Raw genomic sequence first — 68,833 nt, forward strand, 5'->3', positions numbered from 1 at the left:
TAACTTTTCCAAGATTTTACAACTTGTAACATGACTAGTATTTTAAAATAACCATTAAAATTATCACTATTTAAAAAGAGTCTATAAAGGATAATTTTCTAACTTCCAAGTCAGGTTTTTAATCCATGAGTGAGTCTGTAGAACTGCCAACTTAAGTTTACTAGGTATTTGTTACACCTGAAGTTCAAACCCTGAAGCGTAATGTAATTAAAAATGGATGAGTTAAGAAAACAAGACACAGTACATGAGAACTACTTGAGAAAGCCATGTTGGATAAAGGACTATTACTCCAAAAATAGAGCCCTGAACAGATATCCCACTAAAGATGACAAAGGGCACAATGCCTGGGCCCCACATCCAGACATCAAACTCTGGTGAGGTCATGGATCCAAATGTCCATCCAGTGCCAAGGAGCCTGGTAGGTGCTCACGAATCTAAACAGAATCTACCCACGAAAAGCAGTTGAAAACTGGCATACAAAAACCTGCACAGAAATGTTTATAGCAGCTTCATTAACAGCTGTCAAGACTTAGAATTAACTGTTCAGCAGGAGAAGGGATGGCCCAAGGCACATCCAAAGGGTAGTCTTCGTGGGAAACAAAGATAAAAGGGCTACTGTCAAAAAGGCACAGAGAAAAAAAAAGTTCACCTGAAAGGCTGTTACGGTTGGATTGGATCTCACTTTTACTATGGCTGGTAAAAGTGAAAGACTCCCGAATCCTGGGAGACCCTCACTCAAGTCTCGGGATAGGATGATGCCCCAAAAATTCACAAGAGACCGTTCTTGATGCAAACACATGAGGTTTATTTATCCAGTGCACTGGGGCAGAGGAGTTTGGACCCGCCAACCCCCCACCCCACACAGCTGCAGTCTTAAAGAAGAAAACTACAGAGAAAAGGGGAGGTTTAGGCAGTGATCTATGTCATAAGGAATGGGGCGATCAAGTGGCAATTCATGGCTCAGTAGAAGGTTATAGGTTATCTTGGACAAACACAGTTACTTTGACCAAGATGCAAGATGTCTTGGGAATGTGGGGAGCTAGTCCTTGGAGTGGGGAGTTCCTGGAGCAGGGAGAGAGCGCTATCTTAAGGTTAACGGTTTCCCAGGCTGAGAGCAGAAAAAACAAGTTGCTATGTGTTTAGGCTAATTGCTAGGGGGTCTAAAAATCTCGAATTGGGGGGGGGTGTCTCTCATTTCCCACTACTTCTAGTGAGTAGTTCTAATCATAGAACTAGAGAATTTCTGATTCTACATACCGTACGTTGTCTTTTTCTAACTTTTGATACTGCTGGCGCAACATAAGAATCTGTCCAGCACTAATTCTTTGTCTAACAAAAGCAATTAACTTATTAATTATGCAAGGTCCTATAGTTAGTAAGAAGAGCAAAATCAGTAAGGGACCTGTCAGGGCCGAAAGCAAAGTCGTCATCCATCGTGATTTGCTGAACCAGCCCTCGTACCAGTTTTGAGTCGCCTCTCAGTCTTGTTGGCGCTTTTCTGGTCTCTCTCCGAGTTTGCTCATGGAGTCCCTAATGGCTCCGGAGTGATCTACATAAAAGCAACATTCTTATTTTAGAGCAGCACATAAGCCCCCTTCTCTAAGAAACAGTAAATCTAATCCTCTCCTGTTCTGCAGCACTACCTCAGACCATGAAGTGAGGGACTCTTCCAGTTGACTGAGAGATTTTTCTAAAGCTCTTAGATCTTGGTTCATGGCCATTTGAAGAGTATTTAGTCCATGCTGAAGGTCTGTGGGTCGCTTGATAAGGGCAGTAGTTCTGGTCCCTATTCTTGCCACTAATCCTAGTCCTAGCATAACTGCTTAAGTGAGGGAGACTGGTTCCCTTTTCTCACGCTGATGCTTGTTCTCATAGGCTTCTATAACCGCTTCTTCTGGATGGTAGTAGATTCTGGGAACTAATCTAATCATAACACAGAAATCTCTGCTTTGATTAAAGATAATAGTAGACACACAGGGAGTGAGGCCAGTGCTGCAGGCCCACCAACTATTATTATTAGGAAGCAGATATTGGTTGGATCTGGTGGTGTTAATAACCAGAGTATTATTGCAAAGATGCTGGTGGGTCGAGAGCACATGGCCTATACATGAACCTGTCCCTGATACCTCAGTCAGGGTTAGTTTATTTTGGGACCCCCAGGGACAGTAGCTGGGGTCTATGGTAACATTGATGGAACCAGTGACTGCAGTCCCCTTCATAATAAGGAGGACCTCTGCCAGACAGAGTCAGCAGGATGTAGTTGCATTGGGGTTTGTAGCGTTTAGAACTTGGAATGCCCCCTGAATTAGGTATAGTAACCTGTCTCCATTGGTGGGGGGCAGAGTGACTAGAGTTGAGGCGGGAGTGTTAGTGGGAGCTTTGGTTACAACAGGGGGCTTTGGAATTTCTTTATCTAGCGGCTTAGGGGGTCCCTGTTCTGCAAGCACTTTATCAGGCCCCATGGGAACTGTTGGGAGGGCTTTCAATCTTCAGTCTAATCTGAAATGTGAACCCGTTGTCCCATCCTGACATATAGAACCTAAGACCCCAGGTTTGTTCCTTGGGCCAAGCAGTAAGTAAACCGTTTCTCTGGGTCTGTAAAGGCGATATTAAGGGAGTCATTTTTCCGGGAGACAGTGATCAAGTCCCATGAGGACATGGGATGCCAGGTGGCATCTCCAGTAGTCTTGAATCCCCATTGTCCACAGTAGAATTGTCCCAGACCCCCGCATCTGTGGTCTTCCAGTCTAGACCTGCTGTCTCTGGGGCATACATAAAAAGGGGTTTGTTGAAGTTTTCTCCTGATGGGTAAGCTCTTACAGCAGGGATAAGCTGCCTCATATTGTTTTGGGGACATCTGGTATGGGGAGTGAGGGCTTCCGACCATATAACGTTTCTGTAGGCAGTGCACATCCTTATGGGTTAGCTCAGGAATGTCCCATGAGTCTAATCCGGCTATTAGGGCACAGGTCTCAGGAAACAAAGAGGGCCACCAAGTACCTGGGGAGGTGACTTTGGAAGTGGACCAGACCATGTCCCCTGTTTGTGATAATACCTGCCAAGTAAGGGTCATAGGCTGGTGGGGGTTGCTATTCCTCGGTTGTGAGCAGGTGGCGTAGGCTGTGGTTCCCGGTTTGTATGCCCCCTTGAGCTGTTCCCAGGAGACCTTTCTGACCAGTTCAAGAGCCTTAGGAATGCTGATTCACAGGAAAATCTCTTCTAGTAAGGTCTTTGCCACTATGTTGGCTGTCTCCCTTTTTGTGGGGAAAGCTTCTACCCAACCTGAGAAAGTATCTATGAAAATTAATAAGTAATTGTTACCATATTTTGCTGGTTTGACCTCCGTGAAGTCAACTTCCCAGTACGCTCCTGGCCTATCTCCTCATAGGTGCTTACCAGATGTCCCTATGTGATGCAGCATTGGTTAAGGCACAGGCTTTATAATTCTGACTACTTCTTGAGCAATATCTGAGAGGCCCATGACATGATAGTCGGAGTGGCGTACAATGTCCTTTACTTTGTTCCCAAGTGGGTTAATTGGTGCAAATTGGTGACATATTGCTGTATTTCTTTTTGGGGTGAGATAGATTCCCCATCTTCTGTCTCTGCTACTCCATAGGGAGTGTAGCTATATATTGTTTTGAATTTTTTCATCTGGCGGTGATCCTCAGGGGGTGTACCTGAAACTGGTCTCTCTGATGTTGTAATAGTCTTTGGACTTTTTAATCCCCTGGTTGGCTATAAGAATCATGGCTCCTTGGGCTACTTGTTTGGCTGCCATGTCAGCCATTTGATTTCCTTTGGCAATGGCATCTTGGCCCTTTTGATAGCCCGGACAATGTATAATGGCCAGGTTTTTTGGCAAATGTATGGCTTCTAGCAGACTTAAGATTTCTTCTTTGTTTTTAATGTCCTTTCCAGCAGATGTGAGTAGGCCCCTCTGTTTATAGATTGCCCCATGCATGTGAGCAGTGGCGAAAGTGTACCTGCTGTCCATGTAGACGTTGATAGTCTTTCCTTCTGCCAGCTGCAAGGCTTGGGTGAGTGCAATCAGTTCTGCTTTCTGAGCTGATGTTCCTTTAGGCAAGCTGCTAGCCCAGATGGTCCACTTCCCATCCACCATCACTGTCCCGGCTCTCCACTTACCTTCAACCACAAAGCTGCTGCCATCCGTGTACCAATTAGGGCACCCTGACCAGGGCTGCTCTGTGAGGTCCTTTCATGTTCTGGTTTCTTCTGCCAGGACATCTGCACACTGAACAGAGCCAAATCCCAATGGAAGGCTTCGTCGAAAAGAGTAGGGGGGGTTTTGAATCCATGGGGCATATGCATACAAGTCAGTTGTCCAGTCTGCCCTGAATCTGGGTCTCTCCATTTGAAAGCAAAGATCACCTGGCTTATAGGATGTAGTCTCAGGCAAAAGAATGTGTCTTTTAAGTCCAGAACCGTATACCAATGTCTGTCAGGAGGGAAAGAACTGAGCAGGTTGTAGGGGTTAGGGACAGTGGGGTGGATATCCTGCACTCTTTTATTAACTTCTCTTAGATCTTGTATTGGCCGGTAATCATTAGTTCCTGGCTTCCTAACTGGCAGCAACGGAGTGTTCCAAGGAGACTGACAAGGAACCAGAATGCCTAGTCTTAGGAGTCTTTGGATGTGTGGTCTGATGCCCTCTTGGGCCTCTCTGCTCATGGGGTATTATCATACTCCAGTGGGGATTGCATCGGTCTTTAGGTTTACAATGGGGGGGGCACTCATTTGGCCTCTCCCATGCCCCACCCTCTCTGCCCATGCTCCAGGGAACCTCTCCAGCCATGCTCCAACCAGGGTCTTGTCTAGTGAGGCCAGAGGTTCGTGTAATCTGTATTCTTCCTCTAGTTTTAAAGCTAAAATCATAGAAGTAGGGGTCTGCCAATTGACTATAGCCCCTTTTGAGGAAAAACTTATTTGAGCTTTTAATTTTGACAGTAAATCTCTCCCCAATGATGGCATGGGGCACTCAGGGATGAGAGGAAAGAGTTACTTGACCCTTTCCCAGATCAACTTTCCTGTTAGTGGTCCAAGAGTATGGTTTCTGGCCAGTGGCCCCAATCACTATGGTTTTTCTATTTTTAAATTCTCCCAATGTTTTTTTTTTTTAAAACTGAAAATTCTGCTCCAGTGCCAACAAGTCTGTAGGGGGCCCCTCCACAGTTAGGGTTACCCTAGGCTCGGGAAGGGGGTCCGAGCCCCGTCTCTCCTAATCATTATCACTCCTTCTAGAGTGAGGACCTTGGGCGGTTTGGCGCCTGGTTTCTTCTTGGGTCAGTCTCTTGCCCAATATCCCTTCTCCTTGCAGTATGCACTACGGTTCTTATCTAAAGGTTGTCGTAAACGTCCTCCAGAGTTCTGGGGTCTTCTCAGCCCTGCATTGCTCAGGTACCCTGTCTGTCTGTTTCCTTGCTCTGTTTTATAAGCCTCCCTGCCACCTACTAATTGCGGCCAAAATCCTTGTCAATCTCCTTTCCTGCCTTTCATCTCATCTATTTTCTCTTTCTTCTGCTTCCTTTTTTTCTCTCTCTCCTCTCTTCCTCAGTCTCTCTCTTACGCTACACTTTCTATGCTTCCTTAACTAGGTCCTTCAAGGATAGCATTGGCAGACCCTCCAGGTGCTGCAATCTTCTCCTAATATCAGAGGCAGATTGTCCAATAAAAGCCATGGCTATTGCTGCCCGTTGACCCTCAGAGGTAGGGTCAAAAGGCGTGTATCGCCTGTAAGCCTCCAAAAGCCGTTCTAAAAACACAGAAGGGGGGGTCCTTTTCCCACTGAAGAACTTCTCTTACCTTGGCCAAATTGGTGGGGCGTCTGCTGGTCCCCTTGAGACCTGCCACCAAAGCCCAGCATTAGACTGTCAGCTGCCCCCTACCTTCCAAGGTATTGTAGTCCCAATCAGGATGATTCAGAGGGAAGCCTGCATATATTTCGTTGTGGAGTAGAGTTGGTTGACCATTGGTTCCTGGCACGTTCTTTTGTGCCTCTAGCAGGATTTTTTCCTTTTCCTTGGTGGTAAAATGGACCTGTAAAAGCTGTTGACAGTCATCACAAGTGGGCTGGTGGGAGAACATGAGGGATCCTATCAGACCTGTAAGGCTAGGGGGATTTTCTGAGAAAGGGGCATGGTTTGTCCTCCAATTAAAGAGGTCGGCCGATGAGAACGGCCAGTATTGAAGGGGTTGCAATTGTTCAGGGTTGGCCGGTGGAGGGCCGTATGCACGCAGAGGGAATGCCATAGTTGAGTCTGGTCCCCCGGGGCTCTGCGCAAGTCTGCTTCGGGTCCCGTGTCCGGTCCTTCTGCTGCTCCTCCAACCGCACCCTGTTGAGGATTCTAGGGGTGGTGTAGGGAGAGGATAGGGAGGCGGAGTACCAGGCCATTCTGGGGGCTCCTCAATCTCTGGATAAATCTTAGGGGGAGCCAAAGGTTGGGTTCCGGCTTGGACTCCACCATCTTGCGTAGTGGCTCAGGCTCCGCTGTTTTGTGTAGTGGTTTGGGCTCCACTGTTTTTTTTTTTTTTTTTTTCTTATTTTTTTATTTTTTTTTTTATTTACATTGCAAATGATTTCCCCTTTTCTGGGTCCCCAGTCCCCGCAAGTCCCATAAGCCCTCTTCCATCCCTCTATTCTTCCATCCACCCCTTCCCACTTCCCTGTTCTGGAATTCCCTTATACTGTTACACTGAGTCTTTCCAGAACCAGGGCCCACTCCTCCATTCTTTTTGGACATCATTTGTGGATTATGTCCTGGGTATTCAGAGTTTCTAGGCTAATACCCACTTATCAGTGAGTGCATACCGTGACTAATCTTTTGAGTCTGGGTTACCTCACTTAGTATGATGTTCTCCAGCTCCATCCATTTGTCTAAGAATTTCATGAATTCATTGTTTCTAATGGCTGAATAGTACTCCATTGTGTAAATATACCACATTTTTTGTATCCATTCCTCCGTTGAAGGACATCTAGGTTCTTTCCAGCTTCTGGCTACTACAAATAGGGCTGCTATGAACATAGTGGAGCATGTGTCCTTATTGCATGCTGAAGAATCCTCTGGATATATGCCCAGTAGTGGTATAACAGGGTCCTCAGGAAGTGACATGCCCAGTTTTCTGAGGAACCGCCAGACTGATTTCCAGAGTGGTTGCACCATCTTGCAATCCCACCAGCAGTGGAGGAGTGTTCCTCTTTCTCCACATCCTCGCCAACACCTGCTGTCTCCTGAGTTTTTGACCTTAGTCATTCTGACTGGTGTGAGATGAAATCTCAGGGTTGTTTTGATTTGCATTTCCCAAATGATTAATGATGTTGAACATTTCTTAAGGTGTTTCTCAGCTCTCCAAAGTTCTTCATGTGAAAATTCTTTGTTTAGCTCCATATCCCACTTTTTAATGGGGTTATTTGGATCTCTGGGTTCTACTTTCTTGAGTTCTTTGTATATATTAGATATTAGTCCTCTGTCGGATTTAGGGTTGGTGAAGATTCTTTCCCAGTCTGTTGGTTGACGTTTTGTCCTTTTGACGGTGTTCTTTGCCTTACAGAAACTTTGTAGTTTTATGAGGTCCCATTTGTCAATTCTTGATCTTAGAGCATAAGCTATTCGTGTTCTATTCAGGAACTTTTCCCCTGTGCCCATGTCCTCCAGGGTCTTCCCCAGTTTTTTTTTTTTTTTCAATTAGTTTCAGTGTGTCAGGTTTTATGTGGAGGTCCTTGGGAAGAAATAAAGAAAGAAATCAAAGATTTCTTAGAATTTAATGAAAATGAAGGCACAACATACACAAATCTATGGGACACAATGAAAGCAGTGCTAAGAGGAAAACTCATAGCTTTGAGTTCCTTCAAAAAGAAATTCGAGAGAGCTTACACTAGAAGATTAACGGAACAACTGAAAACCCTGGAACAAGAAGAAGCTAATTCACCCAGGAGGAGGAGAAGACAGGAAATCATCAAACTCAGGGCTGAAATCAATCAAGTAGAAACCAAGAGAACCATACAAAGAATCAACAAGACCAAAAGCTGGTTCTTTGAAAAAATCAACAAGATAGATAAACCCTTAGCCAGACTAACCAAAGGGCACAGAGAAAGTATCCAAATTATCAAAATTAGAAATGAAAACAGAGATATCACAACAGAAACCGAGGAAATTCAAAAAATCATCAGATCCTACTACAAAAACCTGTACTCAACACAACTGGCGAATCTGGAGGAAATGGACATTTTCTTAGACAGATACCAATTACCAAAATTAAACCAGGATCAAATAGACCATCTAAACAGACCCATAACCCCTAAAGAAATAGAAGGGGTCATAGATAGGCTTCCAACCAAAAAAAGCACAGGACCAGATGGTTTCAGTGCAGAATTCTATCAGACCTTCAAAGAAGACTTAACACCAATACTCTTCAAACTCTTCCACCAAATAGAAACAGAAGGAACACTACCCAACTCCTTCTTCGAAGCCACTATTACGCTGATACCAAAACCACACAAACATCCAACTAAGAAAGAGAATTTCAGGCCAATTTCCCTTATGAATATCGATGCAAAAATACTCAATAAAATTCTTGCCCACCGAATCCAAGAACACATAAAAAACGATCATCCACCATGATCAAGTAGGCTTCATCCCAGGGATGCAGAGATAGTTCAATATACGGAAATCCATAAATGCTATCCACTACATAAACAAACTCAAAGAAAAAAACCCACATGATCATTTCATTAGATGCTGAAAAAGCATTTGACAAAATTCAGCATCCTTTCATGCTAAAAGTCTTGGAAAGGACAGGAATTCAAGGCCCATATCTAAACATAGAAAAAGCAATATACAGCAAACCGGTAGCCAACATCAAACTAAATGGAGAGAAACTTGAAGCAATCCCACTAAAATCAGGGACTAGACAAGGCTGCCCCCTCTCTCCATATCTTTTCTTTTTTTTTTTTTTTTTATTATTCGATATAATTTATTTACATTTCAAATGATTTCCCCTTTTCTAGCCCCCCCACTCCCCGAAAGTCCCGCAAGCCCCCTTCTCTTCCCCTGTCCTCCCACCCACCCCTTCCCACTTCCCCGTTCTGGTTTTGCTGAATACTGTTTCACTGAGTCTTTCCAGAACCAGGGGCCACTCCTCCTTTCTTCTTGTACCTCATTTGATGTGTGGATTATGTTTTGGGCATTCCAGTTTTCTAGGTTAATATCCACTTATTAGTGAGTGCATACCATGATTCACCTTTTGAGTCTGGGTTACCTCACTTAGTATGATATTCTCTAGCTCCATCCATTTGCCTAAGAATTTCATGAATTCATTGTTTCTAATGGCTGAATAGTACTCCATTGTGTAGATATACCACATTTTTTGCATCCACTCTTCTGTTGAGGGATACCTGGGTTCTTTCCAGCATCTGGCAATTACAAATAGGGCTGCTATGAACATAGTAGAACATGTATCCTTATTACATGGTGGGGAGTCTTCTGGGTATATGCCCAGGAGTGGTATAGCAGGATCTTCTGGAAGTAAGGTGCCCAGTTTTCGGAGGAACCGCCAGACTGATTTCCAGAGTGGTTGTACCAATTTGCAACCCCACCAGCAGTGGAGGAGTGTTCCTCTTTCTCCACACCCTCTCCAACACCTGCTGTCTCCTGAATTTTTAATCTTAGCCATTCTGACTGGTGTAAGATGAAATCTTAGGGTTGTTTTGATTTGCATTTCCCTAATGACTAATGAAGTTGAGCATTTTTTAAGATGCTTCTCCGCCATCCGAAGTTCTTCAGGTGAGAATTCTTTGTTTAACTCTGTACCCCATTTTTTAATAGGGTTGTTTGGTTTTCTGGAGTCTAACTTCTTGAGTTCTTTATATATATTGGATATTAGCTGAAGTTCTAGCTAGAGCAATTAGACAACAGAAGGAAGTCAAAGGGATACAAATTGGAAAGGAAGAAGTCAAATTATCACTATTTGCAGATGATATGATCGTATACTTAAGTGACCCTAAAAACTCTACTAGAGAACTCCTACAGCTGATAAACAACTTCAGCAAAGTGGCTGGCTACAAAAATCAATGCAAGCAAATCAGTAGCCTTTATATATTCAAAGGATAAGCAGACTGAGAAAGAAATTAGGGAAATGACCCCCTTCACAATAGCTACAAACAACATAAAGTATCTTGGGGTGACTCTAACCAAACAAGTGAAAGATCTATATGACAAGAACTTCAGATCTCTGAAGAAGGAAATCGAAGAAGATCTCAGAAAATGGAAAAACCTTCCATGCTCCTGGATTGGCAGGATTAATATAGTTAAAATGGCCATCTTGCCAAAGGCAATCTACAGATTCAATGCTATTCCCATAAAAATCCCAACCCAGTTCTTCATAGAGCTAGAAAGAGCAATTCTCAAATTCATCTGGAATAACAAAAAACCCAGGATAGCTAAAACTATTCTCAACAGTAAAAGAACTTCAGGGGGATTCAATACCCCAGACTTTAAACTCTACTACAGAGCAATAGTGATAAAAACTGCATGGTATTGGTACAATATCAGGCAAGCGGATCAATGGAATAGGATTGAAGACCCAGAAATGAACCAAGACACCTATGGTCACTTGGTCTTCGACAAAGGGGCGGAAAACATCCAGTGGAAAAAAGACAGTCTTTTCAACAAATGGTGTTGGTTCAATTCTTCAGCATGCAGAAGAATGCGCTTCGATCCATTCTTATCTCCTTGTACCAGGCTCCACTGTTTTTGCTTTCCTTTTCTGCTCTGAGTCACGAGTCGCGGAGCACCAGGACTCGGGACCTTGGCTTATTTTTCTGAGACCAGGGGCTTTAGTCAGGATTGAGGATCCTGAGCCAAATTCTCCCAAACAAAAATATAAGGTACCCTGGTCCCTTCTGAAAAACAACATCTTTGATGGCAGAAATCAGAGTCAGGTCAAGTGTACCCTCCGGAGGCCAGCCAACATTGTACATTGGCCATTCTGAAGAACAAAACATTCTCTACAATCCCTTCTTAACGTCTAAAGACAGATTGCGTGCCCTATTTCTAATTTCAGTTCAGTGGTCAAGAGTTTGACCCAGAGGAGTGCTAACAGTCTGTCCAATCGTCCAAGTCACACAAATCACAAACAGAACACTCAGAAAGACCATGAAAGCTGAGACTAGAGCCCACCTCTTGCGGGACTTCCAACATCAGAAAACAGAATCAGACAGCCGAGAGGACACAAAATCTCTCCTCTCTAGGAGAGTCGGGTTCCGAGTGGGGAATCTCCAAATATCCTCTGAGCTCCCTCAGACCTCCTGGGACATCTCCCAGGGTGACAGTTGGTTATCTCTTCATAACCCTCTCCTCCATCCCAGACAGGGAGTTTATTGCTCTCACAAGCTCAGACAACTGCAAACCAGAAATACCAGATTCAGAAATGGTCAACAGATAAGGACATAGACAAAGATAGAATCTTACCTCCAAGAGGCGTATCTGAGAATTTGAGGGTTGCAAAACCCGGGACAAGCCCCAAATGAAAGACTCCTGATTCCCGGGAGACCCTCACTCAAGTCTCGGGATGCCCCAAAAATTCATGACACTGCTCTTGATGCAAACACACAAGGTTTATTTATCCTGGGCAGAGCTCTTGTCCAGCACAGGGGCAGAGGAGTTCGACCCCCCTCAACCCCCCACCCCTCTCACAGCTGCAGTCAGGGGTTTTAAAAGAAGAAAACTACAAAGAAAAGGGGAGGTTTAGGCAGTGATCTATGTCATAAGGAATGGGGAGATCAAGCGGCAATTCATGGCTCAGTGGAAGGTTATAGGTTATCTTGGACAAACACAGTTACTTTGAGCAAGATGCAAGATGTCTCCAGAATGTGGGAGCTAGTCCTTGGAGCGTGGAGTTCCTGGAGTAGGGAGGGAGCGCTATCTTAAGTGTAATGGTTTTCCAGGCTGAGTTGGGAAAAAACAAGTTGCTCCCTGTTTAGGCTAATTGCTAGGGGTCTAAAAATCTCCAGTTGCAGTCTCTCAGAAGAACATAAAAGAGCAGGGTCCCTCTCCCTGGAGTGAGGGACAAGGACATTCTGTAGGACAAATACCTTCATTAGACATGTCAAAGGCCACGAATGCACCCAGCAGACACTATGACTCTGTAGTGTAAGCTCATGGATTATAATGGAAGGTACCAAGGCACCACTGTGCTGTGGGATGGTGATGTTAATGACAAAGGCAATGGCCACTGCCTGGGACAGAAGGGAAAGGACACAGAAGCTCCGTATTTTCTGCTAAATTTTGTTGTGGACCTAACTGCTCTGAAACATGGAAATCTATTTCTTATATGATTATTTTAGAAACTAATACTGTGTTAATGCAAGGTGATGCTAAGTATATTTGGAAATATTTGAGAATAGTATTTCAAATTCTTGTTTGTGAATATTTGTACATATACATTGTGATCTTATAAGGGTCTGGGTTTGATCCCAGACATAAAAGGGGGGGGGAGAGGAGGGGGAAAAGAAGAAGAAAGACAGGATCACACAGTGAGGCACATTTATGACAATCGATTACCAAAAAGCACTCAAGAATGGCATGCTTAACTATAGAATTACATCAATAACTCCAGCATACTTAGAATCCCAAACCCCACATGTACTATGAAGAGTCAAAGACAGACGTGAAAAAGCCACTTGCAGACCAAATACTATAGATGGTATCATGGCTGAAGACAATTAAGAAATTTATTTACAGTTTTTTGGACGGCAGGATGATGGTGGCAAGAAAGTGTTTGTGTAACCTTGGCTATCCTAGAACTAATTCGGTAGACCAGGCTGGCCTCAAAATCTATTCTTAATCCAGTTTTTCTAAGAATTTTGTCATCATGCCAACAACACATTTGATTGAAGAAAACAACTATATAACTCTGGTACTGTGGTAAAGCTTTATTTACAGAGATCTTCAACATTCCAGCTATCATCCACTGCTTCAAATGTGAAACACTGGCAGACAGATTAGATTTACAGAAAAGCACAAAAGAAAAGCACAACTCTATAATTTAATATACACAGTGCTATGAGTGATTAGCTTTACAGCTTCCTTTTGAGGAGAATCTACTCAAGTTTGTTTTTGGTTTTTTTTCCAACTGATAAAATCCAGGTGAGGCTGTTTCTAACTGGCAGATTTCCTCGAGAGTCAAGAGTGGAGCAGAGAAGTCAGCTTAGTGTTTGGGTTTGTGCGTAGCTGGGCATCACTTTCTTTCTCTCTTTTGGTCAAAAGTCTTGGATGATGACGAATCTTGACTTTCACCACAATTATAACGTTCATACAGAGTCTAAAATTAAAAACACAAACCTGTTTTTTTCAACTTTTTAGTTCAATGTATTATTAGATTCGTGAAGACAGTGATATATTCTAAATAGGCTCAGTGCAGTAGTGTAGGGGAATACCAGAAAAGGGAAGTGGGAAGGGGTGGATGGGAGAACAGGGGGAGGGAAGAGGGCTTATGGGACTTGCAGAGAGGGGGCACCAAGGAAAGGGAAAATCATTTGAAATGTCAATAAATAATATATCGATTAAAAAATATCTATATGCTCAAAAAAAAAAAAAAAAAAGAAATGCAGCTCAACCTTTCCACAGAGAATTACAATACAGTACAATCCGCATATAAGCAGAACTCTAAGACCACTGCAGGCCCGCTTACTTTTCCTTAAAATAACTTACTAAAAAATTCATATATACATTTATCAAATACTCATGAGGAAACAATATATAATTTCAGAAGCTATTTACACTAATCAACAGAAGACATTAAAATTACTATGTAAATAAGTCTAATTATGCTCCCTATTCCTTAGTATTACCTTTGAAGGGCTGGTTAACAGGATTCCTACCTGATAGATACTCCAACCCCTTATAGAATGTACATACTATTTCCACATATGTATATACATCTTGCTGAATATTTTAATTCATACTTAAAATAACTAATACAATGTAAATATGATACGGTTGTTTCACTACATTTTTATGGATTAATAACAATAAATTAGGTATATGTCCAACAGATAAATTATTTTTCAGAATGTTTTTGATTTAAAGTTGATTGACCCTAGATATGTAATCCATAGATATAGGGGGCGACTAAATTACTGAAAGCTATATATTAAAAAGAAACTGTCAACACCCCACTCTCATCAATGGACAGATCATGGAAACACAAACTAAACAGAGACACAATGAAATGGAAGTTATGGACCAAATGGATTTAAGAGATCATGGATTTAATAGAACATTTCATCTTAAAAGAATATACCTTCTTCTTAGCACCTCATAGTACCTTCTCCAAAACTGACCATATAATTGGTCACAAAATAGGTCTCAACAGATAAAAGATTAAATAACCCCATGCATCCTATCAGATCACCACAGACTAGGGTTGGTCTTCAATAACAACAAAAACAGCAGAAAGCCCCCCCACACATGGAAGCTGAACAACACCCTACCCAATGATAACTTGGTCAAGGAAGACACAAAAAGAAATAAAGACATTTTAGAATTTAATGAAAATGAAGGCATAACATACCCAAATTATGGGACACAATGAAAGCAGTGCTAAGAGGAAAACTCAAAGCTCTGAGTGCCTCCAAAAAGAAACTGGAGAGAGCATACCTAACAACACACCTGAAAGCTTTAGAACAGAAAGAAGCTAATACACCCAAGAGGATTAGACAGCAGGAAATAATTAACCAAGTAAAAACAAAAAACTATACAAAGAATCAACAAATCTAGGAGCTGGTTCTTTAAGAAAATCAAGATAGATTAAACCCTTAGCCAGACTCACCAAAGGGCACAGAGATAGTATCCAAATTAACAAAATCAGAAACGAAAAGGGAGATATAACAACAGAAACTAAGGAAATTGTCATTCTCGGAAGGCTGTATTAAGAATTGACTAGAAGAAATGATTTCTAGTGACTGAGCAGCCAGGTACTCAGGGAACACCCAAGTGTAAGATCGCTTGGGACATGGCCCGCCAGGGTACCACTTGCACCCAGAGCTGGGCACTGCCGCCACAGCTGTCTGTGCACCTAGTATGCTAGGGAACATCTGTCTTCAGGGAGTCCTGTGGTTAGAGGTGAGGCCACCATCGTCATTCCTATGACTGAGTGGGATGTTACAGCCAGGAACACAGAGAACACCCGAGTGTAAGATCACTTGGGACTAAGTCAACAGAACCAGGAGCTGGTTCTTTGAGAAAATCAACAAGATAGAGTAAACCAGAGGGCACAGAGACAGTATCCAAATTAACAAAATCAGAAATGAAAAGGGGAATATAACAACAGAAACTGAGGAAATTCAAAAAATCATCAGATCCTACTACAAAAGCCTATACTCAACTGGAAAATCTGGATGAAATGGACAATTTCCTAGACAGATACCAACTATCAAAGTTAAATCAGGATCAGATAGACCATCTAAATGGTCCCATTAACTCCTAAATAAATAGCAGTGGTCAATGACAGTCTCCTAACCAAAATGGTTTTAGTGCAGAATTCTATCAGACCTTCAAAGAAGATCTAACACCAATACTCTTCAAACTATTCCACAAAATAGAAACAGAAGGAACACTACCTTACTTGTTCTACGAAGCCAAAATTTCACTAATATCAAAACCACACCAAGACCCAACAAACAAAGAGAACTTCAGACCAATTTCCCTTATGAATAGCAATGTAAAAATACTAAATAAAATTCTTGCCAACCGAATCCAAGAACACATCAAACCGATCATTCACCATAATCAAGTAGGCTTCATCCCAGGGATGCAGGGATGGTTCAATATATAGAAATCCATCAATGTAATCCACTACATAAACAAACTGAAAGAAAAAAAACCACATGGTCATTTCATTAGATGCTGAAAAAGCATTTGACAAAATTCAGCACCCTTTCATGTTAAAGGTCTTGAAAAGAACAGGAATTCAAGGCTCATACCTAAACATAGTAAAAGCAATATACAGCAAACCGGTAGCCAACATCAAACTAAATGGAGAGAAACTTGAAGCAATCCCACTAAAATCAGGGACTAGACAAGGCTGCCCCCTCTCTCCATATTCATTCAATATAGTATTTGAAGTTCTAGCTAGAGCAATTAGACAACAAAAGGAGGTCAAAGGGATACAAATTGGAAAGGAAGAAGTCAAATTATCACTATTTGCAGATGATATATAAAATTATACTTAAGCACCCCAAAAGACTCCACCAGAGAACTCCTACAGCTGGTAACTTCAGCAAAGTGACCAGATAAAAAATCAGTAGCCTTCCTATACTCAAAGAATAAACAGGCTGAGAAAGAAATTAGGGAAATGACACCCTTCACAATAGCCACTATTATTAGAACTTCAAGTCTCTGAAGAAGATGGAAAAATCTTCCATACTCGAGGATTGGCAGGATTAATATAGTAAAAATGGCCATCTTTCCAAAAGCAATCTACAGATTCAATGCAATCCCCATCAAAATCCCAACTCAGTTCTTCATCGAGTTAGAAAGAGCAATTCTCAAATTCATCTGGAATAACAAAAACCCAGAATAGCTAAAACTAGTCTCAACAGTAAAAGAACTTCTGGGGGAATCAGTATCTCACACTTAAAGCAGTACTCCAGAGCAATAGTGTTAAAAACTGCATGGTAGTGATACAGTGACAGGCAGGTAGATCAATGGAATAGAATTGAAGACCCAGAAATGAACCCATACACCTATGGTCACTTGATCTTCGACAAAGGAGCGAAAACCATCCAGTGGAAAAAAGATAGCCTTTTCAACAAATGTTGCTGGTTCAACTGGAGGTCAACATGCAGAAGAATGCAAATCGATCCATTCTTATCTCCTTGTATTAAGCTCAACTCCAAGTGGGTCAAGGACCTCCACATAAAACCAGACACACTGAAACTAATAGAAAAGAACCTGGAGAAGAGCCTAGAGGACATGGGCACAGGGGAAAAGTTCCTCAACAGAATACCAATAGCTTATGCTCTAAGATCAAGAATTGGCATATGGGACCTCATAAAATTACAAAGTTTCTGTAAGGCAAAGGACACTGTCAATAGTACAAAATGGCAACTAACAAATTGAGAAAAGATCATTACCAACCCTACATTTGACAGAGGGCTAATATCCAAGATATACAAAGAACTAAAGAAGGTAGACTCCAGAGAGCCAAATAACACTATTAAAAAATGGGTACAGAGCTAAATAGAATTTTCACCCGAGGGACATGGAATGGCTGAGAAGCACCTAAAGAAATGTTCAACATTCTTAGTCTTCAGGGAGATGCAAATCAAAACAACCCTAACATTTCACCTCACACCAGTCAGAATGGCTAAGATTAAAAACTCAGGAGACAGCAGATGCTGGTGAGGATGTGGAGAAAGAGGAACACTCCTCCACTGCTGGAGGGGTTCCAAGCTGGTACAGGTACAACTACTCTGGAAATCAGTCTGGTGGTTCCTCAGAAAACTGGGCATGATACTACCAGAGGACCCGTTATACCACTCCTGGACATATACCCAGAGTATTCCCCAGCATGTAATAAGGACACATGCTCCATCCACTATGTTTATAGCAGCCCTATTTGTAACAGCCAGAAGCTGGAAAGAACCCAGATGTCCCTCAGTGGAGGAATGGATACAGAAAATGTGGTTTATTTACACAATGGAATACTACTCAGCTACTAAAAACAATGAATTCATGAAATTCTTAGGCAAATGGGTGGAACTGGAAAATATCATGCTAAGTGAGGTAACTCAATCACAAAAGAACACACATGAAATGCAGTCACTGATAAGTGAATATTAGCCCCAAAGCTGGGAATACCCAAGACACAATCACATATCAAATGATGCCCAAGAAGAAGGAAGGAGAGGCCCCTGGAAGGAAAGGCTCGATGCAGCAGTGTAGGGGATACCAGGACAAGGAAGTAGGTGGGGGTTGATTGGGAAACAGGGAGAGGGGAGAGGGCTTATGGGACTTTCGGGGAGGGGAGAACCAGGAAAGAGGAAATCATTTGAAATGTAAATAAAGAATATATCTAATAAAAGAAAAAGAAATGGTTTCTAAAGCTGTGCTAAGTACTTGATGATAATGAGATCCAATCGTTCAAACAATTTAAAAGATTAATTCTTATTTATTCCAGCTGAAAGTCTAAGAACAGTAATAACACAAATCAGAAAGGTCAACACTTTAAAAAACATTCAGTTAAGTAATCGCAGAAATGTACTTTCCCATAGATATGAGCAGCAGGCCAGTTTCCTTTTGCCTACTTGTTTCTTTAAGGCCTAAGTCACTGCATTACATTAAACTGGCTGGAATTAATATAAATGAACTTACTTTTGCAGCTTTCAAGATGGAGTTAGGAGAATTCAGACCAACAAGTTGACCCAACACATATTTCATCTCATCAGTTGTTTCCCTAGACATTTTGCTGCCTATAATGAATAAAATGCTGTATTACTAAGAGTAATAGAAATTCACTAAAACAAACCATACACATTGTGACCAGGTACATGCCTATAATTCTAGCCCTCAGGAGGCTGAGGTAGGAGTACTGAGGCAAGATCCTGTCTCAAAAATCAAAACAAACAAACAAACAAAAAAAAACACATTCTGGAGGTGGGGAAAAGGGATCATGAGTTCAAGGGTCAGCCTAAGCTGTGAAAGTAAGATTCTGTCCCCCCAAAACATAGCAACAAAAAATACATATTGTACTTCATATACTGTAAGCTAGCTGGCATTCTTATAACTTATTACAATCTCTTCTATACAAAATAACAAAGTTAAAGGAGGTAACGTTATTAACTTTATTATTTAGCAAACAGGCTATGAGCGAGTCACCAATTTAGATTTTGGTCTTCTATAGTTCACACACTGTTCATTCATGCTGGCAGCCTAGGAAACGTGACCTTTAAGGAAGGAGTACCTGGATGGGGCTGGATTTGAACATACGGATGTGCCAGGAGCTCAGGGATAGATATCCTCTCCTTAGGGTTCCTTACTAAACAGCACTAAGAACAAACACAAACAAAACAAACAGCAAGTTTTTATACCTGATGCCGACAAAGTGGCTTTCCAGATGACATCACGCTACAGACCTCCCACACATCCTGCTCAGACAACGACTACAAGGTGTAACCAAATGACGTTTGAGAACTTCCCATGTGTCCATTAAATTTTTAAAAACACCTTTTACATAAGCAGGCTTTAAAAATAATTTCTATCAGCAAGTCCTTTCACTAGACCAGTTACATTCAGGAGAATTAAATAATTCCAAATACCTCAAATACTTCTTTTAAACAAACAGGAAATTATGAGACATTATTTTTCTATATCCATATAAGTGTTAGTGTTACCTTTAGCACATCTCGAAGATCTTTTTCCGAAATCTCAGGAAATTCAATTTCATGACTAGGGTTAATTATGGCATGTAGTTTAAAGACCTGATTAATGATATGCTGAAATGGTGTTTTCCCGTAAGTCATATAGTACAGAATGCACCCCAAGGACCAAACATCACTTTTGGGACTTATCTAGGTAGGAGAAGAGAAGTTGCTTTAATTTAACACAAAGGATAACATAAAAATATTATTTCTGTAATTCCAATTATATAATAATAATTAAAACCTCAATGGATATAATAGTTTAAGATTATGCTTTCATGGCAAAACATCTTTTCCCAATTTTCCTTACATTTGATCCCTTTATAGAGAACTTTAAACCCTTGAAAACCTCAAATTATTTTATAGGAAATAAAGTATTAAATTCTTGGCATCTGGTGAAAATACAATACTGAAAAAAAAATTCCAAAAATTTGAATTTGTTTGTCATATAATGATTAGGTTGTAACACCTTGTATCTGAATTCATAATATGTCTATATTTTTTAAAGGTTGCTTAAATTCTACAACCCTAATCTCTAGAGTATAAATTAAAGAACCAGAACCACTTGCCTAGCATGCACCAAACCCTGACTCTAAACCCCAAAGCAAAAAAAATAAATAAAAAATAAAAAATAAAATAAATACAGTATATTATAATGGCTATTAAGTGGAATTGGATATAGATAACCAGAGAGAAGAATTTCTTTTCTGTAGGTTATTTATTTTTTATTTATGTGTATGTGAGTGGATCCGAGAGCCCTGGTCCTCCTCTGCGACAACAGCAAATACTCTCTGCTGCTGAGCCATCTTTTCATGCAGAAGTTCCTGAGTAAGTACCAATAAAGATCATTCACTTCTCCTGAACTCAATACTGTTAAATGTTAACTGGGTTAAAGCCACACCAGGAATAATCACAGCAACAGGAAAACAGAGAATGAAAAACAAACAGAAACATGTATTTTCCACAAAGTAAAGGTAAGCCAACTGTCATAGAAAGTCAGTGAAGAAAAGGGGGGGGTGGGGTCAGAAAAAGAAACTAACACACAAAAAAACTTTTTTATTTTTTAAATCAAAGGAAGAACAAAGTACTACTCAATATTAGGATAAGAGAACAAAACATAAGACAGAAGAGAAAATTATTTGTACTGTGATAAACAATGTTACCAACTAAGAAAAAACATAAACAACAAAAAGTGGGGGGAATATATGTGCGCATGGGTGTGCGCATGTACATGGTTGTCCCAGAAGAGGGCACTGGATTTCCGGAACCGGATTCACATGCAGTTGTGAACTACGCAGCCTGAGTGCTGGGAACTGAATTTGGGTTTTCTGAAGAGCAGAACTTGCTCTTGACCACTGAGCCATCTCTCAAGCTTCAAGCATGAATTTTTCAAACGTTGTTGTACCTTTGAAAACTGAGCCACTGGTGGAACACATCTGAGATCCCAGCATTTGGAAAGGTAATGCCTGGGATAATGAGACCATGTCTCAAAAATGAGAAGGTGGAAGGAAGAGGGAGGGGAAATTTGTTGTTGCATATTAAATTGCTGAGTTGACAAATGAAAAAAATTATAATCGCTACATATGATTCAAAACCTTAAAAGTAAAAAAGACAAACATTAAACTGAAATTATAAAATTTAAAAAAATTAATAAACATTAAAAAATACTATAATAAAACCTGTAGCTAATAGCAGAAGACTCAGAAAAAATATCTTTTAAAAAGCAAGGTTGTGTTAAGTGACTCGGGTCCCTGACCTCTTGACCCTGCAGCTTCACCTTCTGGAAGGCAGATCGCAGGCACACCCCGCCACACCCAGCTGCAGGTTTTACTCCAAGTTCAACACTGAAATCAACTATAACTGAATTTGAAATGTGGGAAAGTAATCAGGGTACACAAGGGAGACAGCTCAAGAGGCAAGCACAAGTGCCCCAGGCTCAGGTCTGGGTACTGTCAGTGGTGACTCCATGCAGAAGAACTGTACAAGTTCAAGGTCAGCCAAGGCTTAAAAGTTAGAGCCTGTCAACAACAACAACAAAACAGCATCCATGAAAACAAACACCCAACAGATGCAAAAATATAAACTGGAAAGCAAAGGGACAGAGAATTTGTGAATGTAATAAACATCTGTTTTTGTTTTTAAGTTCAACAAAACCATGAGAAGTCTAAAGAAAACCTAACTAAAAGGCAGCAAATACAAATCAGAAAAGAAAACAAAAGACAAACAATTATGAAAACAGCTTTCTAAGATAAGTTGACAAGGCTGGGCTGGGAAGATGGCTTGATGGGTAAAGCACTTGCCATGTGTGAGGGCCTGACCAACTCCTCAGAAACCAATGTGAAAGTCAAACATGGCAACCCAGGAAAAGACAGTGGGAGAAGGCAGGGAAATCCCCCAGCCTGGCATACAGCAGCAAACAGCAACAAAAGACTGGTTCCAATAAGACAGGTGGAGCGAACGGACATACACAGGTGCCCTGTGCACTCTCTATATGTGCTATTGCACAAATATGCCCACTCAGAACATAAATGAGTGGCATACACACACATCATACACATTCGGACAGACAGACACATGGTCACAGACACACAAATATTATGTAAGTTATTTGAAAAACTACCAGAAACCATAGTTTCTAGGGAAGAAAAGTAAACTTAGTCAGCAGTGAGCTGGATGCTGAACTGAGAAATTTCTTTCTCTGTTGCTCCTTGTTTTCTTTTAAAATGCGCATTATCTACATGTCCACCTCACAGAGGGGAAAACAGACAAGTTACTTCATGATTAAGAAGTACGGTCATGTATGACATGGAGGCTGCTGGACCCAGTCCTGTGTGAGCTTCCGAACACTGCAGCAGTGAAAGGATTAGCCTGGGAGCTTGACACATTCTGGAGAGAAAATGGGCCCCTGCTAAGGGACATCAGGGAGACGAGCAGCGCTCACAGAGAATAAAATGACAACCACGCACACATAAAATAATAAGATGAAAAAATAAAGATAAAAAAGAATGGTGAGCTGAATCCCACGACAACTCACAGGAGCTCCCTGGTGCTGGGGAGTGCCCCTCCCAGTACCTTGGTCTTGATTTGCCCATTTTCTCTTGAAGAAGACATGTCTCTGATTGCTTCTGGGGCCATGTAGTTAATGGTACCAACCTATTTGCAAATCACAAAGAAATCAATGAGAACATCTTTCTAGATTTGTAAATATATAAATGTCAGATTCTTGGAAATTTGAATAACTAATGATTTAAATGACAGACTTGAAAATTCAAACAACTGCCAACAATATAAGAATGTATGTAATATCACATCACAACTCCAATCAAATGAGTTGGGTTGAGAATGAACTGGCTCCCTTTGGAGCACCATGCTTTGTCTTTATCTATGTTGGAGAGCTAGTATTATCTGCTTTTACAACTGTCTAGGCGAATTCTGAACACTGAGGGATTTGCCTATTATTGACTTTCATGTTCAAATAAATTCAACATATTCTCCCTTCAATAAACCAAGAAACAAATTAATACACAAATAAAAGGAACCAGCTAGCTTCATTTCCCAATATTCTTTGGCCCCATGGGCACACTGATGGGCTGGAAAACTAAATCAGAGTTTCTCCAGCTGCGCACAGAAAGTACAGCAAAATTCTTTAGTTCTAAGATAACGAAATGTCTGCATGCTGATTAAGACCTTGCCATAGGTAACTTCAGTCTTATCTACACACACTGGTCATCTGTACTTCTAAAATGGAAAATAATGAATGACTATCAAGCAGAATCACTTGAAGTTCATGCTGTCTACTGATTTTTCTTCATCCCTGGACATAGCCGGTGAGGTGCATCTCACCACTTCAGCTTCAAGACATTTACTACTGCAAATCTCACTGCAAAAGACACCTGGGCTGTAGAGCTTGCTGCACACACAATCTGACTTTGGCTCCCAGGGCCCATAGTAGGAGAGAACTGGTTTACCAAAGCCACCCCTCACCTCCACAATGGCAGGCTTGCATCTGGAATCACACACACACACACACACACACACACACACACACACACACACACACACACACACAAATATTAAGTAAAATATTTCTTTTTTAAATGTAGCTGAGTGGAATACAATATGGCTCTCTTAAAACTATGCCCCAATTTTAAGGAGTAAGAAAAAGAAACAGGGCAATGGAAAACATGAAGGTACAATTCCTCTCTGCTCTGCCTCAGCTATGAGAAAATCATTCAGAATTCATAAATATAGTTGTCTGATCTTGAACTGCTTTTATAAATCAAATTGACCGTGACTTTGATCATGGTCTTTTATAAACAGTTTCTATTCTTTCAAAAGACTTCAAATTTTTGGAGGATCAGGGTTGGTAAAAATATAATATTATCAATATATTTAACAGATAAAAAGGAACCAAGCCTTGTAGTAACCAGCCATCATTAAAATCCTACCAGAGGCCGGGTGTCGGGCCTGACACCTGCAGTCCCATACCTGAGATGCACAGTCTACTTGAGGCCGGGTGTTGGGGCTGCTGACACCTGTACCTGAGGCCTGACTCCTGTACCTGAGGCTGGGTGTTGGGGCTGACACCTACAATTCCACACTTGGGATGCGCAGGCAGCAGGATCAGGAGTTGAAGGCAATTGGTCAAGAACACTCTAGGCTATCTGAAACCCTGGTTCAAAACACTAAAATACAACCAAGACAGCAAAAGTCCTACCTGAGAATCTTTAACAATGCTTGTTGTATCTGGCTGCATTTGGTTTGCAATTCCAAAATCAATTAGCTTCAGCATTCCATCAACTATTACAAAGTTAGCAGGCTTCAGATCACTATGAACAATGCCTTCAAAATAAAATTCATTATGTTAGATGAAGAAAAAAAACATTCTATGGACAGAAAAAAAAGCATTTCATAATCTCTAGTCATTCTTTCAATTAATCAACACGTTAATCTTCAGTTATTATATAGTGTACACCTTCTTAGCAAATGATGTGGGCCAGGTACCACTGAGCGATATGGATTGAGTACCAACATCATCATTTTAAGGGTGAGGACACTCAATGCAATCTGAGCTGAAGCAAACCATTCAGGATTATAGACCTAGCCTGTCAGTGTATGCTGCACAACAAAGCACTGTAGAGACAGTAAGGTTGCAAGGCCTCCCATACCCCAAAGAATCCTATCCTCTGTCTAGTTACTGTTTATAAAAGAAGCAGAGGAAACACATTAAATTGAACACATGTGTTTTAAAGACAAGGGAAAGGCAGAGAAAATCCCTGGAAAGAACAAGAATGAAGCAGGAGCTAACACTGAAACACAAAGACCAAGAACAGAGCAGCTCGCACACCAGGCACAGAAAGAAAATCCTGTGGAGACTGAAACACTGACCATCCTCCTAGTTTCAGGATATCTGAATCACCAGGTAACAGTGGGAGGGCAAGGTTACGGTGTACATGTGTGGATTCAAGTTTCTGTGTATAACCAGTCTTAAGAAATGGGTTTGTGCCTTCACCTCTAAATGAACTTCCAGTTAAGGGTATGTTTCTAAAATGGCATAATTAACAACTATTTTAACTTTGGAGATATGAAAATACCATGTTCATGGATTGTGTGTACTGCCTCCAACATGTTTTTCCAGTAGCTCTTGCGCTCCCATGGATTGATGGACTTTTTCTTTTTAAGCCAACTATTGAGGTCAATGTTTCCACATTCCATCACCATGTAGATGTACCGCTCCGTGATTTCACTACAATTAAGGATAAACAGATGTAACAAAACAATAAATGCCCACATAATACCATTAAGGATTTACTCTTTGCCTAAGAATTATGGCAAGAACAAACTTTTATTTTTAAAATAAAAATGAATTCATACTAATCATAGAGGCGGATGATCTTATCACTGTGTTGCTGTAGTTTGTGCAAAAAAGCTATCTCATTGTGGTAGCTGTCAATAGTTTGGCTATCGGCGTCTTCTAGGTTCACGTATTTGATAGCGTTTATCTGTTTCTTCTCATTCAATACCTGAAACACCTACATAGAAGTAAAGAAAGAGCTTAGGACAGGTAAACTGGAACAGCACTTTCCATTTCACACGAACAGTCTCAGGCGGAGAAATTCTAAAACACGAATAATAGGAAGTTTTGGCCCTATTTTGAGTGTGTGTGTATAAATAAATAAATAAATAAATAAATGTATGTGATGCTGAGAAGCTAAATGTCCATTTCCAGCCCCTATGACAGTGGACATTTAAATACCTCAAAGGTACAAACCCCTAAAGTTTTCTCTATCAGTATCTAAGAAAAGCAACTTAAATGTTGCTGTATATTCACAAAATTCCAGGGATGTCTTACCCAGGAAGATAACATCGAGGAAAAGGCATTCAAACACGGTAAGGATGACTAAGGCTGTGTTTGACGGTTCACTTCTTAGACAGTGGTCCCCCCTTTGATCGTGCCTACTATCAACCAGTTCATTTCTTCCATAGAGAATATTTTTAAAATATCATACAAATAATATTTTTACAATAAAGTCACATTACTTGTAAGCCATCTTTACACTCATTTGTGGAAGGCACATTTTCAGTTAGGTTGGCAGGAGCAATAATGTTCCTAGGAATCAATTTCTAAAAACAGGACTAAGGCAAAGAAGACTGGGACAGAGGCCCCGCGTGAGTTTACAGCTCCCAGCACATCCATCAGGCAGCGCCTGCACTTCCCGCCCTTCGCTCCTAGTGTCTTCTTTCCAAAAGGCCTCCTCCCTTCCCTGTCACTCTTGTTCAGTCACTCTTACCCCCACCTTCTTCCTTCCTTATGCTCATAACAGAAAATCTAATAAGGGAACATGAAAAGGAAAACATTTATTGGAAGATGTGCTCCATGTGGTAATATACACTCCTACTTATTTTGTCTTTTGCTTATGGTTTTGATGTTAGGGATTAAGGCCACCAAAGCCATAGCAGCGGCCTACATTATGTATGTATGTATGTATGTATGTATGTATGTATGTATGTTGCCCAGGCAAATCACCTTGCCTCAGCCTACCGGGTGCAGGAATATACAGCTGGGTGTTACAATGTGTGATGCTTTCCTTATTTGCTATAAGTTAATAAAATAGCTGGAAGCAAGTTACTGCTAGCTTGGCTTAGAGAATTACAGTAAAACTTAAAAAAAGCCCTATATCTCTGGCTTATATGTCACCATAACATAAAATAGCCTAATAGCCAAAGAGGAACACTCAGCAAAGGAATAAAGGTCCTATTAAGTTCTAGTCAACAGAGCTAATATCACCAAACAGTCAAACATGGACATCTTGATATTAAGTACAGGGTGGGGCACAAACAACAAATAAGCTATCCACAGACCGTGGTTAATAGGGAAGGCACAGCTAGGCATGGTTGCACACACCTTTAATCTCAGCACTCAGGAGGTAGGCAGAAGCAGAATGATCTCCACTGAGTTTGAGGCTAGCCTTCAAGAGAGAGCAGCAAGAGAGAGGAAACTACAGTGAAGACAGAATGGAGAACTCTGGTGACTGAGTGTTTGAGTGCACTGGCCAAGAGGACGCATTAGCAAAGACATTTGGACAGAGATGGGATGGTGATACACCCTGTAATGCCAGCATTTGGGAGGCTGAGGCAGAGAACTGCTGCAAATTCAAGGCTAGCTGGGTTATAAAGCAAGGCACTATAGAAGGCAGGGAGGGAAGGAGGGAAGAGGGAGAAAGGCACAAACTAGACAGAAGTAAAATGGCCAAGTGAGTGAGCTTATTATTTATTGCAATAAACCAAATAATAGCTGCTTCAGACAAAGTGACAACACTAATTAAAAACAACAAACAAAAAACAGATTTTGAGACTGCTCAAAAGGTAAAGCCTAAATGTGTGTATGAGAAAAAGCAATCAATAGGTTTTTAGCCAAGTAATTGTAAGAATGAAGTTGCTATGTCTGCAACTGGAGACCAGGGAGCACATGTTTACACATTCTGTCTTAAACATCTGGAAACCAAGGGGAGATGCTGAACAGTCAAGCTGGGGAAGTTGGCCTGGAAATGAGAGGGCTGAATTGGAAATACAAGTTTGGAAACTTTAACCATTTAATGGCAGAAAACAGCCAAGGAAGGCTTGAGTTAGAGGTCAAATCCTGAGTCCTGAGGCAGTGTACCTGAGGTGCAGGGACGCCAGAAAGATGTCTGAGTGTGACAGAATAAAGGCGAGTGCGTGTGGTGTGTGTGTGTATGTGTGTGTGTGGTCATCAATGAGAACTACAGTAAAACAAACCAACTGTCTATAAGAAACCTAAAAGTCTAGGAATGGTATAGAAGAATAGGGGAATGCAAGTTAGGAAATTGGTGGTGGTAGTGGGTTTGAACAGGGGGAGGGGACATGGGATAGAGGGTTTTCGGAGGGGTAATGAGGAAAGGAGATACCATTTGAAATGTAAATAAAGCAAGTATCTAATAAAAATATAAAAAAAAAAAAAAGAAAGAAAAAGAAACCTAATGTCAAAGTCCGAACTTGTATTTCCAGTTCAGCCCTCTCATTTCCAGACCTACTTTCCAAAGTCACATTTAACAAAACTCTGGAAGCCTGAGCGACCGACCTGGAGGGCAGCTCTGTGGGTGAGCAACACAGGCAGAAGTGACCGGGTGGGGTGGGAAGCGAGATGCGAAGACAGCTCTCACAATGCTTTCCCCTCAGTCAAAGTAACAACTGAGCTCAGGGCTCCAGGCAGTCCCAGAAGAAAGCAATTCATAGCCCTACTTTTAAAATGAATTAATGAACAGATAAAAGACTCAAATGTATGCATGACTAAGGAACTCAATCTAAGACCCCGACAAGACAATCTCCAAAGTGAACAAAATGGTAAACTGGAGGAAAAAGTAAAGAACAAGGAAAGAAAAATTAACACGTGAACTGAAACAACAAAAAGAAACCACACAAATGCCTGGAATGAACGGTCAATTAAATTAAAAAGCATCATTACTAAGCAAGATTAGGCAGAAGAACAAATTTTAGGGATGGAAGACAAAGCTAAGACCATATTACACTAGACATACATAAAGAAAATACATTTAATGCACACAGACAATACTCCCAAAAATTCTGGGATACATTCAAGAAGTCAAACCTGAGTATTCATAGAGTAGAAAAAAGATATGTGCTAAATTGGAAAATGGGCAAATAAAATTATAGCACAAAATGTCCCACAGCTGGACAAAGAGATAGCTATTCAAACAGAAGAGGTGCAGAGGATGTTCCATGACACGTCCCATAATCAAGGGTAGCATCATGAAAATGGCAATACCACCAAAATTAATTTACAGATTTAAGATACCCATCAAAATCCCAAGGACATTCTTCACAGTACTAGGAAAACAAAGCAAAGCAAAACAAAACAAAACAAACAAAAAACCCCATGGAAATTCATATGGAACAATGCAATCCTAAGGAAAAAGAACACCTTTGGAGGTATTATAATACTTGAATTTACATTAGTCAAACTGTAGGCAAACTGACTAGAAGGACATAACAATAATGAAAGCCAGGTACTGACATAAAACCAGACAGACCAAAGGAACAAAATAGAAGACCTGGAAACAGACCAACAAAACCAGTGCCATCTAGTTATTTGACAAAGATCTCAAAAGCATTTAGTGCAAAGAAATGACAACCCACCTAACAGCGAGCATTGGCCAGTCTTTCTTTCATCCTGTGCAAAAGTCAATTCAAAGTGGAACAAAGACCTTAATTTAAAACCTAAAACACTGAATTTGCCAGAGGAAAGAGGAGAATATACTTCAAGAACGGGGTTTAAGCAAGTGCTTTCTGAGCCAAAGCATAGGAAATAGCCTCACAAATCAACACATGCGAATACATGAAATTAAAAGGTCCTTGAAGAACAAAGGAAACTATAAACAGACAACAGAACGAGAGGAAAATCTTAGCTACCTATACTTCAAAGAAGGGACTCATGGTCAGAACTACAGAGAAATGCAAAATAAGACAAAACTTCTCATCGACAAACAGGCTAATGAAATGGTCAGTTCCCAAAAGAAGAAACAGGGTTGCAGGGCTCAGCACAGAACACTGCCTGTCTAGAGGACTCAGGTTCGATTCCTAGCACCCACATGGTGGTTAACAACTGTCTGTAACTCTAGTTTCATAGGATCTAACCCCCTCTACTGGCCTACATTTGACTGGCAGAGGCAGACAGACAGGCAAAAGCTTATTATGTGTAAAATAAAACAATAAAGGAAAAAATTACAAAGGATACAAATGGCCCAAGGCTATTTTTAGGTGTGATGAAAGCCCCAGGAAATATATAAACTTCTCTGAGATACTGCCTCAACCCAGTCAGAATAGATGTTATCAAAAAAATTGGACAGCAACTGCTGGTGAGGATGTGGTGAAAGACAAACCCTTATTCACTGCTGCTGTAAACTGGTACAACCATTATGAAAGTCAGAATGGAGGTTTCTTAAGATAGCCCAGCCATGTCATTTGTAGGACTCATTCTACAACACAGACACTTGGACATCCATTTATTGCCATTCTATTCACAACAAGAGATGAAACCAGCCATAATGTTCCTCAACAGATAAATGGATAATGAAAAATATGAATCTATAATATGGTTTCATTCAACTATAAAGAAAAATGAGATCTGTAGGAAAAATGAACATGCTATTTAATATTAACATCGTACACACTAAAAAATAAAAATACATTTAAAAATAATCACTCGAAAATTTAGAAAATAGTCTAATTGCAGAAGTTTATGTTACTAGAGCATTTTTAAAATGAAAAACCTTGACTAAAACAAGGTCGCTACTGAACATCCTAACTAATGACCCTAAGTACACATCAGATCATGCTATGTGCTCAGCCCACTATTTCAGTCTCCATGTAATAATACAGTGGTTACTGGGCACTGCATGGAACACGACACAGAAAGCATCTGAAAGCAGGGGACACATGAGGAAAGGCATGAGGCTGAGGTGCAAGACTTGGTCTAATTTTAGGGGAAGGAGGGGAGGATATGAGGCAGCTTTGCTGGCTCCGGGGCAACATGGGCTTGGAGGAGATACAAGAGCTGCCATCCTTCAAAAGGCAGGATATTTACTCACTTGATACTTACCTTACTTGAACCTCCACTGCCTATCTGCTTTAATATGGAGTAAATTCTTCCGTTAACTGAAATGCATTCATTTGATGAGGATTCTGAAATCTAAACCATTGAGATATGTAAATATAAGTTCAAAGAACATGTCTAACAAACTAGTTTACATTAGGTATGGTGAAACGCTCCCAGTTTTGGACAGCTGGGCTACAAAAGACTCTCAAAGAAAAAAAATCCAAACAACAACAACAACAAAAACATAAAAGAAGAATAAAAGAAATATGTTAAGTAAATTCAGAGACAAACTTCTAATCGGTCTCCTGTTTAACTGATTTTTATTTAATCTGAGTAAAAAATTTAAGCATGTCACTTACTATCCAATGGACAAACTCAACAGCTGCTCATTTCTTCTTTCTTCGCTACTTTCTCTTCCTTCATCTCTTTACTCCCATATCCACGTCCATTTCTTTACCCCCACCTCTCCACTTAACATTCTATAAGAGCAATGTGCCAAGGCCCAGTGAGCTCTGGTCAAGTAGACAATGCACGTTCCATCAAAGGCTACCCTTCTCTTCTGCCCTCAGTGAAGTTCCCTGTCCCCAGCAATCTATCAACTGGTGAGAATTAGCTGTCCTTTCCTTGCTTCTTATAACTGGATGGTCTCACCTGTGTTTACAGACTTTAGAAGAAATGGTGTGCTGAAAGGCCTTATTTTGAGATAGTAGAGGGTTTGATTAGCCAGGTAACCAAATTCAATCAATCAAAATCTGAATAAACTTCACTTTAACTGAGTCGTGTTTTGAATCCAAAAATGACAAAATCTTTCATGTAATCTTCTATAGAAACAGACAGATGGATTCTCATGTCCTTATTCTTCGGACTTAAGTCAGAGTAGTCTCCCATGTTCTCTTTGTTCCTCTGTAAGTAGCATTTCTTGGGAAATAATCCCTTTGACAGCCTTACCCCTGCTGTGAACACTTTTCAGAATACAGAAACACCAGAGACTCCTAGGGCCTTCCAATCTAATTAACTAGATCATTTTACTCTGCTTCTCAATCCCACACAAAACTTCCAAAAGCCCAGTGAAACCTTAAGCACTGATTTCCCTTTCGCAGCTCTAGGCCACACCTGACTGCTTTTGAAGTCTCTCCTGACAGTGGCCTCCTCTAGAGCATTTTCACGTTCCCTTTCCAGTCACTTCTAAATTGCCATCGAGATTTTAATCAGAACAGGACCTATTAGCACCAAAAGGCCAATAAACACATCTTGAATCAACATTGGAGAAAGGGTCTTTCTATGTAACTCTGGATTAAATTAGTGCTGTAACCTACTATGAAAACCAAGCTGGCCTCCAACTCTCAGGAATCCTCCTGCCTCCATCTCCTGAGGGCTGGATGCCAGCAGGCCAGGCTTCTTCCTTTCACTTGGTAACTTCTTATATAATTTCCAGCCTACAGACACTATCAAATCTTTCCATAGCTAGCACTGTAGAAGCTATTGTCAGGTAATCTTTTGTTCCTCTTTTTATATAATGGCAAAATATACATAACCCAAACTTTGCTTTTTTTAACCATTTTTTAAATACAGTTCCCTGGTATTAGGTACACTGGTCACTGTGGAAACGCCACCACTGTCCATCTTTAGAATGTTTTGTCATCAAGTACTGAAACTCTATACCATTTCACAGTAACAACTCCCCAGTTCCTCCCTCCCAGGTATGTAAGTACTCTTCCACTTTCTGTCCATTATTTTTAATCAACTGGTCTTAACAGGTGATCACTCTTTTGGCTATTTCATTTAAATAACATCAGCAGTTAACATTTATCAACTTTTAAGTGTCAGGCCATGCTCTCTCTGCTTTAAGAATTACACATATGATTAACATAACCTTCACAATGATTCTAGCAGTAGGTAGTGTTATTTCTCCATTTTAAGCATGATGAAATGGGTACAAAGAGTTCTTGAAACTTGCCAAAGATCACACAGCTGGTGAAGAGTGAGGCCAAGAAGTGTGTCCAGGAGGCCTGCCCACCAGACCCATGTTCACACTGTGCTCAAGAGTATTATACAATAATTTCAGTCAGTTGGTACCTAGGTTTTTGTCAAGCGATAATTCACATGTCAGCAAAATCTTTTTGGTTTACAAAAACTATAATAAATTGTAAGTGGCTCATGTTGCTACTCTGACTATCCAGAAGATTCACTTTTCCAAATGAATTAACAAAGGAAATGCTGCTGCTCACAAGCACAAAGTAAGCTTCCCTCCCTGAGAGAGTTTACTGGATCTGCAAACCTGATTCTGAGAGCATGTGGGGGACACACTCTTACCAAAGGGTCAAAATCTTTCCTAAGGGAAGATTCTCAAGACCTTCCCTGACAACTTGCCACTGTGAAAGCAAAATCCATGAAACTGACTGCACCATAAATATGCCACCATAAAGCACACGCATCGAACCTGTAAGTTTTGAAGAGGAGTGCTGAGCCCTTGCTGCTGTTGCTGCCGGAGGGGGGCAAGCTGGCTGTAAGGTGTTGACAGCGGACAGGCAGGTGCAAAGTCATTCTTTACAACTGGAGTCTTAAAACTAGAAAAGATTTTTATTTTCTTTAATATAACATTTTTAAAAATTAAAGGAAAAATATAAGTCTTCATGCACTGTAACAAGATCACATAAACCTAAAATTCCCAAATTAGTTTTTCTTAGGAGCTGATATTTATGTGTTTGACTTATATCATGACCAGGTGGTTAATTTGGGGGAAATTGTTGTGAAATCAATTTTTTATCTCCTAACACAAATCCTTCTGAATAAAATAAGATGGAATTAAAAATATGGAGTAAGAAGAATTTTATAACAGCTTAGCCAAAGTAAAGGTCAGCTTATATCTGACCACAGATTTTTAGAATTGTTTTTAAACAATAATGTTCTATGGCAGTCTGCTAGAAATAACTAAGAGCCAATTATGTCAGCAGAAGAGTTTGGTCTTCCAGTTTGTGTCTGTTCTGCACACATTCATACTTTACTTCCTTTGATTGCTAATGTATCTTCATTATTGGTAGCAGTAATTGGCAAAAAACCACTAACAACAACAACAACAACAAACCTTTAAAAAATATCAACAATAAAAAATCTGGGGCTAGAAAGATGGCTTAGTGGGTTTGAGCACCTATTGTGCAAGCATCAAGACCCGAGGCAGAATCCCCAGGCGCTGTGTAAAGTGCTGGCATGGCTATGTGCAGGCCTGTAACCTGGTGGGGTCAGAGGCACAAGCACTGCTTAGGCTGGCTAGCCGCCATGGCTAGCTCCAGATTCTATGAGAGATTCTGTCTAAAGGGAATCGGGTAGGGCGTGGCAGACCCCTCTGGCCTGCAGGCACATGTATCTGCATATATAAGTAAGCATATAGAACACACACATAAATATCTTAAGAGATGCATTATTAATTTAGCTGGAAATCATTCTTTGCAGTAACTACATGTAATAAGATGATGAAATAATAACATTGCATTAAATAGATAAGACACTGGTTATAAATAGGATACTTCTAATTAGGGTAAAAAATGACATTCTGAAAATAAAAAGCCAAAGGCATCATGGAATTATGTTATTCCTTAAAACATTAAAAATATAGTCAATGGTTGAAGGTTATTATATATTCTTTTCTTTGAAATGTCACTCATTTTCTTTTCTTTTTTTTTAACTTATTGATATATTTATTTACATTTCAAATGATTTCCCCTTTTCTGGACTCCCACTCCCCGAAAGTCCCATCAGTCCCCTTCCCTCCCCCTGTTTTCCCACCCAACCCTTCCCACTTCCCTGTTCTGATTTTGCCCTATACAGCTTCACTGAGTCTTTTCAGAACAAGGGACCACTCCTCCGTACTTCTTGTACCTCATTTGATGTGTGGATTATGTTTTGGGTATTCCAGTTTTCTAGGTTAATATCCACTTATTAGTGAGTGCATACCATGATTCACCTTTTGAGTCTGGGTTACCTCACTTAGTATGATGTTCTCTAGCTCCATCCATTTGCCTAAGAATTTCATGAATTCATTGTTTCTAATGGCTGAATAGTACTCCATTGTGTAGATATACCACATTTAAAGGCATCATGGAATTATGTTATCCCTTAAAACATTAAAAATATAGTCAATGGTTGAAGGTTATTATATATTCTTTTCTTTGAAATGTCACTCATTTTCTTTTGCAATATCTTTTATGTTTCCTTTTTATTAGCATTGATCATCTAATTTCCACACACCTCTCATTCCTGTCCTCAGTTCTGCATCTTTGAATATTTTCCCAGCTATGTGAATTATACATCTGATATCATTCAGAGGCCATCCCACTCCAATTACCACTTCATACATGGAAATATCTATCTACCCTGTTCCATTCTAAGAATGCTAAATTTCCTTTAAAACATTTCTCAGCCAGAGAAGCATACATGTTCACAAGCAAAAGAGACAGACTGCATACTTAGATTTTCAAGCTCTAAGAGTATAATATGACAAAGAGTACTTTTACAACAGTCCTTAAAAATAGAATAATTATACAATATATATGTAATCATAATTTGCTTACCCCTTTGGATTTTTTGTTTTGTTTTGTTTTTTGGATTTGGTTTTTTGGAGACAGGGTTTCTCTGTAGAGCCCTGGCTGTCCTGGAGCTCACTCTGTAGACCAGGCTGGCCTCCTCTGCCAGAAATCCGCCTGCCTCTGCCTCCCAGAATGCTGGGATTACAGGCGTGCGCCACCACTGCCTGGCTACCCCTTTGGATTTTATAGAGTCCAAAAACTAATGCTGAGAAAGAAAGTAATTTCCAAGACTCTAAATAAGAGAGCAGGTTCAACCTAATACAGTTTGGTCTGAAAGCTTATCTTATTTCTATTTACCACCTTGCATTGTGAGCTCAGAGCAAAAGTTAATTACCATTTCATGAAATCATCCAAGGAACTGCAACGAGGTGTCTCACAAACAGACTTTGGATCAAGCCATTTGGGGACTGATATTGGTGGTGACTGCTTTGAAACAGACAAGGCAAGTTGCTCAACCGTGGTACACTTCTACTAAAAGAAAGTTTAAAATTTCATGACTAAGAGAATTAGGCATTAACAGTTTAACAAATATAACCTTTAAAATAATAAAAATATGAAAAGCAAAGCTGTCCTAGTTTGGGTTTCCATTGCTGTGAACTGGCACTATGGCTTTTATAATGGACATTTCACTGGCACTGTGTTTCAGAGGTTGCGTCCATTACCATCGTGGTGGGAAGCGTGGCATCATGCAGGCAGACTTGGTGCTGGAAGAGTCAAGAGTTCTACATCTTGATCCGAAAACAGCAAGAAGGAGAGTCCCTTCTGCAGGAGGAAGGTCCCTTCCACACTGGGTGGAGCTTGAGCATAGGACCTCAAAGCCCACCCTAACAGTGACACAATTCCTCCAGTAAAGCCACACCTGCTCCAACCAGGCCTCCGGCCAAGCAAATTTAAACCTCCACAGGCAGAGTCCAGAGGTCAACTTAGGGTGTTGTGTTTTGAGAAAGTCTCTATGTTGGACCTGAATATCACAAATTATGCTAGGTTGGGCTGGCAGACCAGTGAGCCTCCAAACCTACTGGTCTCCATCTCCCAGTGCTAAGATAACCCCTGCCCAAGCCCCCTCCCCCTGGCTTTAACACTGATGCTCATTATCAAACCCAGGTCCTCATGCTTGTGCAGCATTTACCACGCTACCTCTACCAGCCCAAAATATAGTCACATTTTAGAACTGTTCTTTTATTCCACACTTAATGCTAACATACTCTACTCAAACTGTCCCCAGACTGAAGTGCATCTCGTCTATGGCCATACCACCCTGAAACGTGCCCGATCTCGTCTGAAGTGCATCTCTGTAGACAGTAAGCTCATTGCAAAGTTCCTCAACATTTTATAAAAATTTAACACATAATGTTTTTGATAGATGGAAGATGCTGGGTCTTGTTTTGTTAAATATGTTTGAGGACCTGAGTTTGACCTGCCTGCCTCCACTTCCCAAATGCTAGGATTAAAGATGTGCACCACTATGCCAGGCCCAGAGTATTTTTAAGAAACAATGTGGAGTCACTAGGATTTTAATATATGACAGCAGCGAATAAAGAACATGACAATGTACTGAGAAGGCAGAGACCTAAGAGTACGACTTTGTAAGAAATAAGGAAGCAGCCTTACACAGAAATGGGGAAATCACAGCTATAAAGTAAGATGTATGACAAATGAACGCTCTTTAAGAAGGCTGCTCAGTCAGCAGGGTCACAAGAAACTGGCTATTCTTCCTTGCTGTTTCTAAAAATGTTTTCAGTGCATTTACTGAATTTAGAATATTTTCATCCCCAAGCAAAAACTCCATACTGTAATTCGCTCCTCCCTCCTTACAGTACCCATTTCTGCCAACTAAGAACGTAATTTCCATTTCTATGGTTTTGCCTATTTGGAACATCTCAAATTAGCTCGCAGAACCAATGGCTTCCTGTGATATGCTTCTACATTTAGCAATTTTAAGGTTCACTTAGGTTGGAGTGTGTACCAACATTTTATTGATTTATTAGTAATACTTCATTAAAAAGATGTACCACATAATATAGATATCACTTTTGCCACAGTTATGAAATTCTACTATGAATAAAATCCTTTCCAAATTATTTTTATGGATATATGTATTCAGTTCTCTTAACTATAAATCTATTGTAGGGCTAGAGAAAGAACTTAGGGGTTAAAAAACTGTATCACTCCTGCAGATGATCAGAGTTCGATGTCCATTGCCCACACTGGGCAGCCTGTCCACCACTGGTGACTCTAGTTCTAGAAGTCCAACGCCTCTGGCCTCCATAGGCACCTGCATCCACAGGCACACACCCACACACATTTACAAAAACAGAGAGAAAAAACCCCAAAACTACAACAGTCTATTAGTAATGATGAAAACAGAATTTATCCTGACATGTGCTCTTAGCATCCTACAGGTGCTACTGATCAAATATTCTGGGGAAATAAAAAAGAAATCATGTAAATAAACTATCGCACTAAATATGGCCTCTCATCGCCTCAGCACTACAAAATGAAGCATCCAACATAACACATCAAACCTGAGACACATGTCACTGAAGACAGTAATGTAGTGTAAGTGACCAGAACATCACCTCTTTACCAGCCTTTGGGGTCACATCCGGAACGTGCCACTGGTATGCAGATGCAGCAGACTGCTGGTTCACACCCTCAGGTTTTCGGGCAGGCAGCCACTGCTTGTGCCTTCTTTCTGGAATCTCTGGTTCTTGATGCCCTGTAGTTTCTGAAATTTTGTATTCGTTAAAAATTAATATTTGAGGATAATAATTAAGGACAGGTATGGTGGCATCCATCTGTAGTCTCAGAGGTAGGAGAGGATGGATCACTTGAACCAGAGACCCTGAAACCAGCTTGGGCAGTTCAGCAAGACCCCACCTCAAAACAAAATAAACCTCAAATAAACAAGTCAACATAAGCAATAAGAATGTCGTATAAACTATGCTTCATTTTTATCTGAAAATAACAGAAGTTATTATAAGTGCTTCTGGTTTTTAATAAATAAAAAATATAAACTGGTAAAAGACCTAATAAATTAAATCCAAATATGATTCACTCCTAAATGCTCTTTGCTAAACACCTGAAAAATCAGTGTACATTTCTTTCTTTCTTTTTTTTTTTTTTTGGTTTTTTTCAAGACAGGGTTTCTCTGTGTAGCCCTGGCTATCCTGGAACTCACTCTGTACACCAGGCTGGCCTCAAACTCAGAAATCCGCCTGCCTCTGCCTCCCAAGTGCTGGGATTACAGGCGTGCACCACCACCGCCCAGCTTCAGTGTACATTTCTATAATCAAAAAGAAATATATGAGTAGCTCAGCAACAAAAGGGCATCTCATAAAATTCAATGCTCAATCAACCACATAAGTATACAAAAAATATGAATAATCTAGGCCAAAAAGAAACATTACAGAATCAGATTAAAAATAAAAAAAGCAAAAAAAATCTATAGCAGCTATCATTCCAAGAGTTAGGATACTAAAAATGTCACCTTAAACTTGTGAGGCTCAGCCGGGCAATGGTAGTGCACGCCTTTAATCCCAGCACTTGTGAGGCAGATACAGTAGTCAGATTCTGAGTTCAAGGCCACCCTGGTCCACAGAATGAGTTCCAGGACAGCCAGGGCTACAAAGAGAAACCCTGTCTCAAAAAACCAAAAATGTGAGGCAGGAAGTTCACCTCCCATCTCCTTTAGAAATTCTGACCTTGACCTCTTAGAAGCAGTACAATAACAAAATGAAAAGGATCCCAAAGAAAAAGGACATACTATTGCCAAACATGACTGTGGACCTAACAACACTCACAAATTGGGCATTGTAGAACATGCCTGTAATTCCAGCCCTTAACAAGCTGAGGCAGGAGAACTTTGAGTTTGAAAACAGCCTAAAATTAGACCTTGTCTCCAAAAAGAATAAAACCATCATACACACAAAGTAGCCCTAAGGAATAAAGAAATTATTAGAATTGTTCAGTGAATTTAGCAATGTCAATATAGCTAAGTAAAATAAATAAATAAATAAAATTTATACACTAGCAATAAAGTTGAACACCCAAATTATGTACAGCAAAGGGTACCCTTCATTATCACAATACCAAAAATATCAGCTATCCTCGACTAAATCTACCACAACACACACAAGAGCTCTAGAAAACAGGATTCTTGGTGTATTAAGTGACTGAACACATGCCAAACTAGTGGGCTGAAGGCTGAAGATGACAAGTGTGTTTCAGATGTCTTTATAGGCTCAACTGCTTCTCAATCAAACTTCAATTTTCCAGTGAATGAAAACTGATATCCAGAACCTAGAATTTTTATGGAAATTTAAAATCTTGACACTTTATCTTATCATATATATTTATGTTCATATCACATACAAGCAAAATTAAACCTAAAAATGAAAGATTAAAATGATTCCCTACAATATGTAAATGTTTAGGATACTCCCAGAAACCTTGCTTAAAATAGCAGAAAGTATAAAGGCAAAGACTAGGAAGTCAGAGGGCACAGAAATTCAGAATTCTATTTCATCAAATTAGCTATATTAACAGGAATATTTGATAAAGGTGGCATTTCCTAATGGTATCAAAAGATGACAAGAAAAAATGAAAAGCAGTTTCCAAAAATCCCAAGATTAGGAATCTGTTCCCAACCAATACGAAGGCAAAGAATAGGACTGTCGTGCGGATGAAGCACTACTGGGGAGACAGGCTTCCCTAGGCTCTGGACTTCCAGGATTAGAATCAAACAAGCACCAGGCAAACATCAGAGCTAGCCTTACTTGGCTTCCAAGGTCTCCTCAGGAGAGAGAGCATCAGCACACACTCAGTCACCCGTAACCCTGCCCTCCCCGGAAAGCATGCCGACTTTTAGGTCCTAAACCATGTGAAGTGTAGGCATGTTACTCAGATCACTAACTGCCCAATGCTACAGCAGCCACCTTCCAGGCCCTCGCAACGGCCCTGTCTACCATTTATTCTTTAGCCTAAGCTATTCCCTCCAGCTCAGGGCTACTACCAAGAGCCCCCACTTACATGCTAATGGGTTTTCAAATTTCTTCTCTTTCAAATATTTTTCCATACTTTCCCTAATTCAAATGAGGTTTCTAAAATTTTCCCTCTTCTAAATTCTCACAGCATTTTGCTTGTTATCTCTCCTAACAATCTTCACATTTTACCCCACATTAGCTGTTATCTATTCCATGTGCACTCCATAACTGATTTGCAATGTTGGGACCCTAGTCCTAAAATTATTGGATCCCTAAACATTTATTATAGTACCTATATAGTGGAAGACCAATGTCTGATTTAAAATGAAAATTAGAGAGGACTGTGATATAGAAGTTACTTTTTTTCCCTTTGGTGACAATAGCTGTTAAACCAACTAAGAAAAATAACTCAGTTCCATTTATCGTCCCTCTTTTTATGTCCCCTTTAGGAAAATGGCTTCCTCTCCTATAGAAGTCAATACTTTTCACGCATACTGTAAAAAACCTAAAATGGAAAATAAAGGAAGACAAAATTTTACATCACAATGAGTGTGGATTGTGTATGATATGTGTGCACATTTGTGTGTAAGCATAGAAGTCAGAGAAAACCTCAGGTATCAGTTCTTGCTTTCATTTTGTTCTAGACAGGGTCTCTTATCATGTGCTGTGTGCATCAGAAGGTAAGGCTTGTGAGCTTCGGGGGATTCTCCTGTCCCTGCCATCGTCCCACAGGAGTGAGGGCCTTGTAGGCCTGACGACGGAGCTCAGCTTTGTGTGTAGGTTTGGACTGGGTCCTCACGCATACATGGCAAACACTTTACCCACAGAGCACCTCCCCAGCATGTCTGTGTATGCGTGCTATTCTTTGATTGTTTCAAACATAGAGAACGAGCTTGCATGGTTATCTTATCACTCCCCCCTCCCCCACAGAAACCCTTTTTATCCCCAGGTCCCCCTCTGACTTTCATATCCTTCTTTTGTCAACAACCCAGTGAATTTAATCAGGTGGACTATATGAGCACGTACCTTCCAATTTTGTTAGACTTGAATCTGTTTTACTCTTCAAGGTTACTAAATCAGACATAAGTTCAGAACTCCTTTCATTAGACACCAGAGAGTCTTTCAAATGGATAGTTTGAATGGGCTACATAAAAAAGCAAAGAAAGATTTCAAATAAGATAATGTAGGATAAATAGCAGTAGTACTAATTGGTCTTAACTGTTCAATATATAATAGAATTTTATCTATGTGAAAAAATTGTTTGTGAAATTATCTCTCACATTTGTAGTCACAAACTCCCAGAAAATATTAACATTCTAAATTACTGATTATAACATCAGGAAAGGTCATAACTATTAACTTGACAAATTTGCTTTAAGTGGACATTTTAATATTACTTAATTGCCCCATTATACTTCGCTCAAAAAAGAAAGTGTTAGAAAATTTGGGTCCAGCATAGACTAAGCCTGGTGATAAAATGTAAGTATCCTGTTTACATGACCCTATCTTTTAGTTAGTATGTGTTTATGAATTTTGCAGTACTGGAATTGAACTCAGAGCCTCACTATGGTAGTTATGTGCTCTACCACTGAGCCAAATCCCCTGTCCCGATTGTACTATATTACCAAAATATAGCATTAGTAAAAGTTGGCATTTATATAACCTCAAGGCGGTAGCTATTATAAATTGAGAAAGTATAATTTTTTAATACAGTTAAGTACCATTCCCTAAAAGGAGAGAAAATTATTTTAAAGCATAGATCACGAAAGCTTGTAATGCTAAAAATTCACACAATGCCAGGGATTTAAGCCAAGTATATATAGCAAGAATATTAGAATCCCTACAAATTCCTGCATCTGGAACTAGCCACTTCCTGTGGTAAAGTTGACAAAGGTGGAGGTATAGCAAATTAATACTTATGCTTCTATCTCTGCACTAACATATGCTCTGGGTTTAAAAATGCTTGGTCAACATTGTGTCAGAAAACATACTAATAAACAAAACCTGGGGAATGGCTTCCATGCTGATTCTCAGACCCAGGCCTACTAATCCATTGAAACAAATCCTAATTAATGTACCTCATGACTCTTCTAATACTTGCTCTACCACCTTAATCTTTGAGACACAGTCCAGGACCTCTGTGTCACCTCTCAGCGGTGGCCTCAAACTTCCCATGGCTTCATCAGCACTTTGGAGACGAATAAACACTAGGTCCTTTCCCTAAAGAAAGCTCAGTGAGTTCTAGACCAGGAACCTTTGCTTCACATACACTTAAAATTGTAATACCTTTACACCTCTCAATTCGTTGGTATCATTTCCACTCGATTTGGATCCAGGCATAATCGAATCTCGGTATTCTGATCCAGATAACTTTCTATTACCCATGAGACAAAAAGATTTTAACAGTTAACATGAAATTGTTCCATTTTTCATTTTAAAACCTGCTTTCAATACATATAACTAGTACATATACACTTTGAATTGGAAGGCTCTCTTTAAAAGTGACATAATTCTAATGCAAAGGTGACTATGCTAAAAACTGAGGTACTAAGCAATGACAACGTGATGAAGAGATAGAGGATTGCCAGTGCCCTCATTACCTAACAAGTTACAGCTGGAGCTCAGATAAGAATGTGGGAAAGGAAAAGTATGTAGATGAAACTACATTTCAGGCTGCACACAGATGAAGGATAAGAGCACACAATGAACTGCAATGTGGACCTCTACAGTGTGGCATACAGTCTGTCATAAAAAGCATCAAGAACACGGCTCAGTGAACGCTGAGGGATGGGAGGGTTTAAAACAATACATTTTAAGAGTGGGAGAAAAAGCTCCAGTATGCTTCAACTAAGTATTTGAAATGGAGGTCTAAGATAACAGGAATATGTAACTTAAATACAAATATGCTTCTAGCCATCAATATTTGACACCTAAATGGAATAGGACTTCAATTACTGAAAGCACCAACTAAAATAATTTGTTTCTCAGTTTTATTAGCACATACCACCATATCAAGCACATTTCCATTTCTTATTTGAGAGAAGACATTCAAATTGAGAGTAGGGGCATATATCAGATAAGAATGATCCTTCATTACTGAGTTTATCTATCTGTAAACACGCACATACATATATGTATATATATACATATATATATTTATAAACATAACATATATAAAGCATACATATAGCATCTGCTTACTTTATGGCAGGGCATATGGCAAGGGTGATTTGAGCAACCCCTTGATTTAAAAGATTTTCCTGGCTCAGCCACCCTGTTAGGTCTGCACCACCTCACTCAGCAGCCAACTAACTTACTCATTTTTGGTGCTCAGGGATGAGCCCAGGGCACCTCCCGTGTTTAGTATGCACTCTACCCAAGCTAGGCTCCCAGCCTCTATCCCACTTCTTGAAGCCCGGAGCTCTGAAACAATGTATGAAGCCATCACTGTTCCCACTAATAGCTAGCCAGCACTTAAGTAAATTAAAAACAAAGTTTGTTTTCAGATCACCTCCCATCCCTGCTATAAAGATTCTCACACTATAATAAGCACTATACTGGGTATATTACTATTAATAAGAAATGCTCAAATGGCTCAAATTTCACTCTTCATAGCTTCTACACATCATGTTCACTTGGCAATTTTCCAATAAATCTTCTCACTTAATAGTAGCTTCAATAAATACTTTTAATGGGAGAAAACTGAAGTAATTTCCTTCTATTCAATTTGTTCCTAATAGCATTATGAAATTTACTTTAGCCGGGCATGGTGGTACATATCTGTAATCCCAGCATCAAAGAGACAGAAGCAGGACTACCAGACATCATGGAAGAACATATCTCAAAGAACAAAAACAAACCAAAAAGAAACCCAGTAACTTCTAATACCAAAGAAATGTCATCATGACAAGCCTGGTGAACATAAACACCCACAAATACAGGAGGTACAGCTTATGACTGGGGTACAGAGCCTAAGGCTAGCCTAGGAGAATTACGGAAATCTGATCTTAAACATAGAGACGGCAAAGGGAGGGACACGGATGCACTTCAATGGCAGAGGACTTGCATACTCACAGCCCTAGGCTCAGACCATAGAACTACCAAGTAAAATTAATTAATCCTATTACTATTACTTAGTAAAAAGGTAAGACATTCTGACAACAATCTTTATATAAAAACTTTAAAAACCCAAACTCAACCTTACCTTTTTGTAAATTGTGGCACAGCTGAACCATCTGTCTTCACACAATAATCTGGGCTGTTTAGAAGATTAACTGGGACTCTTCCAAAGGGGCATGACTAGAAATGATTTGAAAGATTAAGTAACTGGGACACATAAGAATTCACTACCATCACCTTCCTCAAAGTAGACTCAAAACAACTCACCCGTTTAGTTTTGTTAGTATGCTTTAAGGGGTTCCGATGACTTACTTCTGCATCCTGTGGGGGTAGGTTCTCTCTGAAGACAAAGAAAATAGCTGCGGTTTTTTTCAGAGAATACAATTAATAATGTATCATTTTACTGCTAAATGTAGTTATGCCACTAGTGTGAAAATACCAAAAATAAAAATGTAAAGAGCTGAATGCATTTTCCTACCCATATAAAATCCTGGCTGGAGCAGCCTGTCCTTTGGAATCACAACTGATGTTCCTATTCTGTACATTTCCAAGGGAACTGGACAATGATTCTTGGGCAGTTAGCACTGTAGATGCTGTAAAAATGTCACAACTATGATTAAATTTACAAAAAGAATCATCTTACAAATAGGAATATTTTAAAAGGCAACGTATAATAGGTATGAGCCTTCACTTGGGATATAGAAGCACGACGTTTGTCATCAATACACTTCTTTCAACTGTCCCTTTAAGTCTTCTTCAAAGGATAAAAGTCTGTCCTTCCCTAAGAGCAAAGGCTGCCTTTACCTTGACAGAGTCATTTTTAAGGAGCTACCAACACGAGGTTAGCACAGTAAAGATCTTTACAGTTTACCTCCTACACACCTACAACTTAACGTTAGGTTTTTCGGCATTATATCTCATTTTTTTTCTTTAAAGTATCCTGAATCTGAATTTAGCTCTCCAGCAACACACAGCACTTTGATAAGTACCTGATAAACTCTTTCTGTCCTCCTCTGAAAGCAGCTGCTTTTTCTGGAGGTGTAAGTTCTGGATGGCCATCTCCAGCATCTGCAGCGGCACCGCCCCAGTCTCGACAGCTTTATGAAGAAGCTGCTCACTTTTTTTGAGATTGCCTAAGAGAGGAAAAGTAACTGTTACTTGATGCAGCAGCCTTCGCCCACTAGTCCCAGCCTGTTATTTATTCACGAGGACCTAGTGGAGAGATGAGACTTACTCACATTATTGCATGAGCAAATAAACAATGTCTCACTTATCACACATACAGTTAACTCCTCTATACCAACTCCTGTTCACCACTGAAAACCATTTAGAAGTTTAATAAATTAGCACACGTGCCTGTGTGTATGTGTGCTACACACACACACACACACACACACACACACTACAACAATTAAAAACATCTTGGGATGTTACCTCCTTAACCAAGTTAAGTTGTAGGTGTGTAGGAGGTTACTCTCCATATTAAAGCAAGCATTTGTTATAACATACTATTCATAGTAACATTTAGTCATCAAGACTGAAAATTTGCTAAAAACTCTTCTAGCAAAAGGATTTTTAAAAAAAATTAAAGAGCTAACCATCCGCTGTTAGACTAATCTATACCACTGCCAAAATACAAAATAACCAAGAAAGTTTATTCAACCATAGATGTTACCAAATTTCCTTTCAAATACAAACTTGATCTCTAGTAGTTGGTAAATATTCAATGTGCACATCATGAAGCACACAGGATGGAATTCACGGGCTGTGTATATGGCTCGCAGGAGGGTAAAGACTGTCATGTGAGAAACACACTTCAAGACCTAACCACAGGGGAAGACTCTGGACAGAGCCCTACTCGCTCAGAAAATGAGACCCAAACTGGCAAGTGTTATTATAAAGCTCTGTACAACAAAGGAAATAGTTAATCAAGTAGAGAACATGGGTGTTCTTTGCCAGTTATGCATCTACTAGAGGCCTAATATCTAAAATACATAAAGAACCTAAAAAACTAAGCAACAAGAAAACAACCGAATCAATAAATAAGCTAACAAAAAGAAAGTCATAAAGGAAGAAATACAAGTGGCCAATAAATACATGAAAAATGTTTAACGTCATTAGCCAAAGAAAAATGCAAATCAAACTACATCAAGAATCCATCTCACTCCGGTCAGAATGGGAATCATTAATTTAAAAAAACATAAGAAACAAACAATAAATGCTGGTGTAAATGTGGACAAAAGAGAATTTTTATGCATCACTAATGAAAATATAAAGTAGTCCAACCTCTGTGGAAATCAGTACCAAGGTTTCTCAAAACACCAGATACAGAGATCTAAGAGATGTCCTACCTCTACCCCTCCTGGATATTTATTTACTCAAAGAACTGTAATTCAAGGCATGACAGAGATACTTCACATCAGTGTTTACTGCAGCACTATACACAGAGCTGGAGCTATGGCTCAGTGTTTAAGAGCACCTGCTGTTCTTGTAGAGGACCAGGTTTGGTTCATAGCACCCACAAGGCAGCTCACAACTATTTACCAACTCCAGGGGCCAATGCATGCTTCTGACCAATGTGGGTGCCAGGCATGTACATGGTTAAGTACATACATGCAGGCAAAATACTCATACACATAAAAGAAACTACTTACAACAGCTAAGCTGTGGAACCAACATAGACATCTAACAGAGAAATGGATGACAAAAATGTGGTATATAAGCACAATGAAATTATTTTCAGCCATAAAGAATAGTTATGACCTTTGCAGGAACATGGATACAACTAGAGACAATCATATTGAGCAGAGTAAGTCAACCTTAGTTTATAAATTTTAAAGAGTATATGGTAATGATTAAATCCATATGTTAACTGAGAATAGTGATTTAGAGAAGCGCCAGCAATTTAAGGTCTTACTAACTCAGGTCAAAAATCCATTAGTGAATCTGATAAAAACTCTGGATGCCCTCCCCTCTAAATGCCCACAGCAGTCAGAACACAGCCTCAAGAAACTGCCTTAGCTCCTAGTAGTCTATCCATCCACCCTGCTCAAAACAATCACAGTTTGATTTTAAGTGAAAGTAGAATGTGCTTTCACTTAAAACGTAAACATGATATTTCCAGACTACCTTGAGACAGTTCAAACTGTGCAAAGGATATGTGCAAGAACACAAACTTCTTGCAGTTCTCTCAAAGGAAAAAAGAAAAACCATCCTTCAGCTGTCTCCTGAGTGAAGGACAGGAGTGCAATGTTTGTCCTTCCTCCCACAGAACACTCCTGAGTACAGTCAGCGAATACTCTGGACTTACGCTATGGGGCACGCCTGCCCCATGTTCTCATCTCATTGACTGCAATACTTTTAATATTTCACTTCAAATCCATGAAATTTATCCATCACATCAATATTAATGTTACAGTAGAATGTGCTTTCACTTCAAATGTAAGCGTGATATTTTCAGATTACCTTGAGACAGTTCAAACTGTGCAAAGGATATGTGCACGAACGCAAACTTTTTGCAGTTCTCTCTGGCCATCTGAAAGTAGTCCTGAGCGTCGTCCGGCTCCTGGATACTGCAACAAGAGACCAGACTCACTTATAAAAATAAAAGTACTAGTTTAAAAAATATAAATTACATATTTTTACCTTGTCTCTCTGGAATTTAGTACCTATATAGTTGGTTACGTGCAGTTTCAATGCTAATACTTACGCTTTTAATTCAGCAAGTCTCACTTGTATTCGAGCAAAGCTCTCATTCTGGCCATATTTATCTGGAGGAAGTGCTTCAATTGCTTGACCATACCGACCAATCAGCTTATTTAAAAGAGCATCATTTAGAGGCAGGCTGTTTTTCTCTAGTTTCAGCAAGAAATTCAACCAGTTCTCCGGGGTGTTCTCAACCATCATATTTTGGTTAACAGTGTCTGAGTTATATGAATAAGGAGAAAAAAAAAATCACAACTGAGAAACAGACAAGTTATCTTTCCAAGTTTCTTTCTCCATGCTGTCTGCATGTCTCTTGTAGTAGAATACTTTGCTAATTTCCTGGTCTCACCAATCCATGCCTTCAGAACCTATAGGGTTTCTTGTGGGGGTCAGCTTTCTTGCTGTGAAATTCCATCACACATAGAAAAAGCAAGAATAAACTTCAAGCTAGGCATGGTGTTGCACACCTTTAATCCCAGCACTGGGAAGACAGAGGCAGGTGGATCTCTGTGAGTTTAAAGTCTGCCTGGTCAATATAGCAGTTCCAGGACAGCTGGGGCTACATATGTGAGACCCTGTCTCAAAACAAACAAAACAAAACAAGACCACAACAGAAAAGACTAAACTTCAGATGATATCGTTTTATTTTTATAACAGGGTCAAGTAACCCAGGGTGGCCTTCAACTCAGTATTTAGCTAAGTGTGACCTTGACCATCTAAGCCCCTACCTTGACAACCAAGTCTGGCTTGCCTAGTATGCACAGCAGTGGGATAGGTCCTACAAAAATAACTTTCACTTGGTAATGCATTTATTTAGTCAGCACTAAATAAGTGCATTTTTTTAAAGAAAGAAATTTGAATTCCAGCCTCTTACTTAGGATATCTTTTATTCGTTTTATTAATCATTGTTATTAGAAAGATGTTTTAAATTATAATTTCCTGAAGAAGCTATTACTCTATTTGCAAACAAAATGACCTTTCCTGCTTTCTAGCAGAGTGGCCCATTCCTGACTTCCGATTGTTCACTCTAAATTTAATCTGGCTGAATACTAACAATGTAGTTTTTTCAGGTTTGTTCTGGTTGGTTTTTTGTTTTGTTTTGTTTGTTCTTATTTTGCTTTTGTTTCTCGAGACAGGGGTTCTCTCTGCGGCCCTGGCTATACTAGAACTCACTCTGTAGATAAGGATGGCTTGAAACTCAGAAATATGCCTGCCTTCACCTCCCAAGTGCTAGGATCAATGGTGTGTACCACCATCACTGAATGATTTTTCAATTTTATTTCTATTAATTTCCTAACAAGCTAGTTTGTGAAATACCTAAAAAATATATTTTGCCAATTGTGATTTAGAGACCACTTTCTCAGGCCTCTGGGAACCAGGCTCACTAGTGAACAGAGTTCTTCCCACCTGTAACACCGTTTTACCTGAGGAAATTTTTAAGAAACCACCAGACATACAGATATAAAATAGGTATACAAATTAAACACTTGCAACAATATCACAAATCGGCTTATTTTAAAATAATTCTTTGTTACACATATAATTTTACTATTTATTAAGAATAAAAGCAAGCATGTATATTAATGAGATGGATCTAACTGGTTTTGGCTGAATATCTGCAATTGCAGGGAACAGAGCATCTTCAGTGTTCTTCAGACTTAATCAGTATTTTGGGTCTATTATTAGCAATGCTGAGAATGCAGGTTACCATAAACATGTCCTACAAATGGAAAAAATATGATTATGGCAATTTTAGAAAGGCTTGGAAATTCTATTCTAATCCCCAAAATAAGTTAATTTAACAATATTTAATGAAATTCAAGTCAGCAAGCCTACGATTTTCAAAATTAATCATTCTAACATTCCAAAGATAAAATAATCTAATACATGTAGGAATAACAGTAGAAAAATGTTTTAAAAAGTCTAATTTTTCTCATCATTAAACTATTGCATTTCTGTAAAAGAAAGAACCGCTGTATGTATCTGACAGATTATAATATACAATCATGTCCAATCTAAGCCAAAGTTTTGTAAGCACTGAGTGGTGGGTCACTGCACAGTAAAAAGTACCCACATTGTGAGCTTGGCACCAAGGCTCCTGAGCAGTGCAGCATGGGTAAGCAGGGGCACAGACACCTAGGGCTTACTGCACGCTTGCTTTAGAATTAAACTTCATTAAGCATTCAGGCACTGTTGTCAATTTTACCCTGACCCACCCACCATTCGTGTAGCTAGTGGGGTTTTCATCCACAGTTTAAAAAGATGGCACGCAGAGCATCTGTTTTTATCTGGAAAATATCCACTATTTAAATGACAGCAACCATTTGAAACCTAAGAAAGAGTTACAAAACTAGTGTTACACTTTGGGGATTTTCGCTCATCGGTATTGGACAACTGCATATCAGGCTTCAATCTAAGCACTGGATATAACGAGAGACCAGAAACTGACCGCATGCAAATGACGTCCTAGTGAAGAACAGATCAAGAACAGAGACACAAATGCATGGAGTGAACCGGGGCCGTGCAAACAATACAGGAAAAGAAGATGGGAGACACACCCCCATCTCAGGAGGCAACTACCTGAAACAAGGTATCAGGGAAGGCCATGAAGAGAGACATTTACAAAGACCAGACCAGTGAAAGTGAACACCTATTTGGGACTAATAGAGACCTCTAGCTGGAACAGGGGTAAGACAGGAAGGAGGGGTGCGGCTACAAGACTAGGAAGATTCTTCACGTTCAGTATTTGGTGTTAAGATTAAATGTAACTTCAGAGAACTGGAGCGGTGGCTCAGCAGTCAGGAGTACTTTTATGCTCTTGAAGGGGACCCAGGTTCCACTCGACCACTCACGACCACCATAACTCCAGTTCCAGGGATTCCCTTCTGACCTCCAAGGACACCAAGCATGGAAGTGGTGCATACATTCACATGCAGGTAAATCATTCACATGTAAGATAAAATGAATAAATGAATAGAAAAAATTAACTTCAGTAAGACTGGCAAGCCTTCCTCAGTACAGTCTAAGGGATAAGCATCAATTACTGAGAAAAACAAAAACTACATTAGACAACACAAGGTGGTTAACACGGCTCGTCTTTACCTTAGAGGCTCTCAAAGCTTTTCAGTTTTGTTTGTTTTTTTAGAAAAGAAATATTCACCTGTGTGGTCGGCACAGACTTTAGTCGAGTTTAGCTCATCAGTAAGGTCTTCATTCATCTTATTTTTAATCTCTCTCACTTTGTTCATGATGGAATCAATTGTCAAATTTCTGCCAATTAACTCTTCAGCCTCCATTTCTAAATTATAACTCGTCTTCTGGATGACGAAGATAGAACATTAGTTTTGGAAACATATCTAAATGTAACTGTTATTAGATAAGTGTTAGTGGTACACCAAAATCAAGCCAGAGCAGCAAAACCCACAAGGACATAGCTTGTAATTTACCAGAAAAAAAAGTTTCAAAGAACCAAAAACATTATTCTTCCCAGTATAAAATAGCATTGCGGTTACACTGCGTGAACCTGGAAGTATTGCCCATAAAAAAAAAAAAAAATGTTGCCCATTTTTGTGTTTGCAGTAAGGATGTTAGTAGCCTAGGATGGCCTTGATCTCTTATTTCTGCAGCTGGTCTCGGTTCATTTCCCAAGCACTAGCTGTACATATATACACCACCACCTCCAGCCAATGCCTTTTAAAAATCATTTCACTGCATGTCTTTCTTTCACATAAGGACATAAGAATCCGTTTGGTAACAAGAATTTAAGTTGTCCCTTTGGCCGCCTACTCTGCCAGAGTAAATATTGACATTGGGAGCATTCTGCCACCTTCTACGGTGGAGTGACAATCAGCAGTTTTTCCCAGACAAAACCAGGATTTGTGCTTTTATCATTCTAATGCATGGTTCGAGGTATTGTCACAGTACTGGAGCACAGGTTCCAGTCATCTGCATGAATGCGTTTGTTACCGGTCAACAGTCTGCAGTCTTTCTGTCTGCGATTCTCCACAACGCAGTAACTCAAGGTCAGAGCCAACGAGGAGTGTTAGAATAAAAATGGGCCGAAGCCGGGCGGTGGTGGTGCACGCCTGTAATCCCGGCACTTGGGAAGCAGAGGCAGAGGCAGGCGGATTTCTGAGTTCGAGGCCAACCTGGTCTACAGAGTGAGTTCCAGGACAGCCAGGGCTATACAGAGAAACCCTGTCTCAAAAAATAAAAAGTGGGGGGCGCTGAAACCCACCTCGTCCCAGCTCCCAGCCAGCACGGGGGCAGGTCCCGAGAGTTGCATAACCAGTCCCGCCCTGGACGACACACCGGCTTCTGGGCCCTGCAGCCCAGGGCCCACAGGCCGTACCCGCCCGCCAGGCCGGGGAACCCACGCGCCTGCTCGCCGCCCAGCAGCCTCCCGCCGGCTACAGCCTCTGCAACGCCCGCTCTGGTAGACTCACCTCGGAAAGCCAAGCTGCAGACAGCAGAACCCAAACCCTTCTCCGGAAACACGTTTGAATTTCCCCGCTGCCTTCACCGCCACCTCCCATTGGTTACGGCTCGTCACGTGGCAGCGTGGCTCGTGATTGGCTCCGTGCGCCGCCCCCGCCTCCTGCGTTGAGACGGACGGTGCAGCTACTTCAAACGGCCCTGGGAATTACTGGAGCCTGCAGGAGTGGACTCGCAAGGCGCGCTCGCCCTGCTGGCCACCGCCTGTGCGGCCTGGGGTCCGGGCCCTTTTCTTTGGTGGTCTCCCGCTGGACCTTCCACGACCCTCCAGGGAGCCCTGGCCTCGTCTTCAACCCAAGCCCCGCCCTTTCCTTTGTTAGGATTCTGGTCCCCGAACTGCCCTTCCCCCCCACCCGCATCCCCGTGATGCTTTCTCAGGAACTCAGCTGCTCTTAGGAGAAAAGCATCTCCAGGATTCCTCACTGATCCCAGCTTCCCCTAGCGGACTGTGTGGTCCAGGGGAACAGTTTCGTGTGCGGAAAATAAAAGGGCAGAGGTTGTGTTTTTGCTCTGGTTTACACTTGATAGTTTTGCTTTGTGTAAGAAGCTACAGCTGTAGCCAGAACTCTCAGCTCAATCGGTAAGAAATGCTCTCAGTCACAAATTGCTGATACCCAAATCCGTGGATATTCTAGGTCTTCAGAGCCGTTGTCCTCACACACAACCTATGCGCTATTCCTGTATACATTTATTTTCTTTTGATGGGGGAAGGGAGCAAGAAAATGTAACTGTTGGGGGACGGGGGAATCAATTAAAATAGACCAGAAATGACACTGATGACATATTTGACTAATTAGGACATTAAAATAGTAATTTGTGCATTCCAAAAACTAAGAGGGAAGTCTATAAACATGTTAAGGAGGAATTCAGAATGTGTGAGAAAAAACAAAATAGAGGTATGGAAATGAATTGTGCATAGTATGCAATAGAAATTACATTATGTGGGGTAAGCAGTCAATTTGCTGAGAAAAGAAAGAAATCTCTAGGCTTGAAAACACAATTTCAATACTGTGCAAAGGACTGGAGAGATGGTTCAGCAGTTAACAGCACTTCTTGATTTTGTGGAAGGCTCACATCGGGTGTTCACAATCTCTGGTAACTCCAGCTCCAACAGGAATCTGGTACATCTGAGATACCAGCACTCCTGGGCATTTACCACAGATGCACACATACAAGCACAACTACAAATGATAAAAAGTATTTATTTTAACATACATAAAAGTAAACAGGTAAGCCGGGCGGTGGTGGCACACGCCTGTAATCCCAGCACTTGGGAGGCAGAGGCAGGCAGATTTCTGGGTTCGAGGCCAGCCTGGTCTACAGAATGAGTTCCAGGACAGCCAGGGCTACACAGAGAAACCCTGTCTCGAAAACAAAAACAAATCAAAAAAAAAAAAAAAAAAAGTAAACAGGTAAGAGTGAACACAAGCACTGGCAGATTGTGAAACGAAGCGGTCTAATGTACATGCAGCTGGAATTCCTAAAAGAAATGAGGGGAAACTGGAGAAAACAGGGCAATCTGTTCAACTGTGATCAAAACTAATAACCAGCCGGGCGGTGGTGGCACACGCCTTTAATCCCAGCACTTGGGAGGCAGAGGCAGGCGGATTTCTAAGTTCGAGGCCAACCTGATCTACAGAGTGAGTTCCAGGACAGCCAGGGCTACACAGAGAAACCATGTCTGGAAAAGCAAAAAACAAACAAACAAAAAAGCTAATAACCAACAACAACAGACATAGAGAATACCTCCAAAATTTACAAGTATTATAGGGACATAAATTGTTTAAAGCTGGTTATGAAGAGCAAAATCTTCAAAACAGCTGAAAGATAAAGGGCAGTTAGTTACACATAGGAAGATAACCGTGAAGACGACAACAGACTTCCCGTCAGAAATGATGCAAAATGCAAAACCTATTTCAGAATACTCTTAAAAAAAAGATAGCCCTGACAAATTTTACATCCACCAAACGTATTTTTCATTATGAGAGGAAAATAAAGATGAAAAGATAGGAAGGATGATTTATCACAAGTAGGACTGGAATACAAGATACAGATAAAGTTATTCTGATAGAGTAATTCCAAATCCACAATAAGTATACACACTGAAATAATGTTTGTGATCCAAAACGTATCCACAACATTATTAAAAGCCTAAAGAAATCACTAAAAACAAAAGGAAATGACAAGTAAAAACTAACAAGAAAACAAGAAAGAAATTGCTACTGGTGAGCAAAAGAATGGAAGTGAGAAGCAGATGATCAGTGCAAAAACAGATTCAAAATGGAAGCAAAATCAAAGAAGAAAACACATTACCAAACAATAGATAAAATCCAAGACTATCGGTAATTTCATTAAATATCAAAAATAAAATCTCAGGAAAAAAGCAAGTCTCAATTTAATACCTATAAGAAACCCAAGTTGGGAGATTTTGTTGTTAGATTATTTTATCTCCTTGTGTTTTGAAATGGCTGTCTCTCTTTGTCGGTCTCAACCCCTTAGGCTGAAGCAATCTTCCTACACCAGCTTCTGTAGTAGCTGGACGTGGTAGCCCAGCTATCTGAATAAAAATGAAAGAATGAAAAGAAGGATATCATGGTGAACTGGTGAAAAGCTACATCCAAGAAGTCTAACTGGGCAGAGACCTCTGTACAATCTTAAGTGGACTTAGTAGTTCATCTACTAAATCAATGGTCTGTGATCTTTGATTGAAGACACCATTTGGCAGTGTCCTCACACATGGATCCAGAGCTGAGTATACTCATAAGATGTTGAGATCAAATGCTCTGAAGCCTAGCTACAGACTCTGTGTCATAAATCTTCATTTAGTTATAAAAAAAACAGACACCTTTCTCTGATGGATACAAGTCCTTTTTTAAAAAGCACGTTTCATTTTACAAAGACAGGCCCAGACAGCTCCAAGCAGCTAAGAGCTGAAATGTCCCTGCCAAAACTTCAGAGTGGAGAAATGGGATGTAATTTGAATAATCAATCTGCCTTGTATTGGAGAATGCTAATTGCCCAGCATCACCTGTGTATTCTGCATTCTACCCAGACCCCGGCAGTTTGTCTAGAGAGAACTGAAAGTAAAACAAGAAAGAGAAAGGAAAATGAACTGTTGCGCAGGGAGACCATGTCCCTTTCTGGATTTCTTCAAACACCGAATGTTTTGAGTGAACCAGACAAACTTGCATCTTCATGGTGAGAGTGTGGACTCATCATCTTTATTGCCAGAACAGAATTCCAGAGAATGTGTGACCTAAACATAGATACATTTTTTTTCCTCAGCTGGAGCCTAGAACTAGAAACCCAAAGGGAGACAACTGGGATAGTTACTTGTGAAGCCTTTTCCTTTAGTAATGAAGTTGGTGTTGCTCCCCTGGCTGCATGAGGTGTTTCTGTTGCTGTTTATTTGTTTCCTGTGTGGGGGCAGAGACAAATCATCTGTGGTAGCTCTTCCTATAAGGACACTGATCCTCTTGGATTAGAACTCCACCCTTATGACTTCATCCCATCTTAATTACCTCTTTATAGGCCTTACTGCTAAATGTAACCACATTGTGGATGGTGTTTTGGAAAGATATAATTCAGTCCAGAAGGAATTACGTCTAGGGAGAATGGAAGAATTAGTCTAGTGTTTGCAAGCAGACTGTCCTTCAGTAATGTTTATTACTTCGAAATTTGTTTGCAATGCTGGGAATCAAATCCCAGGGCCTTGGGTATGCTAAGCAAGAGCTCTACGTCGAGCTGTGCGCCACCTCTATGGGAAGCATTGTTAGTCACTGTGCTCATTACTGTGACAAAAATCCTAGATGGAAATGATTTAAGGAAGGGTTTGCTTTGGCTCACAATGACAGGGCAGGAAAATCAGGGTAACAGGAATTTGAGGCAACTGGTCTGACCACATCCATTGTTAGAGAGAGAGACAGAGAGAGAGAGAGAGAGAGAGAGAGAGACTGGTGCAATCTTCTTTGTCCTATCCCTTCAGTACAGAGGCCCAGCCCATAGAGTGGTGCCACCTACATTTGGGTTGTCTTTCCTTGACCAAACCAATCTAGAACCTCCCTCAAAGCATTCTGGAAGCTTGTCTCTTAGGTGATTTGAGATCCTGACAGATTGGTGATTACCAGGAGAGTAAGATTTAGCACTAATGGATATGGGCTGTTAAGACATACTGGAGGATATGGGTCTGTGGAACAGTTAATAAAGCAACACCAGACAAGGCAAAATGCCCTCTGCGTCCAGTTTTAACGATATCTTCAAATCCCCCTTTCCTTTTATTTTATGGCACTAAGAATTAAACCCAAAGCATCACTCATGACCAACCAAACCTCGCACCCAATCATGATGACTCCTCTTTGTTCCTAAGCTTATACTGTTATTCTCATTATGTTGCTTCAATGCATCCCCATGTATTTTAATGCGAAGTTGACGGTAAGACTTGGGCCTCATAGATATGAGGCAAAGGTTCTACCACACAGTTGCGCATTTCTGCTGTCCTTGTGTTTAAACGCATTGGTCCCTCCTTGACACACAACATGATAACGCCTTCACAATTTATCTTTTCACATTTACTCTGTCCTCCTCCAAATGACCCTCTAAAAGAATGTACCAGATTTTTAAAGTCTTTTGATGTCTTTCCTATTGTTATATCTATGAGCTCTGTCTCTCTTAAGCCATATTTGTACACACAGGTGTGTTTGAGCCATGTGTGTGAGTGTGTGTAAATGTGTGTTGTGTGAGAGTGTGTGTATGGGTGTGCAAGTGTGTTGTGTGTGCGTGCGTGTGTGCGTGCATGCGTGTGTGTGTGTGTGTGTGTGTGTGTGTGTGTGTGTGTGTGTGTGGTGGAGAACTGAGGTCAGCCTCAAATGTCATTCCCTTTGTCTTGAGCCAGGATTTCTCAGTTGTCACAGTACTTGCCAATTAGGCTAAACTGACTAAATAGCCAGCACCTGTGATTCCCAGTTTCTCCCTCCCCAAGAGTTCAGTTTACAAGTGCAGGCCACCACACCCAGCTTTTGTACTTGGATTCTGAACACTGAACTCAGGTCCTTATGTTTGCATGAAAGCACTTTACCCCCTAAGCTGTCTCCCTGGCCCTGTGAGCCACCTGCAATGCCTCCACCCCTGCTGAGAAGAGTGGTGCTCTGCCTCACCCTGCTCCTTCTCCAGCACTCAGTGCTTCTGCAGCTGGTCACCGGACCGTTACTTTCATGTCTTCTCTTCAAATATGTAAAGATATTTGACTGTGGGTCTTGGAAGGGTCTCAGGTGCTTGGCTTCAAGCCTTGATACTTGTCATGTCACTGGGGTTTTTTGTTTGTTTGTTTTGTTTTGTTTTTTTTTATTTTCCTTCTGGGATTTCTGAGCCACAAACTATATAAAAGAATCGGACTATGTCAAAAGAACATTTTGCAGAATAAATTATCCCAGATTCTTAGCATTGATGCATCAAAGTCTGCAGTTGGAAAGGCATAGTAAAAAGCAGACTCACCCATGGAAATCACCACCCAGAGTGTTAGAGTCCTTTATAACACTTTGCAGCAGGAATACAGAAGTGGAGAGTTCTATCCCATGCACATGTGCTGAGGGGAGAGGATGCAAAGGACCAGTGCAAAAGTTTAACTGGACTAAGCCATAGGTTACATATCCCTACCTCAGCAATGAGGGAGAATATTTATATATATTACCACTTTAGAAAGAGGTAAATATATAAAACAGACATGATTGAAAGAATGGTTTTATACAATAAACCATTCATATTTAAATGATATATTTTGATAATTTTTTGTATTGGATAAAATTGCAAAGAACGAACTATATCAACCATCCTTCTCCAAATTTTTCTTGGGCTTTTGCCTCTTCCTCCCATCCACACATCCCCCCACCTGTGCCCTAGGAACACATGGATCTTATAAGACTGCACTAGTTAGCATTTTGCACAATTTAATATAGACAGAACCATAAATAACAATTCATTTTTGCCTCATTTTGACTGACTTCATGCTGATTTTGAGATAGATTCATGAGGTTGTGTGTGTTGATGTCCACTCCATTTTATTACTAGTATCATTTTACTTTATGACAATAACACAGGTTGCTAATCCATTTCTGTTTCCGTGATTGTCCACATTTGAGTTCTTTTCAGTTTGGGGTTGTTACATATAAAGCTACTAAGAGAATTCACCTACAATTATTGGTATAAAGTATAGTTTCCTTTCTCTGGAGCAAAGACTCAGGAATAAAGAAGTCCTGTCATAGGTATAGTTTGAAAATGTGTTTTCTAAAGTTATTTTATTGTCCATTCCTTCAGCCAGCCTTGGATGGCAGTTACAATCTCTCCGCATCCATTCCATCACTCGGTGTGGCCACTATTTTCAATTTTAGAGATTGGGTTATGTTCCTCAGTGTTTCTGGGATCCCCTGGATATTTTCACAAGTGTTCCTATAAAAGAATGTGTGCCTCCTATATAATACTGTGGTTGTTTCCAGCATCTAACTCTACTGTTCCTTGGATCATACTGGATCCAAAAGACATCTCTACTCCCTGGTTGCATCCCCTATTATTGAGACTCTGTTATAACACAGGCTGTGTGTGTATATATATACAAAGTTATCATAGGATAGCCTTTAATGGGAGACACAGGCGAATAGAAATTTAGTTTCCATGAGCCTTTGGAGAGGCAGCAGTAGCTAGTCTAGAGAAGGGAATCCTTCAGCCAAAAGAAGGAAACTGAATCCACATTGACGACTGCAGCAGTGCCCTAGTTTTTCCCTGGCATAGGCAGGTGTTTAGATAATCATATACATTGGGCAAGCACTTAACCTCTGACGGACATTCCAAGTCCAAGGTAGCCCTGCCCTAGTCTTCAAACCAACTTCGCTATACTTTCTCCTCCCTCTGCAGCTTTTAGCTCGCAGGCTGCCTTGGTTCCTTCAACACAGTAGGATGTTTTCTGGCCCAAGGAGCCCTTATCTTTGGACATTCAGGCATTGTCCTTAGTTCAACTTTTAGGTTCAAATATTGTCTTTTCTTAAAAATATATTTATTTTTATTTTAATTACATATACTTTTAGGGGGGGTTGTGAATGCAGGGGCTCACAGGTAACACTATATCCCCCTGGAGCTGGAGTTAAAGGCCACTGTGGGCCTCCTCCCCACATTGGTGCTCTCCAGCTCCACCTGCCCGAACCTGCCCCTCCCCCACCCCGTCATGTCTTTAATGAGACCTGATGTAACTGCAAGCCCTCCATGATTTTCTTCCAACTCGCCAGCACATCCCTATGCTTATCTGCTCATAGATTTTTAAACTCACTATCTATAGTAATATTGTTCATTTATTTTTGTTTATTGCTTCTTTCCCCTAACACATATACTTTGAACATGAGGTCTTTATTCCTCTTTGTTTCAGGATATTTGATCAAACTGTAAACCCTGAGATTGCGCTGTTTTCTGGGGGGGAAAAACCAACCTATTATAGTTATAGTTTCTAGCACACACTTTTAATCCCTCTGGCTGGAATACAGACACGCCTTTAGTACACACCTTTAATCACAAATGATGAGGGTAAAGTTAGTTTGTAGAAGGAAGTCCCATGCTTGAAAGTGGTGTCTAATTGAGTGGCAGACAAAGTGACGAATCAGAGAAAGATTTGGCAGAATTGGATATGTACAACTCTTACATATCCAAAAGGAAACCTTCTTGAGGGGCAGTGCAGAAAGAGGAAGGATGCAGTTTTACTGGAAGAGTTTGTACAGAGACAGGTTGAAGAGAGAGCAGGCTAGACACAGGTAAAGATAGAATGATCCGGAGAATGAGAAGGAGCCAGAAGATTAGAACAGATTATCAAAATTAGTATGAGACTGAGCAGAGCAATTCAATTCAGTAAGAAACTGAGAGAAGTTGGATCGAACCAGTCAGCTTGGAGAGGAGGTTGAGCCAGAACAGTTGAGTTGAATCAGTCAACCAGAGCTCAGAAAGACCTAGAAAGGGTGAGCTTATTTAGCAGTAAATCTCAGAGGCTGAAACATTCTAGGCCTAGATTAGACTGTACGGAGGCTAAAAGCTTTCAGGACTAGGCCTAGGTTAACTGCTAAGGCAGTAAGCCTCAGAGACAACAATTACTACAGGAGAATAAAAGTTACTTTTTCAACTTTCTCACTGTTTTGCCCAAACTACTTAATGGCATCTAGTTTTGAAGAAGCAGCTGTCACAAAATGTTCAATGAATGTATCTTTATCTGTTCTGTACAGCACACTATGACTTCTATAAGAACTGGACTGGAGTCTATTTTTCTCATTGCTTTGTCTGCACACAGAGAATATGTGCTGAATACAAATGAAAGCAATAATGGTGATGGTGAGCAATAATGGTATCTCTAAAGCTACGGACACTGTAAAAACCCAATAAGGCTATATCATTGGGACCACATCGTAGTTAACTATTGTATTGTGGCATTCCCTGTCTGTTGGGTCATGAACCTTTATCTAGCTTTCTGAAGAGCAGGAAAACAGCAGTGAAATGCAAACAGACCAAAGTCTCTCTAGACTGAATTTACACTTAAAATCACCGGACTACCGAGACATTAGAGTACTGCTCTTATCTACATAGGCTGAAAGGTTGGCTCTTTGCCCCTAAGACTAATGCTGCTCATTGCCACAGGGAGTCTCTCACTTTTGATCAGGAACAAATATGGCCTCTATAATGTGCCTGTCCTATAGATACCTTCTCCTCCAAGGGCCACCATTGCTCTGCCGGCTCTCAGTCCTCTAAACACCCCCATTCTTAGTAAACCCCACTTCTACTACACTGACTATGAAGAATGTGACCACCCTCTACCCGTAGCTTCAAAATTCACAGCAACAAAGCATGGTGACCCATGACAAACTGCCAACCATCCCAGGTAAACTGAATTATGTCTGCCTCAACAAGTGTTCATGCTTGAATGGTAACAGAAGTCTAACCAGCGTCTGGGACAGAGACAGCAAACAAACCAAGCAAGTGCGCCATTACTTGAGCTCTGGCCAGTCACAGGCTGCCAAAGTATTCGACCTTGACTGTATGAAGAACGTGCAAATTGCAGCCAATCAGGTTGTTTCTCTTTGTCACTGTCTTTCTGTTGACTAGAAATATGATTGGCATATGTGGCTTGGTGGAACATTCTGACCCCTCTTTGGTTCCAAACTGCCTTAGAATATATTCCTTGCCCAAGTATGCTTTATTAAGTGTTTTTTTTTTCTTTTAACCCCTTTCTTTCTCCTTTCTCCTCTTTCCATATAAACACTACGGTACACCTTTCCTTGTACTTTGATGGTCTACAGCAGTGGTTCTCAACTTTCCTAATGCTGGGATCCTTTAATGGGTTCCTCATGTTGTTGTGAAATGATCACAAGATTGGCTTTGTTGCTACTTCATGACTATAGTCTTACTGTCGTTATGAATCCTAATGTAAACATCCGACCTGTGACCTCTGTGAAAAGTCATTTGACTCCCCAGAGGGGTCGAGACCCACAGGTTGAGAACCTCTGGTCTGCAAGCTTTTTGGTGCTTGCCCTTGCAGTTTTTATGCCTCATTCTTACTTTTCAGACCCTAGGTGGAACTGGGCTTTGAGTGAGAAGCAGCCACAACGTTTTTTGATCCCGTTTTCCCCTCTGGAGCATAAGGATATGTGGCTGAGGAGCCTGCATTTCCCTTTCCCTATCCTTAGAATGAGTTCCTTGAAGGGGACTCAACAGCCTCCCTTCTGTCCTAAATGTTCTCTGGCCCCAAGAAAACAGCTGGTGTTACGATTTCTCCAGACATGCTCAGACAGGTAGGACCTGCGAGTGCTTTGGCCCAGATTACAGCCAAGTCTGTGCTGTCCTGATGCACAAGAAAATCTTCACATGGACTCATCAGTGACAAGCCTTGAAGTCACATAAAGCCACCCACGCCCTTGGCATTAAAGACAGTTTCTCCAGAAAGAAAATGATCTTTTGTTTCTTCTGTAAGGGGGCCTGACATAATTTGCTGTTGGATTGTAAGAGACCAAATTCTTTCTTAAATTGACTAGGGAAAAAAATCAGTTTTTTTTCCTACTGTGTTGTGGTCTGGAGTTTCCTTCCTAAATTTAAAAAAAAATGTGAATTTTTAGTGATAAGAGCAATTTCCTGACACTTTTGTACCGTTGGATTCGTTTCCTTGAAAAGCTTCATGGGGATTCGTTTGTCCTCGGTACAGATGCATGAAGACACTCCTCAGAGTATAGGGTAGATGTCACCCGCATTAGCCTCCTGTGTAATAGCTCAGAGCAGAACCTGGCCTCGAACAGAGGACACAGCAAGGAGCTGGAGGCTTCTGTCAGTGGTTCACTCCCTGCCTTATCTGATAGGACGAGTAAGTCAGGGAGTATCCTGCAGGCTAGCTAGTCAGAACCACAGATGTCTCTATGGTAAGGAAGTAGGGGGCCTTTTTTTCCCCTAAAAACAGAGAGCCCCCTTTCCCAGCAGTGTCGCAGAGGAGTTCAGGGTGGATATGGAAGAAAAGAAGATGTTAGTGAATGGGAACATTTTTTTGGCAGCATAGTTCTCTTATGTATAAAACACCTGATTTTTAAGACTCAAAAGAGAAGGTAGAGTAATAAGAACTTGAAAGGCAACCAAAGCATCCCTAAATTATTGAATGGACTCTGTGAGTTTTTAAAGTTAAAAACAAAACAAAACAATTGGGATCATACTTTTATGGTATTGGAATTTGATCTGAGTGATTTAAAATTCTGGACTGTGCCAGGCAGTGGTGGTACAGTCTTTAATCCCAACTCTCGGGAGGCAGAGGTAGGCAGATCTCTGAGTTCAAGGTCATCCTGGTCTACAAAGCAAGTTCTAGGACAGCTAGGCCTACACAAAGACACCCAATCTCATAAAAGAAAACAAACAAACAAACAGACATATAAAACAATTAAATTAAATTCTGGGCTGCAGTCATTTGAAGTATATATTAATATAATATAATATAATATAAATAATATAAATGTAGTATATCTTACTAGGGAATCACATCACATGACCCCCTACAGGGATCCTAACAGTAGAGCAGCAATCAGTCCTAGGTTTCTGAAAGAAACCTCACAGAGGGCAAACCAAGTGTCAGCATCTTGTATTTGCAAACTGCTGTGTTGTAATCAATGTGTGTTGCCATCAACACATGTGTGGTCTCATTGGAGTCTAATACTAGTTTACAAAATAGGCACTATAATTTTCTCATCTCTATTTTTTTCCCCAACATAGGAGACTGAAGTCTAAACCAGATTAAAGACTTGCCCTGGACTATATTTGTCCAAGAGAAACCAAAATGGACATCCTCTTTTCAGTCCATTTTCATTTCTGGTACAACTAGTATTCAAATCTATACATCTGGTCACTGAAAATAGCTATTGGTGTCCAGAGGTGGTTGGTTTATAGGCAAGTAGGTAGAATTCACATGCTCATTTATAATTGAACGGATGTATTTTATGGTGGTGCATATGGTTAGTTTGTATGCATAAATAGGTCAAATTCACATACTTACCCATGCTGGACTTGGTAGGTAGTGCTTGTTCCAGCATTAATAAAACATTGTGTGCACCAGGCTACTGGGCAACTGATCCACTTTCCCATGGGTCTCCAGGAGGCCTCCTCCTGCTGTAGTTCAGTTGGCACGTGTTCCTTTTGAAGGACATCACCTCTACATACTCCACACTCCACCCTCTGACCCAGTTTCTACCAGAAGTTGGCACCGTGGGTATAGCATTGCACATACTGCCCGAAAGCTCTGCACTTGTTTAAGTCTGTCTCAGCAACTTTCAGGCGATTTAATTCACCCTGGAAAGAGCTGGAGCAGTGAAACGCGCTCACAAGGGTGGTATCAGGGCCTCTGTAGTTCATTCTCTCCCACCACAGGTTGATTCACACAGACCTTCAAGGACCATAGAGATATTACCCGTGACAGAACTCCAGAAGGCAACTCAGAGTCTCCGGACATGATGGCCTTCCACGAAGGAGAGTCTGTTTAGCTGAGAAGTTTCTGGTAACTGTGGGTCCACTTTGCGACTGAAAAAAGGTTGACCTCTAGCATTTGTGAAGTCTACCAGAAGAGTAGAAAAAGACTCCCCACATTCTGCTTGTTGAAATATTTAAATGTCCGACTAAATATCTGTAAAATAAAATATGCCCATTCCCCCCTCCCGAAACCAAACCTATAAATAATAGTCAAATGAAAGTATATGTTTAAAGTATATGATTTTTATGTCCTGATATTTGGCAAGATGTAAGACACATTCAAATGTTATTATTTCTTTACACATTAGATTTTTTTTGCAAGGTCCATAACATAAAAGTATATAATTTATAAACATATTTACAAATTGACTTTCTTCATAAATTTCTTATTTTCACCAGAAAATTTTCACTTATTAAGTTGCTGTAAGTAAGATTATCACCAGGTCCAGTGGTTCATGTGTGTGATACCATGTCTTGGGAGGTTGACACAGTAGGATCGCTGTGAATCTGAGGTCAGTTTAACTACTATGGTGAATTGGGTGATGGCTCACAATGAGACCCTATCTCAATAAATAAATAAATAAATAAATAAATAAATAAATAAATGCAAATTTAAAAAATAGATTTTCAATGGCATATGACTACTAACACAAATGAATATACTTCAAATATGTCTTCAGAAAAATTAAGCACGACTAAAATTATTTTATAATCAACTTCTAAGAAGTAATTTTTCTTTAAAATGATCTATTAAAATAAAGAATTACACTCAAATTACTGCACATGAGAACTGTTATAAATTATCTAGAGTTAACCTTTTACCTTACTTTTCAAAATATCTAAGTCTTTAGATTGTATTACATCTTCACTGGTGCCTAAAAAGGACTAGTGCAAACTTTTTCATATTTTACGTTAAAACTTTACCTATATTTAGAAATGTAAAATCATAGTGCAGTCACTGCAGAAATTAACAGTTTTAATGTTTTATTTAGTTCTATGTGGCTAAATATTACTTGAACTTCTGATCGATATAAAACTAGAAAGTCTTCTGTAGTCTTTTTCACACTAAGTCTTAAAAAGTTTTTCTTAAAGGCCTTGTAAGTGGAGTTTACACTTTCATGCTCTTGGGCGGATGAGTCACATTTCAGATGCTCAACCGCTACATCTTCTTAACCACGGCGAGTATTCTTTGGCTGCCTGTGTGCAATTGTTGCAGATACTGCACTCAGCAGTGAAGCTTTCAAATCCATGAACTGAGGCCTGAAAAAATAAAAATAAAAAGCAAGAAAATGAGTTTGTACCATTGGGAACGACTATGAGCAGAACTCAACACATCATTTCCTCTGTCTTTTCTCGTACACACCCCTTTTTACCACTCCACATCTTCGAGCAGTATCCATTGTCCGTGCGGCTTTCTCGAATGTAGGTATTTTTATTCAAAGAGACACAGGACGGGACTTTTGAAAAGGAATGTCTTGGGGCCCAAGTGTGGTTAGCCATGAACGTTTCTGTTTAAGTGTTTTAAGCCTTGCTGCGTGTCACTGAACACCAGCTAATGAACAGTGAAGATCAGTGCGCACGCTGATTTACAGGTTGGCATGCTTGTGTAAGACAGGGCCCTGCGTCTATTTTCATAGGTATGAGGGAGGATCAGAATCGGGGCAACCTCAAGCCCAGCCAGAACTTCTAGGGGCCCCTGAGGACAGGAAACGACTGAGATGAGCCTGTCCTCTCAGGACTGTACTAGAGGACGGTAGGCGAGCTGGACTTGGAACCTTCCCGTGACAAGAGCAGTGTTATACCAAGACTGAGGTGAATGGCAGGGCAAGATGGAAAAGAGCCTGCGCCCTTTGGCATGGGTGGGAAACTGATGATTCTGAAGGCACAGAATCCATTAACGACTGTTGGCCTAGCTCTTTCACAGTACTCAAATGTCCAAATAAAAATACACATTATTTCAGTGGCCACTTATGTGTTCTAACTTACCCATCAGTACATTCCTTTAGTCAACATTTGTCACCCGCATTGAGCATTTACTTATTGGAGGATGGCTCTCAGGACCACAGTACAAAGATGCTTAGGATGGCATTACTACCCACCACTAGCTCTTGCCACTGTGTAGGAATCAACCCCACAGGACCTTCTTTCTTTCCTTTGCTAGTAGTTTTCTCTGAAGCATGAAAGCTTGATTATACTGCAGGGAAATATTCTCTATTGTGACTTTTTTATTTTTATTTATTTATTTTTTTGTGGGGGAGACTGAAAAATTGCCCTGTAACATTTTATAGAATCTCCTTTTAAGGTCACTTGTTGAAGGAATTAAAAATTCTCTATGAAATGTCTAAGTAGAATATACGGAATATGTAGGAAGAAAAGAGGGAAGTCAGATCCTTCTAAACTATATGTTAAGGAAAAGAGAGAGTTAGGACCCCTAATTGTTCTCCAGCTATAGTTGACTTTCAGCCCCTACATTTTGAACTGCTTAGTCACTGTTGTTAAGAAACACTTAGGTACAGTACAACTAATGATTTTAGAGCAGAGATACAAAGAACTAGATATAGAAGATCAGGAGTATGAGCTATCAGAATACCAGCAATTGCTTCAGGATTGAGGCATGCACACACACACAAAAGGGAGAGAATGAAAGGGTTAATTCAGAAACTTTGAAAAGGTCATAGAACACTGGACCCTCCCAGAGGGGAGAGGCTAAATTACATTCCTCAGGCCACAGAGTAGTCCCTGCAGCTAGGAAAGGCCCAGAGTCCATTGGCCACCTACCTCATCCTATCAACCAATTAATTTAAAGGTTAACACTGTTCTGCCAATCATATTGTACCTAATGGCGGCTGTCCAAGAACTGTATAAAAGGCCCGAGCAGCCCAGAGTGAGCATCATCATTCTGTCTCCATGTGCAGGGCGGCTCCAGCATGCTGGATAATAATAAAAATCTTCTTGCTTTTTGCACTGAAAAAAGAAAAAGAAAAGAAAGAAAATAATGCTAACCCTACACCTAATGAAAGATAGATACTCTTTAAAGAAATAATAAAAAGCAACAGATTTGAAGTTACTCAAGTTACAATTGTAATGGCCAAATCTATACAATCATTTTATATCATTTTGATTATTGTAGAACACTTAGATGATTGTCAATTTTTCTCATGGAATGGTTTTTCAGTGACTATTTCCTTTTTTTCCCTTTATATATATATATATGAAGTACATTTAGAGCCTTATATGTGGTTATTTAATTCAATTATTTAATTAAGGATATGATTGTATCTTAAAATATTTTTAATTTCTGTGAAACTTATGGTGGTGAACTCTGTCAGTAGTAAAAATGCCATTCTTTAAATAAACTTGAATATCCATTCTATGCAACTGTGTGAAGTAGATAGAGAGTGTGCATATCTTCATTTATCAGATGGAGCGACTAAGTTTAGCACCTTGCCTGTGCCCACACATACTAAGGTCAGAGATACACAGAACCTAGGTCTCTCCCGATTGCTGGAGAAGGATGCTTTCCACCATGACACAACATTGTCCTACTTGATGCTCATAAAAACCTGTGGACTTTGCACACAGTGCTTGAAAATAGAATTCCATGGGTAAAGTAAACACTTTTCTAGCTAGGGCCCAATAACATGTGCTCTCTGTTTTTCCCTTATTTATTCTAGGTCAGAAAGAAGTAAATAAATGCACACCACAATTTACTGAAAGCATACAATGTAGTGATCTAACTGTAATTCACATGTCTTATTGGAAAATGGTTTAGATTTTTCTTTACAAAAAATAATTCTAATAATATAGGGAATGTGGCAGAATCTAATCTGCTTTGCAATAAAATTTGATGATTGTGTTGTTGAGTTGCCATCTCTGATAGACAAACTTGACTGACACTTAATTTCAGTTCTCAGCAAAACGATGCTATCAGTAGATGACAAAGGCATAGTATTTCTTCTACCTTCTTCAAATTTATAACTAGAAAAAAGTTCAAAATCATATGTACACTTTGTCATCGTTAAATGACTGCCATTTAATTCTATGCATGTTATGGGTAAGACAACACAAGTTGTAGAAATTTGCTTTTCTTTTTCCAAACAATATCCATTTGGCCCAGATAGACAATTGAATGATTATCAACTACTTCATAGAAAAGGAAAACAAAGTTGTAGAAGGCAGTCATGAGGCAGAGCTGGTGTTTGGAGAGCCTGTAGCATTTATTATGGGATTGGCTTGAACTGCGTGCTTTGGCATAAAGAACAGATATTCATGCCAGGAAGGAATCCAAGCAGAGGACGGTGGGTTGTTGCAGAGTGGTGGACTCTAGAGATACAATATATACTGGAGGCATAGTCACCCTGAG

General features: G+C 40.2%; 1 protein-coding gene across 3 annotated transcripts; it reads right to left on the reverse strand.

Annotated features, from left to right (window-relative positions):
- Window positions 1–12,934: 12,934 nt before the first annotated feature.
- On the reverse strand, window positions 12,935–52,487 carry Ttk (TTK protein kinase). 3 transcript variants are annotated; one of them, XM_052187727.1, is made up of 22 exons: window positions 52,410–52,487; window positions 51,125–51,281; window positions 47,969–48,182; window positions 47,725–47,831; window positions 45,249–45,392; window positions 44,738–44,852; window positions 44,527–44,599; window positions 44,345–44,439; window positions 42,427–42,514; window positions 41,167–41,284; window positions 37,735–37,883; window positions 35,490–35,623; window positions 33,013–33,139; window positions 30,576–30,665; window positions 25,313–25,470; window positions 25,033–25,184; window positions 24,156–24,280; window positions 22,511–22,591; window positions 19,412–19,588; window positions 18,982–19,066; window positions 18,393–18,490; window positions 12,935–13,338 (listed from the first exon to the last, which is right to left on the reverse strand). In XM_052187727.1, the coding sequence occupies exons 2-22, from the start codon at window positions 51,258–51,260 to the stop codon at window positions 13,255–13,257; spliced, it is 2,550 nt and encodes an 849-aa protein (XP_052043687.1). In that variant the 5' UTR covers window positions 51,261–51,281; window positions 52,410–52,487; the 3' UTR covers window positions 12,935–13,254. The 3 variants fall into 3 exon arrangements, with proteins under 3 accessions (XP_052043687.1, XP_052043688.1, XP_052043686.1); XM_052187728.1 differs by having other exon boundaries at window positions 51,125–51,278; window positions 52,410–52,480; XM_052187726.1 differs by lacking the exon at window positions 52,410–52,487 and adding an exon at window positions 52,202–52,355.
- Window positions 52,488–68,833: the final 16,346 nt, after the last annotated feature.

The sequence above is a fragment of the Apodemus sylvaticus genome, chromosome 7, assembly GCF_947179515.1.
Source record: "Apodemus sylvaticus chromosome 7, mApoSyl1.1, whole genome shotgun sequence".
NCBI lineage: Eukaryota > Metazoa > Chordata > Mammalia > Rodentia > Muridae > Apodemus > Apodemus sylvaticus.

Coding starts and splice junctions, on each gene's coding strand:
- Ttk (XM_052187726.1), bottom strand. CDS start 52,249: ATGCAACTCTCGGGACCTGCCCCCGTGCTGGCTGGGAGCTGGGACGAG. Junction 33,140..35,489: donor TTGGATGATTTCATGAAATG/GTAATTAACTTT, acceptor AATCTTTTCTAG/TTTTAAGACTCCAGTTGTAA. Junction 13,339..18,392: donor CCATCTTGAAAGCTGCAAAA/GTAAGTTCATTT, acceptor TTTTAATTTTAG/ACTCTGTATGAACGTTATAA.